Below are 72,089 nucleotides of genomic sequence, written 5' to 3'. Positions count from 1 at the left end.
ATGGCCGCCATTTTTAATTATGCAAATTAAGGGCTTAGATGGCCGAATTTCGCTTGGGATCCCAGCTTCTACCCAAAAATGCTTCTTGATTCGTTTTCTAGGCCGTTTTTTAAGAAATGGAACCTGTCTATTATGCTAGGGGTCGCAAAAGCTACACGTCGCAAAAGCTCGCGTTGTTTTAAGCATTTGTAAGTATTATTCTATTTTTTTTCTCCACAAAACAACAAACCTTTTGGAAGTTAAAGTACTTATTGCTGTTTTATGTATATTACTGGAATTCAAGTTTGGAAGATTTGTAAGATTTTGACTCTACAAAATCTTAGGCTGTGACCAAAAACCTAGCTTTCTTACAAGCCAAGCATTCAGGGAACAAAGCCAATACAAACACCTTCTGCGATCTGCTTTGTTTCAAGTAAGCTATCTCGAAAAAGCTAAGTTTTAAATATTGTTTCATCAGGCTATATCTTTAATTCCATTTATAATCTACTTCAATGTATCATCAATAATGCAATCAAAGGAAAAACAACAGTTGGAAACAATAAGTAACACTAGTAATGTTGATAACTCTATAGTTATACAATCGCAAAACTTATCAAATATGGATATCCCAACTACTAGTAGCGATAATACAATCACTAGACCTGTTACAGCATCTCAAACAAGTTTAACATCATCGAAAATTAAATGTTTAGAAGGCTGTCAGTATGTAAATATTGACAAAGGTAAGCCACTTGAATGTGCTTTATGCCAAGAACATTTTCATAAAATTTGTTTGAATATCAAAGCTTCGTCGAATCCTAAAGTGTGGATATGCCCACTTTGCAAGGAAATACCACAGGCAATGAAAACACTCATGAGGCTTCATTCAGATCATGAATCAGTGATAATGGATCTAAATAAGGAAATTACACGCTTGTCTAACGTTGTCAGTGAACAGTCAGTTAAAATAGAGAACCTTCAGATTGAGCTTAACCAACAAGGACCAAATAGCAATCCCTGTTGGAGGCCCGCGCCATTAATTAACAATTCAAATGTTAAGCCAATGAGTTCTCGAAAATCAGATCAGATTAAGGATAAGAAGGTACTGCAGAACAAAGGAAGTTCAAAGCCATCACAAAGCACAGGAAATGCACTACCAACCAGCACAAAACAAAGGAAATGACAATGCACAAAAGATATATGACACATTACTAATTGGTGACTCAATGATTAGAGACATCAATGAAAGAGGGTTGAAATGTACCAAAGTAAAATGTATGCGTGGTGCTAAATCTACAGATGTATATAATCAACTAAAAGATGCTGGCGATTTCCAAACTATTATTATACACGTGGGAACCAATGATTGCAACTCGGATAACCAAGTTGAACTTGGTATCAATCAGTATACTGAAATGGTTGAAAATCTAAGTCAACTACACCCCGGATGTAAGTTAGCCTTATCTACTGTATGCCCTAGGTTGGACAAGACCGATCATCAACAACGTGTCAATAGATTTAATGCAAACATCAGGCAAATCGTGGATTCCAATGAGAATTGTTCAATTATTGATCATAATGAATCATTTAGGCTACTTAATGGAAATATTATCAAAAGAAACCTGAATAGTGGAGGATTACATCTTTCCAAGGATGGAACTCATGTTCTACTTCACAACATCAATGCAGTTCACAGTATCATCCCTGATGTGACCAGGAAAAGCAGACCTACATTCACAAGATCGCATCGTCACCAGCGAGTTAAGAACAGCCATTCAGCTAGATCATCAAAGAGGGAATTAGCGCAAGATATATCAAGACCGTCTGCACACGACCAATGTGACACCGACCTCTCAGGTAGCTATTATCCTGTCTATGGAATGCAGACTATTAATTACAGAAATTCTGGCCGTCACAATTCTCACTGCTCCAAATGTGGTCTTATGAACCATGAAACAAGAAATTGTTTCCATAATGAGCCAGTGTATTGTAACATTTGCCACAAGCATGGACACAAATCATATCTATGTCGCAATAATTTAAATCGTTCAACATAGGACAATGCCAGCAATGTAGATATTAATATCGAAACACCGAACATTTATAGCATCCTACCTGATGAACTTAACAATGAACTAAACATCGATATACATCCTCGAGCTCCAAAGCGACAAACAAAACACCGAAGAGGAGGTAGAAAGAAAAAGAAAAATATACCTGTAGGTAAAAATAGCCTAAATATATGTTTTAATAATATTAACTGCTTAAGCAAACATAGGATTTATGAAATTGAAAAGTTTATATATAGTAAGAGTATTGATATACTTGGTATTGCTGAAACACACTTAAAAGAGAGCAACGCAATCTCTATTAAAGGTTATAACTGGGTTGGGAAAGAACGTAACGGGAAGAAGGGGGGTGGTATTGGGTTATTCCTATCAGACAAAATAGTGGTTACATCTGAAAATGTTTTAAACTGTATAGATGATGATTTTGAAAGATTATGGGTAAAAGTTAGCGTAGATAAGGTACCATTATATATTTGTGTTGCATATTTCCCGGTCCAGGGAGTAAACAATGATTTGACTGACGATCTATACGCCCAACTGCTCTCTGAAATAATTAGAATTGAAGAGAAGAAAATGAATCCTCTTATTCTACTTCTAGGTGATTTTAACGCACGGATTGGTGACTCCATATATAACGGAGACCCCGTAATAAACTCAAATGGAGAAAGGCTAATACAATTTACTAAAAACGCTAATTTAACTAACCTTAATAGTACTATTTTTTGTGAAGGTAAAATAACATGGCAAAGAAATAATCAACAAAGCACGATAGACTACATGTTATGCTCAAAATCCTTAATAAATTATGTAAATAAACTAATTATTGATGAGCATAGACAATTTAGTTTTGGGAGTGACCATTGTGTGTTATGGTTAACACTAAATAATCTTAACATAAGTAATCAACAGACAAGTAATCAAAATAAACCAATTTGGGATATTAAACATAACCAAGATTATTCCTTTTATCAACAAAAAGTTGAAGAAAAATTTAATGACTGGAATGTTAGTAACGAAAAAAATATCGATACTACATGGGATTTGTGGAAGGAAAAAATTATCGAGGCAGCCACTGAAGGTATCGGAATTAGACGTGTAAATAATAAAAACAAACCGTGGTTTGACAAAGAGATAGAAGATGCCATCAAAAAAAGGAAAATTGCGTCGCGAGAACACAGAACATGGGTTAAAAATAATAAAATTACTAATAGGAACTGTACTGATAATAATAACACAAATAATACTATGAATTATGATAATGGCGTTACACTGTGGGAACACTATAAAGAGACACAGAAACATGTTAAGCAATTTGTTGCTCAGAAAATCACAGAAAAACGTGTTAGCAAATCTATTGAAATTGCAAACAAAGGTGGTAAATCTTGTAAAGACTTTTGGAAAGTGCTAAAAGGCAATACAAATAACAGTAAAAATATTCAATGTATTAAATCAAGAGACTCTGGTGAAAACATTGTCGAAAAAGGGAAAATGAATGAGGTTGTAAAAGATTACTGGGAAAATCTTGGCAAAGCCAATATGAATCTTAATGATTGCGGTACTTACCTTACAAGTCGTTTTGTTAATGATATTAGAAATCAAACAAAAACAACATATGATAAAGATGTTGACGAAAATTGTTTGTATGATGTTAAGATAGATTATGATATTGTAAAAGAGGCTATACTAATGGCAAAGAATAATAAGTCACCAGGTCTAGATAATATAACAAATGAATTAATTAAGAATGGTGGCGACAAATTAATCAGATCTATATTAGACCTATTTTTACAAATTTTAAAACTAGAACAAATACCAAGCGAGTGGAATATTAGTGTAATTGTTCCTATTTACAAAAAAGGGGATCGCAGTGATCTCAATAATTATCGAGGGATATCGTTAACCTCTTGTATATCCAATATTTTTAATAGGATAGTTGCCAAAAATATCTCTCTCTATCTTGAAGACAATGCTATTCTTTCGGAAGTCCAGGGAGGCTTTCGACCTTTGTATAGATGCGAAGATCATATCTTTGTTTTAAAGAGTATAGCAACTTGTCGCTTACAACAGGGTAAGCATACATACATGGCCTTCTTGGACTTCCGAAAAGCATTTGATAGTGTATGGAGAGACGGCTTAATGAAATCAATTTGGAATACAGGAATAAGAGGAAAGGTATGGAGGATGATTGATAAGCTTTATGCTAATGTTAAAGGTAAAGTCTCCTCTGGTATAATTGATACAGATATTTTTGATATTGATCAAGGAGTAAAGCAAGGGTGCGTTTTATCACCTGTTTTATTTAGCATCTACATAAATGAGTTTACCAAAATGTTAAGATCCAAGGATATAGGTATTAGAATAAATGATACATGGATGGGTAGCCTTTTTTGGGCTGATGATATTGTATTATTAGCTAACAATGAACTGGAAATGAAAAGAATGTTAGACCTTGCAGGAAATTTTGCTAAGGAATGGAAATTATGCTTTAATTTTGAAAAGTCAAATATACTGATAACTGGTAAACGTGTTGATAAAGTAAGACAATGGAAATTAGGTAATGGCTTTATATCTGAAACTGAATCATATAAATATCTCGGTGTACATATTTCTCGTAAATTAAATGACCATATACAAATTGAGAATGTTATAAAAAAAGGTCAAAGATTAATAGCGTACGTTAAATCAATTATCAGTAGCTTTGATAACTTTAACAGAGTATATTATGGGGATATTCTGTGGAGATCGATAGTTCTCCCATCTATCAACTATGGTTGTTCAGTATGGTGCTCTTTAAGTAGAATAGATATAGATAAACTAGAGCGTCTCCAGCTCCAAATGGCACGTTATATCTTAAAAGCACCTCGAAATACACCTTGTGCCGCCTTATATGGAGAGCTTGGTTGGTCTCCAATTAACGAGATTCATAACGCTCTTCGTATGAAATACTTCCATAGAATTATAAAGATGGAAAACTATCGATGGCCAAAAATTATGTTTATTGGAATGCTACAACTTAATTGTGAATTTAAAGACTTAAGGTATAAGTTTCTATCTTGTATAAACGATATTCTCTTGAAGTGTAATTGTGAATCCAAAAATATTTTCACCACTCTCTCAAATTATAAAGAAGTCTACTTTCCAATTACTGAAATCTTAAGAAAACTTAACTATATAATGATAGATGAATGGAGAATTGAATTACAAAATAAATCAAGTCTCAACATCTATGAAACATTAAAATCAAAACCTGGACTTGAAAATTACTTAATTGATAAAACTAATTTTGAAGGTGCTGCATTAAAATTTAAAGCTCGTTCAAATACTCTACCTTTGAATGATAGAACTGCAAATTGGAATATTGATAATAATAAAAAATGTAAATTGTGCGGTACAAATTCGGACGAAGACATCCATCATTTCATCCTTAATTGTCCAGCTTTAAATAATATACGTAATCAGGAATTATTTAATTTATATGTGGATATGTATAGAAATGGCAGCAAAGATATGTTTGATACTTTTTATACTTCTCCTGAAAATGACAAACTTAAATATATTTTGGGATACTCAGATAATTTAATTGATGAAGAGTGTGAAAATATTTTGGATAGTTTTTGTAAAAGATACCTAAAACAAGCATGGCAATTTCGAAATGATTCACTGAATTCCATGACTCAATAACTATGTTATCTACATTGCTACATTAAGTAAATTGAAAAAAAGTGGGGGGGGGGGGGGAGGAGTTGGGGGTTTTTCGTAATAAGCTGTGTTTATCAGCTGATTTTATTTTATTTTATACACTTTTACTATATCTTGTTTTGTATTCATTGTGTAAAGTAATGATCTACTGTATGTATCGATGTAAATTGGGGGGGGGGGGGTAGGATAGGGGTTGATAGTTGCTTTTGCCTTTTTTTACTTTTCTGTTAATTGTTATATTTTATATTGTGAAGGATGCACCTTTGTGCTAAGTGTGCCACCGATCTAAAGGTGTAATTCCAAATAAATAAATAAATATGGCTCTGGCTGCTGCTGGCTGACCGAAATGTCTAGCGCCCTCGGGACCACAGGCTGGCCAAATGTCTAGCGCCCCCGGACCACAGGCTGGCCAAAAAAGAACCACACAGGCTGGCCAAAAAAGAACCACACAGACTGGCCGTGTGTTTGACGACCCACTACCCGGCCGCGATTTTTTTTTTCGTACATAAGTTGGGGACCCCTTCATGAAACGTCACAAAATAAACATGAATAATTCATCAGTTAAATTTGTTGTTCCGTGTGCACCAAAGCGTATAGCAACAAGAAGTGATTACACAACTGCGATACGATACTTTCTACAGTAGGCCTAGGATTATAAGTCAATTCACGGGATTGCCTTCGCGCACTCTTCTTCACACAAAATGTGTCGAGTCGAGGCTAATCGACAGCTAGGCAAGTACGGCAAGACATTAAACTAAGTAGTAATTCATTGGACATAGCCCAAAGAAAGCTTAGACCCACAAGAATAAAGAATGTGTATAATTTGTGTACTGCATTTTTTTAATTCTGCTATTTTATTATCAAACAATATGCATGTACTCAAAGGAACTTTAAAAAAAATGCGCGTATATGAACACATGAGATGGGAAGATTTGACCCACGAGAATAAACATGTATTTTTTTGTAATGTTTATTGTTTAATTTTGCTGACTTATTACTCGGATTGTGTCATACCAAAGATAGTGTAACTATCTTTGGTCATACCTAACACACACACGTCACACACATCCACACAGCTAGCTACTACTAGAATAGACATGGGTTTAGAGACTAATAATTAGGCCTAATAGTATTAATAGAAACTATAGTTTTAACACGTAATTCTTTAGTAAAAAATTATATTAAAAACACCATAAACTAAAGGCTGATTATTTCGACAATCCACACAAAACGCCGCTATTCTTCTATGAAATCGCACGCCGCAACAACAGCGAAGATAGGCCTAGAATCGTATCGCACTTGTGTAATCACTTCTTGTTGCTATACGCTTGGGTGCACACGGAACAAGAAAATTTAACTGATGAATTATTCATGTTTATTTTGTGACGTTTCATGAGGGGGTCCCCAACTTATGTACGAAAAAAAAAATCGCTACCCGGCCCCTGCTCGAATAATCTGAAGATCGGTAAACTTATGATGCTGCCCTCTCTACTATTAACCAAAACAAAAGTTGCGCGAGGCCAGGGAGGAGAGAGGAGAGAGAAAGGATAGAATCGGACTTTATTACTTGTGGTTACTTGTTTATAGGGCCTAGCCTAAGGCTACAGCAATAATTTGGATTTCGTGTGAAAATTCTTGGATGTTGGTGAACAAAACTGGGCTAAAAGTAAATTCTATTTTTTTTTTCAAACTCTTAGAATCGTATTCCTACCCTACTTACTTAGCCTACTTATTTACTTACTTATTTTACTACTTACTACTTACTTACTAGCCTAGTAATTACTTACTAGGCAATAGTAGGCCTAGTACTAGGCCTAGGCCTAGGCTTACAGCCTAGTAGGCCTATTAGTATAGGCCCAGGGCCTAGCTAGCGGCCTCTAGGCTAAGCTAGGCCTGGCCCTACTAGACCTGGCCTAGGCCTGACCCTACTACTAGGCCTAGAGTAACTAGTCTGTCCCTACTACTAGCGGCTAGCCTATCTGGGTATGTTACCTAACTAATGCCTCTAGGGCCTATTTGGTTATCGGCAACGAAGTTGCAGGATAACCTCTTGTGATTGTACGAAATCATTCTGTATGATTTTTGTGTAACGCTTTTCTCTAAAACTCGCAAACATAACATTTCGGTAACTATCTTAACATATTGACATTTACGTAACGTCGTCAAGCGAAGCTTTTCATGACGTTTACAATTGCGCAACGTGACTTACGCGCGATTTAACGATTTTGTCGTATTTAACATAGCTCGACAACCAAATAACATTTCAACTTGAAACTTTGCAAAAGTTTAATTTATATCATGCGCTAACTTTCTGTTGAAAAAAAATTCCGTGTTTTACACAAAGTTACGCGCGCACGCGCATTTAAAATTTCAAAATGCGCAAAATTAATTTCTAATCAACTTTCTACGCGTTTCATGTCGTTTTAAGCATGTCAAAAATTCCCACGCGTGCGCACATTTTTACGTGTGCGGTGCGCACGTAGCATTGAAAACGTATTTTTTTCGCGTGATTTATGTTTTTCCAGCCTTTTCTAGTAATTTTACAAAATGTTAAACAATTTCGACTTAAAGATACGTCATACGAGCACGTCGAATTGGACAATTTGCGCGCGTTTGTTATGAAAAGGTTAAAAAATTTGTTTAAAAATATGCCTTTTTTTAAACAGTCGTAATTTCTAAACTAGACGGTCAACTTTTTATGGATGGCATATTCTAGAAGTAGATAAGTTGTAGATATCGGATCAGGTATTAATATGGCTAACCGGACATGTATGGCCACGCGAATATAAAATTTAGGATTTTTGTATCTTTCGTCATAGCTCATCACATTGAATAGAGCGCATCTCCACTTATCCGTTTTTCATTTTCACCCCGATTTTGATATTGTCTGGGTCAATCAACTATCTTTCGCATGAGTAAAAAATATTTTAATGTTTTTGCCTAAAAATTTAAATCACGTGTGGCATCAATTTCATCTTTACAGTAAATTTTAATCTGTTATAGCTCGTAAGAATAAAATGTGATAATCACGATTAAAACTTTTTCTGGAAGCTATTGGATTGTAGATACGAAATTATGTAAAAATGTTGCCAATCGGATGTTGTGACGTCATCATATGGCCAGTTAAATAAAAAAGGTCGTATTTTCATCTTTTGCGTCATAATTCATTAGATTTAAAAGAGCGCGCATCAATATTTCACGTATTCAAATTTATTCTACACGCTAATATGTTGTTGCTGAGATAATTTCCTTTCGGAATTGCTGCTACCTTCGCGTTTCATTTTAAAACCGTCAACATGTTAAAATTGCAATAAATAGCGGGTCCCGTAATTTCACCTATTCTACACTGTATGTGATATGGATACAGATTATACTGTGTATACTAATTACTATATATGAATTTAAATAATAAAATTCAGCTTAACAACATATATTCTTCAGTTCAGGTCATAATGCCAACGTGAACACTTCCTTTTGTCCTCAACCTATCCCCTTAATGTTAATGTTTCACCACTTGCGCGGCGGATAACCAAACTCGTCAAAGTGACGAGTTACATGTCTAGTTATTTATTTAATGTGTTTGCCGCCCCATATATACAATAGCCTAGCTTAGCTACCCTAACTAGGCCTAATAGCGCTGTTTCTACAATATTAATAATGCGACATATGAAATCAATCTTTATTGTTTCAGTTTAATAATTTCTCGTTGGAAGCTTCTGGTCCCACATTATATTATATTAACATTGTTTGGTTTTTGTATAATCGTCTTTGATAATACTGCAACAGTGCAAATGTACTACTAAGTCTATTTCGTGCCTAGCTTACCTGGATATACCGATAAATGCCATATTTCTCCTCGAAGAGCGAACACCCCTCTCTCTAAATGGTACAGTCCACAAATCTCAAGTGGGAACATCCCCACAATTCACCGTCATCATTTCTTTTCGAGACATGGAAGAGAAAACATGTCTGATTTGCTGTTTGCATGCAAAGAAAACTAGACATGTAACTCGTCACTTTGACGAGTTTGGTTATCCGCCGCGCAAGTGGTGCAACATTAACATTAAGGGGATAGGTTGAGGACAAAAGGAAGTGTTCACGTTGGCATTAGGACCTGAACTGAAGAATATGATATGTTGTTATTGCTGAGTTTTATTATTTAAATTCATATATAGTATACACAGTATAATCTGTATCCATATCACATACAGTGTAGAATAGGTGAAATTACGGGACCCGCTATTTATTGCAATTTTTAACATGTTGACGGTTTTAAAATGAAACGCGAAGGTAGCAATTCCGAAAGTAAATTATCTCAGCAACAACGTATTAGCGTGTAGAAGAAATTTGAATACGTGAAATATTGATGCGCGCTCTTTTAAATGTAATGAATTATGACGCAAAAGATGAAAATACGACCTTTTTTATTTAACTGGCCATATGATGACGTCACAATATCCGATTGGCAACATTTTTACATAATTTCGTATCTACAATCCAATAGCTTCCAGAAAAAGTTTTAATCGTGATTATCACATTTTATTCTTACGAGCTATAACAGATTAAAATTTACTGTAAAGATGAAATTAATGCCACACGTGATTTCAATTTTTAGGATTGATGACGTCATAAAAATTAAGATATTTTTAATTCATGCGAAAGATAGTTGATTGACCTAGACAATATCAAAATCGGGGTGAAAATGGAAAACGGATAAGTGTAGATGCGCTCTATTCAATGTGATGAGCTATGACGAAAGATACAAAAATCCTAAATTTTATATTCGCGTGGCCATACGATGACGTCACAATGTCCGGTTGGCCATATTAATACCTGATCCGATATCTACAACTCATCTACTTCCAGAATATGCCATCCACAAAAAGTTGACCGTCTAGTTTAGAAATTACGACTGTTTAAAAAAAGGCATATTTTAAACGAATTTTTTAACCTTTTCATAAAAAACGCGCGCAAATTGTCCAATTCGACGTGCTCGTATGACGTCTCTTTAAGTCGAAATTGTTTAAAATTTGGTAACAAAAGGAAGTGTTCACGTTGGCATTATGACCTGAACTGAAGAATATGATATGTTGTTATTGCTGAATTTTATTATTTAAATTCATATATAGTATACACAGTATAATCTCTATCCATATCACATACAGTGTAGAATAGGTGAAATTACGGGACCCGCTATTTATTGCAATTTTTAACATGTTGACGGTTTTAAAATGAAACGCGAAGGTAGCAATTCCGAAAGGAAATTATCTCAGCAACAACGTATTAGCGTGTAGGAGAAATTTGAATACGTGAAATATTGATGCGCGCTCTTTTAAATGTAATGAATTATGACGCAAAAGATGAAAATACGACCTTTTTTATTTAACTGGCCATATGATGACGTCACAACATCCGATTGGCAACATTTTTACATAATTTCGTATCTACAATCCAATAGCTTCCAGAAACAGTTTTAATCGTGATTATCACATTTTATTTTTACGAGCTATAACAGATTAAAATTTACTGTAAAGATGAAATTGATGCCACACGTGATTTAAATTTTGAGGCATGATGACGTCAAAAAAATTAAAATATTTTTAACTCATGCGAAAGATAGTTGATTGACCTAGACAATATCAAAATCGGGGTGAAAATGGAAAACGGATAAGTGGAGATGCGCTCTATTCAATGTGATGAGCTATGACGAAAGATACAAAAATCCTAAATTTTATATTCGCGTGGCCATACGATGACGTCACAATGTCCGGTTAGCCATATTAATACCTGATCCAATATCTACAACTCATCTACTTCTAGAATATGTCATCCACAAAAATTTGACCGTCTAGTTTAGAAATTACGACTGTTTAAAAAAAGGCATATTTTAAACGAATTTTTTAACCTTTTCATAAAAAACGCGCGCAAATTGTCCAATTCGACGTGCTCGTATGACGTATGTTTAAGTCGAAATTGTTTAAAACTTGGTAAAATTACTAGAAAAGGCTGGAAAAACATAAATCACGCGAAAAAAATACGTTTTCAATGCTACGTGCACACCGCACACGTAAAAATGTGCGCACGCGTGGGAATTTTTGACATGCTTAAAACGACATGAAACGCGTAGAAAGTTGATTAGAAATTAATTTTGCGCATTTTGAAATTTTAAATGCGCGTGCGCGCGTAACTTTGTTTAAAACACGGAATTTTTTTTCAACAGAAAGTTAGCGCATGATATAAATTAAACTTTTGCAAAGTTTCAAGTTGAAATGTTATTTGGTTGTCGAGCTATGTTAAATACGACAAAATCGTTAAATCGCGCGTAAGTCACGTTGCGCAATTGTAAACGTCATGAAAAGCTTCGCTTGACGACGTTACGTAAATGTCAATATGTTAAGATAGTTACCGAAATGTTATGTTTGCGAGTTTTAGAGAAAAGCGTTACACAAAAATCATACAGAATGATTCCGTACAATCACAAGAGGTTATCCTGCAACTTCGTTGCGGATAACCAATTACTGGATTGTAGTACTACGACCTTTAAAGGTCTGGTCCCCAGGAGTCAGACACCTCTCTCCAGATCGATCCGTCTGTTCATATAAGCAAATTCCTTGGTGTGGATCAATCACCTACTTTACCATTTGCCACCTACTTTACCATTTGCCACCCTAGTTCCGTGAAGTTTTTTACATCTACGCCCTCTACGGCAAATAAGTAACCCAATATTTTGGGATGAATCGATCACCCTTGACCAACTTTACCATTTGCCACCCCAGTTCCGCAAACTTTTTTGCATCTACGCCCTCTATGGCGAATAAGTAACTAGCTTTACGATCGTTATAACACTTGACATACTTAATTTTTTCAAAATATTTTTGTATGGATCGATCACCCTTGACCTACTTTACCATTCGCCACCCCAGTTCCGCGAACTTTTTTGCATCTACGCCATCTACGGCGAATAAGTAACTGGCTTTACAAACTTTTGAAAAAATTAAGTAGGTTAAGTGTTATAACGTTTGTAAAAGCCAGTCACTTATTCGCCGTAGAGGGCGCAGATGTAAAAAAGTTCGCGGAACTGGGGTGGAAAATGGTAGAGTAGGTCTGGTCAAAGGTCATCGATCTATACCAAAATATTTTGAAAATATTAAGTAGGTCAAGTGTTATAACGTTCGTAAAAGCTAGTTACTTATTCGCCGTAGAGGGCGTAAATGCATAAAATGTTATTGAGCTTTGACCGGAAGAAGTAGAAGAGGTCAAACATGTTGATGCAATAACAACTCAATTAGACAGTTATTACGTATTAAAATTTGTTTTAAATATTTGTGACTGTCCCTTTAATTGAATTTGAATAAGGAACTAGGAACTAGTAACCAACTTCACAGACATGTCAAGATTCCCCCATTAGATGAGTGGAAATAGATGAAAAATAGGCGTTTAGTCAAACAAATTGCAACAGTTTGTTTTTTTGCTGAAATATGCTCAACTATATGTAGATATTATCATATCCAAAATCTACCCTGATCTGCCCATTATAAATTACCTAATTTGCATAAAATCAAAATGGCTGCCATTTTACAACTTTGATCCCAATTATCTCTTAAACCATAAAGAATTTGGTATAAGAATGTATTGAACACAAATATAAACATGACCCCAGAGATTCAGAATAATATATTTGATTTGTCTTTGGGTCAAGGTCAAAGGTCATTCCAGTTTGACATCTAAATTATGCTAATTATCTCTTAATCCATTAGGTATTTTGAAAAAGAATGTATAAGTACAAATATAAACATGACCCTTAAGATTCAGAATAGCACATTTGATTTTTCATCTTACCGTGGGGTCACTGGGTCAAAGGTCACAATATAAACAAATTCAAATTATCCTTTAAATCAATTTCCATAGTAGTCTTACTACTACTAAAAACATAGCATATACAGTACAGACATTGCAGCAGATTGATGTCTGCACACTGCGCCCACACCTCTCCCACTCACCCAGAGATTACTAGGTCAATTTTGAAAAAATTGTTTATTTATAAATATTATAACTACTAAATTTACATAGTATCAGTAGGTCATTTACTTTATACCATATAGTATAGCTTATTTTTACATTTACTTTTACATTTAGGCATACCTACTTTAGTAGACCTACAAAGCTTATAACCTTACATTTCTGAAACATTGGACACAAAAATGTTTAAATAATTCTTGGGTCAGACTCGATCGTCAATGGAGTTACTTTTTAAGGTGTTTTTGCCATACTCTGGACAATTCTCGCTTCACTGAGAATTCAGTAAAATTACGTCGGAGTAGACCAATAAACTTAGCTTTCTGATAATTTGTAATTTAAATTATCATCTATCTTTTTTTTTAAAATCAAATTATCTACAATTAAACTAAGCAACAATAGTTGCAAAGAACTAGTTATGTTAAAGTATACTTTAGTAAGTATCAAAATGACTTACTGTCTTACTGTATTTATTACAATTTTGGATTGAAGCATCATTTTGCTAATAAAAGTATTAATAAATACTGTTACTTAATCCTAATATATACTGATACTTTAAAATGTTTGTGTTTACATAAATTTTAACATACACAAACCGGGTATTTAAATATGAATACAAACTACACTTGTTTTTAATGGCTGGATTTGTTTAAATTTTTATCCATCTCAAACTTAAAAATTTAGGGTGTTACGAAAGATTCTTTTTTTTTTTAATGTACAGTATCTCTATATTTTCTGTATTTGTGTCATTTGAGAGCAGAGGACTCGTTCTTATACTAAAGTCAACTATAGACACTTGTTCTAAAGATTTTTAGTTCACATACTGTATTCTTAATACACAGAATATGTCATCTTTCACTACTGCACCCTTTGGTTAGTACAACTTAACTTTTCCCAATGTTAGGGTCAGGTTTTACTGTTTCAAGTGGTCGGTTACTGTTTGAACCACATGACCTCCATTTTCACAGTTACAAATTTTGTAAGGGTAAAGGTGTTTCCACACTTTCCCATAATTTCAGTTTAAACACTTCACACAACCAGCCAGGATTGAAAGTTTTTGTGACATATTTTAGCATAGTGTACTATAATCAAATAAAACCAAATATAATAAATGTAATTCCTTACAATTAAAACACCTTTCCTGTCTGATCCCTGAAGTTAACTCAAATGAGCTTTTCAAAATAGATATGATTTGTTCATAGGTACATCATCCAAATTGAAATGAATTCACTTCATAATTAGAGTATTTTATATTGTAAGATAATGATATTTTATCTTGACCCAATACAAATCAAATGCAAATCATAAGAACATTATTACTGTATATTTCTATTAAATACATTCTTGTTAAAAATACCTGATGTTTTGCGAGATAATTATCATATTTTATATGGCATTATTAGATGACATTTGACTTTGACCCCATATACTCAAAACTACTCATAAACTCAATTGCATCATTCTGAATATTTAGGGTCATATTTATAAATAAATACATTCTTGTTAAAAATACCTGATGTTTTGAGAGTTATTTTCAAATTTTATATAGTGTAATTAGATGAACCTTGAACCCTAATACAACTCAATTACTGTACATTATTCTAAACCAGTAGGGTCATGTTTAGGCTTTATATTTGTACTTATAGTTAAACATTCTCATTCAAAATACCTAATGGATTACGAGATAATTAGCATATTTTAGAGGCCATACTGGAATGACCTTTGACCTTGACCCCAAAGACAAATCAAATAAATTATTTTAAATCTTTAGGGTCACATTTATATTTGTACTTATACATTCTTATTCAAAATACCTAAAGGCTTAAGAGATAATTAGCATATTTTAGATGTCAAACTGGAATGACCTTTGACCTTGACCCCAAAGACAAATCAAATATATTATTCTGAATCTTTGGGGTCATGTTTATATTTGTGTTCAATACATTCTTACACCAAATTTTTTATGGTTTAAGAGATAATTGGGATCAAAGTTGTAAAATGGCAGCCATTTTGATTTTATGCAAATTAGGTAATTTATAATGGGCAGATCAGGGTAGATTTTGGATATGATAATATCTACATATAGTTGAGCATATTTCAGCAAAAAAACAAACTGTTGCAATTTGTTTGACTGAAAAGTCTATTTCCACTCATCTACATTATGAAGCAGCTCCTGTTCTTGCGTACTGCCTAAGATAGTGATTAGGCTTACCTTTTTAGCTGGCCTTCTGAGTTATCATTCCCACATCTCATAAGGAAACTAGACTAATTACCCCCCTTTATGGAGCAGCTCCGGTTCTTGCTTATGGCCTAATTCCAGTCCTCTTCTTTGAGCATGCAAGATGAATGTTGGTTCCTTGCAGTGCTGGAGGCCATTTCAACAGTGTTGAGAGCTCTCTTGAGGCAAATTGAAGCCTCGTTATCCTCTCCAAAATATTTCTCCCTTCATGCTGTACTTATAGCTTTTGGTCCCACGCCGATGGTGCCACTGTGCCCGCTCCCATGCCCGCCACCACAAGTCTGTCTAAAATTCAGACTTTTTCACGCTCATAATCTCTATCCTGCATGAGGCAGATCAGACAGGGCGGCACTTTCAACACCAAGATTGCAAAGTAACAGAGATTGCAGGTATTGGTGACGTGCTGGTGGAGTCTGTACCCTCCAAAGGTCAGACAAATGGGGATTTGCCTAAGACGGTTTGCCTGAGTGTGGGAGACCCCTGCTGGAGAGCAGGTGGTTTCCCTCCACAATTACACACAGCTATTGCATCTATATATAAATTTACGTGGGGAAAATTCGGTAAATCGCGCGTTATTTCTAGAATGTTTACTCGATGGTATATAAAGTTGGTTCGTACTTTCGGTACTGATTTTAACCACCTGATGTAACCCTGTTTACTAATTAAATTGAGCTCGATAATTAGTTATTGACGATTAAAACGAATTTAGGTTCAACGATTTGCCCCAAATAGGGGTGTTTTTCGATCGTGGTATACACTGTCTAATGGATGTCCGTCTTAAAAAATACCCACAGACAATAATACGAGGATGCTTCGCATTTTCCTATCTCCTCCTACGATAATTGTTTTTAATGGCTGAAAACCGGTTGAACAGCTCGAGTACAGCATCATAATGTTGAAGACAGGCCGATTTTCTTTAAAAAATACTATTTTGATAGATTTAATATACGTTTATGCAAATGTATTGATTTGAAATGAATGGAACATTCCAATCTCTGTTCCACAAGTTTCTATTCCCTCAGGCATCATTATTTCAATAATATCCAAACCAAATGGTAAGACTAATTAATATTATATTTAGAACTAAATCATTTCTATTTTAAAATTATCATTCATATAAACCATAAAATATAATCATATTACGTAAATCCTCTAATAATTTTAATATTTTAGCGTCCTGTACACACAGAAACAAGTACGCAACATAAACTTTCAATCTCCTTCATCGTGAAATAAAATTCTTTTAAAAAGGTGAGGAAATTTAAACATAGTTTAACATTAAAACGAACAATGAATATATTATATTAAAAACAGTTAAAACAATAACCTTTTTAATAATTTTCTATCCACTCTACAAATTTTTCGTATAAAGATATTGTGGAACCACGTCAGGTCAAGTTCAATATTGAATATCGAAACGTGGCAGGCTGAAGGCGCTTGACCTTTGACAAGATCGCCTAAATTTCTAGTTTTTAACCTTTACAATACTTGTATTGTATATTCAGGTACAGCCGCTCCATAATCTCTTTGCTTTTCTTCCTTATATCTTTTAACATAAATTTGTTTTTACTAACAAACATTACTGTTTATACGCCTAGTGTAGTATGTTTTACATCTTTAACATATTTTCATAAACATCTTCAGTACAACTACTCGTAACAAATTTTCTCAACTTTCTATCATCTAAAATTCGTAGTTAGTCATGTCTCGGGTCACATTCTATGGTCACCGTACAGGTAGGCTACTACATCAGTACTTCTATGAATGGATGACTAGTTGGTGACAAGAAAGCTAGTTGGTCATACCCAGTACCGTTTTTTATTTTACGATCATTCGGGAAACCACCTCACGGTATTAAGCTGACCAATCATAGTAATCAAATAGCGTGAAACTATGCTTTCCTCCCGATATTTCTCAGCGTATACGTATATAAAAACGTGTAATAAATCAGGAGATCAAACACGTGTTACAAGTTGTTACAAGTTGTACAAATGTATGCAGAAAAAGAGTATTACACAAAACTGATACTATACATACTTAACTACCAGTGCAGCATGTAATCCTGAAATGAGCAATATTATCTGTGTGGGATATTTTTTCCATGCTTGTTGGTACAACAATCCAGTTTTAGCTTTTCAATTAATGATTATAGATAGTACTATTAGTAGATACAGGTAGCTATTCAGTATAGGTATGTAAAGATTAATTAGGTGATCATTTAGAATAAAATGATCACCTATTGTTATTGTATGAAATCTTTATTCTTCTTATTAGGTGATCATTTAGAATAAAATGATCACCTATTGTTATTGTATGAAATCTTTATTCTTCTTATTCTTATTGGTTATCCGCAACGAAGTTGCAGGATAACCTCTTGTGATTGTACGAAATCATCATCATCTTTTTTGTCATCTTCTTTCTTTCTGTATGATTTTTGTGTAACGCTTTTCTCTAAAACTTGCAAACATAACATTTTGTTAACTATGTTAACATTTTGACATTTATGTAACGTCGTCAAGCGAAGCTTTTCATGATGTTTACAATTGCGCAACGCGACGTACGCGCGATTTAACAATTTTCTCGTATTTAACATATGTCGAAAACCAAATAACATTTTAAAGTGAAACTTTGCAAAAGTTTAATTTATATCATGCGCTAACTGTCAGTTGAAAAAAAATTGCGTGTTTTACACAAAGTTACGCGCGCACGCGCATTTAAAATTTCAAAATGCGCAAAATTAATTTCTAATCAACTTTCTACGCGTTTCATGTCGTTTTAAGCATGTAAAAAATTCCCACGCGTGCGCACATTTTTACGTGTGCCGTGCGCACGTAGCATTGAAAACGTATTTTTTTCGCGTGATTTATGTTTTTCCAGCCTTTTCTAGTAATTTTACCAAATTTTAAACAATTTCGACTTAAAGATACGTCATACGAGCACGTCCAATTGGACAATTTGCGCGCGTTTTTTATGAAAAGGTTAAAAAATTCGTTTAAAAGATGCCTTTTTTTAAACAGTCGTAATTTCTAAACTAGACGGTCAAATTTTTGTGGATGACATATTCTGGAAGTAGATGAGTTTTAGATATCGGATCAGGTATTAATATGGCTAACCAGACATTGTGACGTCATCGTATGGCCACGCGAACATAAAATTTAGGATTTTTGTATCTTTCGTCATAGCTCATCACATTGAATAGAGCGCATCTCTACTTATCCGTTTTCCATTTTAACCCCGATTTTGATATTGTCTAGGTCAATCAACTGTCTTTGGCATGAGTTAAAAATATTTTAATTTTTTTGACGTCATCATGCCTAAAAATTTAAATCACGTGTGGCATTAATTTCATCTTTACAGTAAATTTTAATCTGTTATAGCTCGTAAGAATAAAATGTGATAATCACGATTAAAACTTTTTCTGGAAGCTATTGGATTGTAGATACGAAATTATGTAAAAATGTTGCCAATCGGATGTTGTGACGTCATCATATGGCCAGTTAAATAAAAAAGGTCGTATTTTCATCTTTTGCGTCATAATTCATTACATTTAAAAGAGCGCGCATCAATATTTCACGTATTCAAATTTCTTCTACACGCTAATACGTTGTTGCTGAGATAATTTCCTTTCGGAATTGCTACCTTCGCGTTTCATTTTAAAACCGTCAACATGTTAAAAAATTGCAATAAATAGCGGGTCCCGTAATTTCACCTATTCTACACTGTATGTGATATGGATACAGATTATACTGTGTATACTATATATGAATTTAAATAATAAAATTCAGCAATAACAACATATCATATTCTTCAGTTCAGGTCATAATGCCAACGTGAACACTTCCTTTTGTCCTCAACCTATCCCCTTAATGTTAATGTTGCACCACTTGCGCGGCGGATAACCAAACTCGTCAAAGTGACGAGTTACATGTCTAGTTATTTATTTCTCTCTGTACAGATTTTGTGTAACAAATATCTCAAAAAGTTTAATGTCAATGATTACCAACATTTCACAATGTTTTTCAAATACGTTAACTTAGTCCTAATAAACTTTTCAGCGTGATCACTCATCCGTGACGTCACGTATACGCCATTTTGTGAAATCACATTATCAATCATATCTCCATAATTCATTATCACATATTAATGAAAATCACTACACGTAAACTTGAGGTCAAGATAAAAAAGATTAGCAAATAAAAACTCGGGCGTTTCAAGGTCATGCGCGTGAAATCGCGCGTTGAAATTTTAAAAAGCTCAAAATTTAGTTTTTATCAATTTAGAGCATGAAATAGGCCATTTGCGTGTTTAAAAAAATTACTGCGCAAAAACACATTTTTGCGCACGGGATTTTTAAAAAGGGTAAAAAATAAAATTTGATGTATACATCATATTCTACTCACAATCCTTAGTACATTCTCCGACTTTGAGTCCATTCCGACTTAAAATAACGCTATACGAGCACGTTAAAAATGACAAAATGCGCACATTAACTGTACAAAAGTGCTAAAAATGGTAAAAAAATAAGGCCTTTTTAAAATGAATATAACTCTTCAGAATGGCAGGTGACCCCCAATTTTTTTAACTTATTATGGAAGCCAATAAGTTATAGATATAAATAGATATACATATTAGACGTACAAAATGGTATGACGTCATGAAATGGCCACTTGAATTTAAAAATTAGTAATTATTATCTTTTTGTGTGGGTTATCACATTCAATAGAGCGCATCTCCGTTATTTGAGCCCAATTTTTGCACACATTTTAGTATGTGCTTGCTCAATTAATTATCTTTCTCATAAGTTGTCAACATTTTTATTTTGATGACGTCATCACGCGTAAAAACTTGAATAACCTAGGTCGTGTAATTTCAGCTACACCATACATTTGAATATCTTATAGCTCCTCAGAATTAAAGGTGACCTTGAAGATTATAATTTATTATGAAAGCTGATGAAATGTAGATATGAATTCATATAAAAATTAAGCCTATCGGATGTTGTGATGTTATCATATGGCCAGTTGAAGTTAAAAAGTAGTTTTTAAATTTTTTTAGTCGAAGTTATACAAATTTCAAAGAGCGCGCATTGTGCTTCTACGTGTCAAATTCTCTTCCAATCCTTATATTTATTTGCTCAATTCATTATCTTTCGAAATTGTCATCTTCGAGTTTATTTTGATAATTCCATCATACCAACAAATTTGAACACGATGTGGGTCCCGTAATTTCACCTATGCTACACTGTATATAGACATACAGTATATACTGTACATAATAGGTACAACTCAGCACTATAAGTGTATATGCATCATGTCATAGGATGGCGTACATCAGCTTTTTACGATCGTATGTTAACGTACGTGCATGTTTAAAAAATGTTAATTTCATTAAAATGATAAAAATGATCACCTATAATTCGTCAAAGTGACGAATTAAATTCTAGTTCTTATTATTTATTTCTCTCTGTACAGATTTTGTGTAACAAATATCTCAAAAAGTTTAATGTTAATGATTACCAAAATTTCACAATGTCTTTCAAATACGTTAACTTAGTCCTAATAAGCTTTTCAGCGTGATCACTCATCCGTGACGTCACGTATACGCCATTTTGTGAAATCACATCAATCATATCTCCATAATTCATTATCATATATTAATGAAAATCACTACACGTAAACTTGAGGACAAGGTAAAAAATATTAGCAAATAAAAACTCGGGCGAGTCAAGGTCATGCGCGTGAAATCGCGCGTTGAAATTTTAAAAAGCTCAAAATTTAGTTTTTATCAATTTAGAGCATGAAATAGGCCATTTGCGTGTTTAAAAAAATTACTGCGCAAAAACACATTTTTGCGCACGCAATTTTTAAAAAGGGTAAAAAATAAAATTTGATGTATACATCATATTCTACTCACAATCCTTAGTACATTCTCCGACTTTGAGTCCATTCCGACTAAAAAAAACGCTATACGAGCACGTTAAAAATGACAAAATGCGCACATTAATTGTACAAAAGTGCTAAAAATGGTAAAAAAAATAAGGACTTTTTAAAATGAATATAACTCTTCAGAATGGCAGGTGACCCCCAATTTTTTTAACTTATTATGGAAGCCAATAAGTTGTAGATATAAATATATATACATATTAGACGTACAAAATGGTATGACGTCATCAAATGGCCACTTGAATTTAAAAATTAGTAATTATTATCTTTTTGTGTGGGTTATCACATTCAATAGAGCGCATCTCCGTTATTTGAGCCCAATTTTTGCACACATTTTAGTATGTGCTTGCTCAATTAATTATCTTTCTCATAAGTTGTCAACATTTTTATTTTGATGACGTCATCACGCGTAAAAACTTGAATAACCTAGGTCGTGTAATTTCAGCTACACCATACATTTGAATATCTTATAGCTCCTCAGAATTAAAGGTGACCTTGAAGATTATAATTTATTATGAAAGCTGATGAAATGTAGATATAAATTCATATAAAAATTAAGCCTATCGGATGTTGTGATGTTATCATATGGCCAGTTGAAGTTAAAAAGTAGTTTTTAAATTTTTTTAGTCGAAGTTATACAAATTTCAAAGAGCGCGCATTGCGCTTCTACGTGTCAAATTCTCTTCCAATCCTTATATTTATTTGCTCAATTCATTATCTTTCGAAATTGTCATCTTCGAGTTTATTTTGATAATTCCATCATACCAAAAAATTTGAACTTGATGTGTGTCCCATAATTTCACCTATGCTACACTGTATATAGATATACAGTATATACTGTACATTGTATATGGCATATAATAGGCATAACTCAGCAATATAAGCGTATAATAGGATGGCATACATCAACATTTTCCTATCGTATGTTAACGTACGTACATGTTTAAAAAAAATTAATTTCATTAAAATGATAAAAATGATCACCTATAATTCGTCAAAGTGACGAATTAAATTCTAGTTATTCATTGTATTTCTTATATTTTAAAGTACAGTAGTGTGTTTTTATTTTCTTTTATAAGGTAATGACGTTCTCTCATCTTTAAATATGAGTTTGCCAACATTGTTAAACATTTCTGCATTTCTGCTATATTCTATAACATTTTTGTTAGCCATCCAAGCATTCGACAATGATGTGTTACTCGAATTTAAACCTCATGAAAATGAAGATCTGCACCATATAAAAATACATAGTACAACAAGAGACATCTACATAGGAGCCTACAACTCACTGTACAGACTGTCAAAAGATTTTGACATCATTGCTAATGTTTCAACATGTTCAACAGATGATGATGATAATATTAACAAAATATTAGAAATTGATTATGATCATGAAAGATTAATCACGTGTGGAGGAGGAAATAATGGAAGATGTGAAAGAAGATCTCTTATGGATTTAACTTTTGATGGAAGTGATATAAAAGATGGAATAGTGAGTAAACTTTCAGCAGTGGGAATCATTGCTCCTGGTGTGTTGGGTGATGGTATTGATGATAAAGAACATTTTATAAAAAGAAATGTTTTATACGTTTCATCAGGACATACATCATTGGATCCAGTGGAGTATTCCAACATGTATATTAATGCTAGAAGACGTCTTGATACTGATCAGCTATTTGTATTCCCAAACACCGACTTCAATGCTATCGCACCATCCTATAACAACATTATACAATTTCAATCAGCATTTGCTTATGAAGAATACTCTTACTTTGTTGCTTTTAGACCCAATGATACCGATAACCTTCATTCTCGACTGAGTCGTGTTTGTCAAGATAACTCATTTCATACATTTTCTGAGATCTACATTCGTTGTGTAGATAATAATGTTGATTACAACTTGGTACAAGACATGTCTGTGGGTCCTGTAGGAGCTGAGTTAGCTACCTCACTAGGCCTACAAGCTGGAGATAATGTCTTGTATGGAGTATTTTCTAAAGGTGATGGAAGTGGAGTTGCCACTGGACAATCTGCATTGTGTATTTACAAATGGAATGATATAGAAGATGCATTCTTCAAAGCATTAAATGGATGTATAAATGTCCATAATTATGCTCATACTCTAGATTATGCTGATATTAATGAGGATGATGATCATGATGCATATTGTCCCCAAGTATGATATTATATTTGTTTGTAAAACGTATTTAATGACATTGTTTATACTGTATACAATACAATTGTAAATTATGTCCATCTTATTTGTTACTGTACCTGTATGTACAGCTAGTGCCTACTAAGAGTACAATGACGTGAAAAGTGTTAATGTGTTGAATAAACACAGTTTATATTTGCTCCTAGTACAGGTAGTACTAAGTCTCCAACTTTCCCAAAATTGTCTTGATGATCATGGCCATAGTATTTAGTCAAGACTATTTTAAAATTTGTTTGTGTGTTTGAATATTTACATTGTTATCGTTAATTTAATAAAGACATTAGGTTTTGATGCTGCTATTGTTGAGTCATTGATGTGTCCACCAAATGATGCTAGGCAACTATACAGACGTTATTCCCAAGGTACCTACACAGAAGCAGCAGTATCAGATGCATTGCTAACAGTTAATGATAAAATACTGACATCAGTTACTACAGCAATTGAAGAGAATCAAACAATAGCTTTCATAGGCACAGATAATGGACAACTTATTATGGTTAGTATAAAATTAATACTGTACGCGACAATGGTTTATATAAAAACTACTATGAATTATCAATTTAGAAAAACCTGAAAGACTGGTGATTAAGACTTAAGATAGGTACAGAGACATGACATATTTGTCAGCAGCATTTTTTCACAAGTTGTTCTACTAAACTAACATTCTGTCACTAATTGTGGTTAGTTTTAACACTGCTTAAATGTAGAAATTATGTTTGAATGAACTATGTCTTAAATTAATTTAATGTTATGTTTTCCAATTTTTCAGGCCGAGTTAACCAACAAAACATCATCTAGAGTGTATGAGACTGTCACCATAGATACGGGTCAAGAGGTCAGGTCAGACACATTTATAGATGAAACATCTAATTATATAATAGCACTCACAGCAAAAAAGGTTAGTTTATTCTAATAATATGTTTATATTTCCTTTGTTGTACAAGAACGGAGATCATCATTTCAGCCATTGTCTGCCCACTGCAGGGCAAAGGCCTCTCCCAGCTAACCTGTTTGTTCCTGTCATGTGCAGCTCTCATTCAGGATATGTGAGCAAATGCTGCATACAGTATCAACCCTCCATCTTGTTTTTGGCACCTTGTGTCCCCTTTTGGAGTCCATTCATTGTTGTTCGTTCTGGCGAGGTGTACTGTCCATCTCCATTTTTTTTTTATTTTAATACTTGTCTGATGTCTTTAACCCTATAAGAAGAACTATAATATTCAAAGTTCTGGGGCGGATCCAGAGGGGGGGTCCACGGGGTCCGGACCCCCTCTAAATTTTAAGGGTGCCCTTTTTTTAGAGGTTCAATATTTTATTCGTGTGACATATTTGTGTGTATATTAGTATGCACAGAGTAAGCTACACTAACCCCAAAAATAAAAACAGAAATTTATCACAATGAGCGCAATGTTAAGTTACGGCGGCCGATCAAAGAGCATTGTGAGAGGTGGTGATGCGTGATGATCTCTACTTAAACTTCTAAAAATAGATCGTTTCGCATACTACAGAGGGCGCATGTAAACTTTTTACGATTCAACTCCGCGTACGTTACCATGCGCGCTCTGTCATTGACGCGATTATTTGTCCATTGGTAAACACATTTTTATGTATTATTATTCTGAAAATAATTGAACTGTAAACATAATTCTTTTTAGTATTTGTTTATTTACATATCATTCCATCAGATCAACTATTTTTTATTTCCATTACATCCAACCAAACATGTAAAAAATGTAGTTAAAATATCGTACTATCTACCGCGTACGACCATACGTGGTAGATTGTTTACTCAAAAATCATCGAACGGTCCTTACACTATACTATTCAACCTTGTTTTTGTAGTTGAGCCTCTCATGACCTGGGATTTGTTTGTCTTCCTACGCCAAGATAATATAGTTCTACAAGCCATGTGCTTTTTTCTCTGAGAAATATTTATTATAAGTGCCAAAAAAATGTTTTTTTCTCGATATGAAGCCTTTATTATTCAAATCTTTTAAAGAAAAATCACACATACCATAAAGAAGGTTCATTTATTTCATTTTTGAAACAATATTTGTGAAAATTACGTGAGGCTCAACTACAAAACCACCATTTTGTGATATGATGTCATCATAAGCCAATCAAAGCTGAGCTTTCCCGCGATCGGCGGCAGAGCTCACGGTTGAATGATTTTGGAATCTGGCTGTTTTGGATTGGTGGACACGAATCACCCACAGCGGAATGTTTTCTCTCGCGCGCGTGTACCAAGAAGTCACGTGATCTCTCTGTACTGAACGGTACTCTACACAAATTTAGAGCAATGAATTTGTACGAATTCCGTTAAATAAACAACTCTATATATTTTATAAACATTTAATAACATATTTTATTGATATTTCCAATGTTGATATATAAAAGAAATTAATATAAAACGTAATTATATGTAATTATTTTAGCGAAAAATGGCGCAATTTGTTTACAACGTTCGTGGCTAAAAACGATCATTTTCGGCAATGTTTTAGACCCTATATTTCGAAAAGTCAGATTTTTGTAATTCTTTCTTTATTGGAATATTGAAACAAAATACCAACAGATAATGTTTAAATTGGTTGAAAAATAACAACTTTTAATTCTGCTAATAAAGTGTCATTTCTGGCGAACTAGAAAGGTGCCATTTATCATGGATTTTGCGTGCGAGAGTGCCATTTCCGGCCATCTAAGTGTGTCCTGTAACAAAATTCGCTTCGCCACAACCCCCACCATGGGGGGGCTGTGGCTCAAATACTCAATATCTGATGTGCCCTTTTTATCGGCGGACCCCCCCTCTCAAAAATGTCTGGATCCGCACCAGAAGTTCGTAGATAGATTCATCCAGCTAGCAACTACACTGGTTTACTACTAATCTATCTACAAACTTGAATTTATTTCACATAGAAACCAGATAAAATTGTTCACACAAATAAGGACTAGGTTTTTTTAATTTAACGTAAACCCCTTCAAGGGCAGATTGCTATAAAACACTCTCAACTGATGGTCTTAACTCCCCGATTAAAGTCGGCTTTATCAGATAGATGGTCTTACTAAAGCCACCCCTGTTAGACCATTGTTATAAAACAGTCTTAGCTAAGACCGTGTAAAGAACAAATTGAGGGCGTACTTTACACGTAGAGCACCAAATAAGGTAATGTTCGTCACGCTTGTTCAAATCGCAATAACAGTACGTACATTTCTACGCGAGAAAATCTATTCTAGGCCTATATAAGAATAAAATCGCTGTTATTAAGTGATTTAACACTTAAAACTCGTTCAATTTGTTGTCTTTAATGATAACTAATATGTAAAAAAAGCAACAAAAAGAGAGGTTTAAGGCTGTTTTTAAGACTCCTTTGAATAGGCTTTAATTTTAAAGACCCCTTAGAGGTTAAACCGCAGTATAGCAATGTCTATAATAAAGACTACTTGCTACGTTACGAATTATAGCCGTCTAAGCATTTTTAGACCGTCTTGAGCACTTTGTGGATATGTGCGCTTTATAAATCTTATTATCTTATCTTATAGCAATCTGCCCCTAATTTCAAATTAGTTTATAAAATATTTCCTACTAACTTTTACAAATACCATTCAATTGTATCCTAAGAAAATGTTAATGGTAAATTTGTGATAGGTTTTTAATTTATATATTGTGTCTTAATGTTTCTTTTTTTTAATACAATTATCATATTAGTTGGTCAAGCTACAAGTTGCAAACTGCAGTCAGTTTATCACATGTGATGAGTGTATCAGACCAGGTAAACTAGATGCAGATCCTTATTGTGGATGGTGTACACTACACAAAAAGTACATAGAGTTATTTTTCTTTTGTTTTTTCAATCCCAAATTATTATTTTGTCTTTTCCTGATGCATTTGAAAAATTATTAGGAGATTTTTTTTTGTGTTTTTTTTAACTTTTTCAGATATTTTTGCAAAATAAAAACTATTAAAATAAATGTTAGAAATTAGTTTACTGTCTAAAGGCTAAATTATTTCATGCTTAATTATTTCTTCAATATTTTTTTTAATACAACAGTAAATCTGAATACAAATAAAGAATTTAAATGTTCTTTAGTGCAGATAGCACTTACATTTGTCTTTTTTTATTTTAGATGTACCAGATTTAAAGAATGCCAACAGTCTCCCTGGTTGCCAAGCAACAGTGCACAATGCGTAGAGATTAGCAGTGTTCAACCACCTTTTATTCCTCAAACTTTTGAAAATATCAGCGTGAGTTGTGAAGAATAATCCCGAGAATAATTTATTAAATTTGTTTTCTAGGCTTGTAATATTTTTAAAATAAATAATGTTGCCATTAGCTTGAGAATTTAAGCACTACTAAGGCAGGGGTACTAGTACAAACTATATCTATATTATCGGCACATCTATAATAGGGTTCAGGCCACTCCTCGGCCATAATAATTCTGGACTCAAAACGGGCTGGAGATCCAGTGTACATCTGGCTTGTGATGCTTGTTCACAAAGGGAATTATCCATTTATATAATAACAAGTTTTAATATGTATGCAACTCCAATAGCTTAAATGTTTTTATTCATAGATTTCTCTAACTGTTGAGCAACTTCCTTCTTTAAAAATCAACCAAAATTATAATTGTAAATTTGGTGACTTTCAATCATCTGCAATAAAAAATGGAGAAACATTGACTTGTAATTCACCGCCTTTATCACATGTGCCACAAATACCAACCAGCCAATGTGAGTTAGCATTTATGCTAATATGCTTTACTTTCTGTTTTATTTATCTTTATTTAATGTAACTGTAGCAGTGGCTGTACTAGTATTTCACACATGGTATGCATTCCCCTCAGTAGGAGGTGTATACTATTAAAAGCTCATGAGGAAATAGGTTTAGCACACACTATGAGTACAGAAATCATGCAGTCAAACTGTACAGTTGCAGACAAAGGGGGATCCCCCAAATTGACCCTTGTTTCAACCAACTTAAGCTCTGTCTACACTATGAAACTAGATTAGCAAAACAAATATGGTAGTGATATGCCGAAATATGGTAGTGATATCACATCATCGTCTCCATATGGACACATCACATTTTTTGGGAGACATTTGCACCAAGTATTTAAACCTATCTACCTCGGGAAAAAAAAAGTAATTAAATATTACATTTACTTAGGTTTTTTTGTAAAGATTTTTGTATTTAATTTTCAATTATTTTGTATTTACCCGTGAAATGCATTTGAAATTAAGGTCTAGGCCTACACAGTAGCTAACCTTTAAATAATTTGATTACAGCTTTTTTAGATGTTATTTTATCAGTTCACTCATCCGTAACTGATGTTGATTTTGTTTCCACTGACTTCACATTCTTTGACTGCAGTGCCATTACTTTGTAAGTACTGATTGTTGTGACTGAATTGACTAAAGCATGTGTAATAATAAATTTCACTACTTTAACTTTCAAATTTTTAATGTAAACACATATTTTCTAAAGGTAATAACGAAATAAAAGGATCTGAAATTCAAGTGACATATTATTTTAAGGAAAGGAACAATTAGTTTCTACTGTACCAGGTTGCTGCAATGTACATAATTTGTTATAATCTCACTGTCATCTTTAAATACATAAGGAAATCAAATACATAATATAATATATTGATAATTGTTGTAATGGGACAGTTGTAATTGTGTAATACTGTACTGTACACACATTTTCAATGCATACAAGATTGGCTCCTTCAAATTGATTTTATATTGGGACCATGATAGCAAATATTGATAGCTGTGAGGAAATGAATAAACACTGTCAAATATTAAAAACCATAATGTGTCAACACTGAATCATCATTGTTGTTTAATACTTCCTTATTTGTAATCAGATAGTTCAGCCAAATTAACCAATATATCTTCCTTTCAAGACAATCAACTCATCAGTTACATGTTTATTATAGATTAGATAACACTTTTTTTTTTATTTATCTTTGTTATTTAAGTATTTTTTGAAAATTCAAATATTATCAATCAGACTCTTGTCTTGGGTTGGTCCAAAGTCTTCAGAGATCAGAACAAAATAAATATCTGGTGGCTTTTTAAAAGCAGTGCAATGTCTTAGAGCACACTAAGGTTTTCAAACAAATATCCAGAACTTTTGGATTCTTAAGAATATTATTATTTTGACAGCTTAGTTTCTAATTTTTACTGACAGGAAAGTTGACTGTATTTGCATGTCATAAATCATAAACTACTTGAAGGAATTTAGTTTAGAGTGTAAGAGAAAACTGTATAATTTAAAACATAACTGTTGAGAGTGGTACTCTTATCTGTGTTTTAAAAAAAACAGTTACTGAGACTGAGAGTTTGTTCAGTGTTAGGGTTTTGATAATTGAACTTGATTCAAAAGATTCATTTGATTATTATTGTTGAATTAAGTTAAGTTATTATTTGTGTTATTTGGAGTAGATAGTATTAAGCCTGGTAAATGTATAGGTTTGTAAGGATGATTGCTTTCCTGAATGATCTTTACAACCCTCACAGAAAATGTAACATGATGTCGAACAGGCATATGGACATACCTAGGCTAATTATAAGTGACCAGGAAGTTCCATGGTATAATTATATGCAATCTTAATCAACCATTTGACAGCATTTGCTTGACTTGCCTGTGCAGTCAAGTATGCTTTAATGCCATTCATTCACATACTTTATTAATCAGGTTATTTAATCAAGCATACGAAATACAACAATGTTTGCTTTTACTGTTTCTTGGTATTAACTTGTCAGCCTCTGACTTGCTGTCACTGAAACCAGAACTGTAAACCTCTCTATTAAGTCATCAAGGATTTGATTCTGTTGTTAAAGTTTTCTGTATTGTTTATTGAATTTTATTTCAACAATAAGTTTACCTAAATTTAGGTTCTTTTGAATCAAAGGGAAGTTGGTGTGGGACAATTGTGTTCTTACATTTTTACCAAAAACTGTACTTTTATTCAATATAACAAACTCACAGAGTCATAGTGCTCTATCAACTCTGAACTCAGTGAGTTACTGTATTTTGATTTTAACAAGTATTATAACCTGGTCCTAAATGTATCAACTGATTCCAGTGGTTAATTTCCAATTAACAATATAATCTAAATAGTATACAGTAGACCCCCTGGGACACTATCAGGACCTAAAAAAGGTCTCCTTACAAAAAACAAACAAATATGCAAAAATGAATGAATTGGATTCATGAAATTGAGAAGAATTTAAACTTTAGCAATCCATGATGCGTTTGCAATGGTCAGACCATTACCTCTACAATCAACAAATTACTACTGGATGCATTTCTGTTTAGAATTATCAAATACAATGAAATAGATCAACTTATATTAATTCAGTGATAGGAGTTGGCTGCAGTGTTAAAACATAGTGGCCCTCATTTTTGCATAAAAAAATGATGAAGTATATGATTTAATAATTATCTTTATTAGAATAACAACATCTTTATATCGGTAGCATGCGTGTCAAAGGTTATAAGATAACAATATTGTTTTGTTTTTATTCTCAATACTGCAGTTGTTCTGAATGTGTTACAAGCTTTACTTGTGATTGGTGTGTCTACGACAACAAATGTACCCATAATGCATCAACATTGTGCACAGCAAACGACAAAATTATTTTTAATGGAAACGTAAGTAATTATGACTTTTTTTCCGTTTTTGTTCTGTATAATCAAATGGAAGCTGAACTTCTATTCAGTGGCGTATCCAGTAGGGGGGCCGGGGGGCCCGGGGCCCCCCTGATTTCGTTTCCGTCGGCACATCATCGCGGCCGTCGGCAAACAAAGGTGCCGGGGAAAAAAATAAACTATTTATTCTGACAATAATTTAACTGTAAACATAATTCTTTTGAGTGTTTGTTTATTTACATATCATATCATCATTGATCCCTTCAGATCAACTATTTTTTATTTTCATTACATCTAACGAAACACGTAAAAAATGTGTAGCACGTACGTACGGCCGTACGCGGTAGATTGTTTACTCAAAAGTCTTTAATTGACCTTACCCTAAAACCTTGTTTTTGCATGCAGTTGAGCCTCTCATGACCTGGGATTTGTATGTCTTCCTACGCTAAGAGATTATATAGTTCCACATGCCATGTGCTTTTTTGTCTAAGATATATTTATTATAAGTGCCAAAAACCCGTTTTTTTTTTCTCAATATGAGGCCTTTATTATTCAAAATTTTTAAAGAAAAAGCACATATACCATAAAAAATATCCATGTATTTCATTTTTGGAACAGAATATTCCGTGAGGCTCAACTACAAAACCACCATTTTGTGATATGATGTCATCGTAAGCCAATCAAAGCTGAGCTTTCTCGCGATAGGCATTGCTCACGGTTGAATGATTTAGGATTCTAGCTGATTTGATTGGTGGATGCGAATCACCCGCAGCGGAATGTTTTGTCTCGCGCGTGTACCATGAATCTCTCTGATCGTTACTACACAAAGTTAGAGCAATGAATTTGTCCGAATTCCGTTAAGTAAACAACTTTATATATTTTATAAGCATTTAATAACATGTTTTATTGATATTTCCAATGGTGATATATAAAATAAATTACTAAAAAACGTAATTATATGTAATTATTTTAACCAAAAATGGCGTAGTTAATAGAATTATCAACTGAGGCCGCAAATTGTTTTACTTCTTTCATGGCTAAAAACGATCATTTTCGGCGATGTTTTAGACCCTATATTTCGAAAACTACAAATCAGATTTTCCTAATTCTTTCTTTATTGTAATATGAATACAACATACTAACAGATAATGTTGGTTTGGTTTTAATTTTGCATCGTTATCCCATATAAGACAATATGACTATGTAATCCTAGAACATATCAGAGACGTCGTGTATGTACAGATAATGACACCAATTTTGTCGGCAAATTGGCAATTCCTGGCCCCCCCCAACTTCAAAATCCTGGATACGCCACTACTTCTATTGCTCAATTAAGCACTTTTTGAGACAACATGGTTGGCTAATTGTTTTTGGAAGGGGTTGTTAAGGTGCGAATGAGTTGCTCAGTTTACAGTATGACGCTGATGGGAATTATATTAGGAGGTGGCTGATACATGCCTTGTGTCCTGAGGCAAGATACTTTAATCTATGCAGATGGAACATTAGGTGCCAGATATAGAACTAGTAAGAATAATGGAGTATTCTTTATATTGTAGTGATATTTGTCGGTAATTTACAGTAGTTACCATGGTTCGTATTAACAGTTTCCATTAGATCCTCTACAGTTATCGGTGTGAAGAACAAACAGATAAATTATCTATGTAATTATTGCATCCAAAATGTTATAATTATTGTTATAATATCACTTATAAGCTATTGTTTAAATATGTAGGCAGCATCACCACCAAATGGTTTTCAAGGTCAAGGGTCATGTCCACAAATTTATCAACCAAATGAGGAACTTATTCATGCAAATATACAGAAAGAAGTCAGAATACCAATTATGAATTTACCAAATGCTACAAAGGTAAACATGATTTAAAGTTGATAATTTTATGAAAGAATTCATAATTTATTTCCTCCATGATAATTTACACTGAAATAAACTGAACTTTAATTCATTCATTTATTGAGAATTAAAACTTTTCACTTTCCACAAATAAACTTTTTTTCAACTCTTGAGTTGTACTGCTGTACAGTCATGATAATACTGATTTCAACTGACCAATAATGTTATTCCATTCAATGTTTATATTCCATTCAAGATGTGAATGGAAAAGAAGTTTTACCCATTGACAGACTAAGTTATTTAAACTTTCTTCCTGTTTTATAGCAGGCAATTTGCACTTAAATTCTTTTTATAAAACTTATCAGCTGGTAAAAGTGCACTACTAAAAACTTCAATGAATTTGTAGATTAAGTACTATATTAATGAAGTTTTGATACTTTTAGTTTGCAATGAATATTGTTAGAGTAAGATGGCCAGACAACAACTAAATCTCAGAAAACCATATATTGGCGTTAACATATACATATAAGCTCAATGCCAGCCGTGAGCGAACAGAGAGCGAACAATAGCACACTGTGCATTAAATACAGAGTTGTTACTTAATCACAGGAGTACCATGCAATATGCTAATTAGCCATGGTTCACAATATTATATAAATAACTTAATTATAAAATAATTAAAGGAAGTTGAAGCGTAGTAGTGAGATGTGTGTGAGATTTCCGTCTACTTTAAGGTTCCAGGAAACAATTCCCGCAAGAGATACAGTAGGGTATTAATTTAGAATTGTTTAAGTTTAATAATGTAGAAAAGTTTACTTCATAATGTAGAAAAGCACCAATATACACCTACCTAGATTATACATGTTCATTTATTTGTCTGAGCTGTTTATTGTAGGTAAACAGCTATGAATGTGAGTTGGAAATTGAAGCACAAACCGTCAGAATTCCAGCATCAGTTGATGAATCAAACGCAAATATCACATGTTCACAATACACTGTAAGTATAGTAGCAACCAAGACATTTGAACAGATGGATTAAATGTACACATATCAAATAGCATTTAGTGACATTCAAATGAATAATGAAACAAATATATTACATTAATATTGACACATTGTAGTTGTACCATGGACCTATTGTCCATGGTACAACTTAACCATGTACATACACATGTTACAAAACCTCTTGTTATAGAGTGCTTGATAATTAATCTCAATAGCAAGAGATATACAAAGAGTTATTATAACTATATGTAAATAAATTTATGTTTGCTGATACAGTAGTGGTTATAAAGTTTTTTCATTAATTTTCTATTCATAAATTTACTCTGTAATAATTATTTATTAAACTTAGACCTAAATCTATTTTTAAAAACCACAACAAAAATTAATAGAGATATTATTTTAAAATGAATGGATGTATCTAGCTTGTTACTTAATAAAGATTTGCTACCAATTCCATGTTAGTTGATTCATATCCACTAGAATTCTCGATAACAACTCCACTTCCAAAAACTTGTTGTTTCAGGAAGTTTTTGTGGTATAATTTTGCTGTAAATGTCACATTTCATCTTGGCATTATGCCAAATGTTATGTGAAATTCAAGTGTACTTTTAATTGCTTTTTGGAAACATTTCTTTTTAGTATGACTACACAGCTAAGGACAAGCAGGAAGTAAACGCATATATTAAAGTATTTTGGAACGACAATGAAATTGACAATGCTTATCAAGGTTGGTTTCACCTGATTGTTTACATTGATAAATATCATTAAATCAATTATTTACTTGGTAAACATAACATCATACATTTTGTTATCATATCCACATACCCCTGTTCAATTTTCTATTAAAAAAAATGTAACTCCTGAAACAAATACAGTATTCCTAGTACCTCTTTAACAACCCTATTTTTATATTGACTGTTTCTGCTTATTTTGTGCTCCCAAAAAACCAGTAAATCAGTGTGCGGTGTATAGTGGACAAAAAAACCGGTAAGATTACCCAAAATGCTGAGAACCGCTCAAGCTTTGGAATGCTACTGTAGTTCACCCAAGGTCAACTGCAATCAATCAAATTGTGCACAAACATTTATTTATTTTAAGAATGCCATTTAACAACCACAAATCTGTCTCATTTATGTTACAAATTGGGGATAATTTATTCAAAGAGTTATTAAGAGTCATATGGCCGAGCGGTTAAGGCAGGGGCGCCGTTTACCGTACCTAAAGAGCCAACAACATCGGCAAGGGTTCGAGGCCGACTCGCTCCTAGTTCTGGTGGTGGAACAAGTCTTCTCGGATAAGGACTATAAACCGTAGGTCCAGTGTACACAGTTATAACATGTGTGTACTTTAAAGAACCCAGTTCATTATTTGAAAAAGAGTAGGGGGTTACCCCGGTGAACTGGTTCACACAATAGCCCCTGTATCAGGGGGATTACCACCTATCTGATAGGACAGTGATTAATTCACTATTGGTAATCCTTGGCCACATTGCCTAAAGACATAAAATAAAATAAAATAAATAATTAATCAATAAAAAAAGATTATTGAGAATAAAAAAAAACGTTTTAATATTGCCAGTTTTTTGTCAGAAAACTTTTTTTATGATAGGTTCCCAGTTCAGAGACTGTGGTTTCAGCTGACAGACAATTATCTGTTTTTAACATAGTACATTGTTCTTTAATGAACATAAAATGGTTGTTTAGCTTTTAAACAGGAAGTTTAACAACAATTTACTTTACTAAGTATTGACTCAACACCACATTGTTCAAACAACAGCATGATATAATCTTTAAATTACAGTCAATTTGTTTGTATACTATAAATCCCTACTTCATTCCCTGATCTTTCTGGTGTCATTCTGTGCAAATAATATTATATCTTATTTTATGGTGTTAAACCTGTAGATAATGAGTATTTGTTTGCACAATTATTATTGTTCCTATAGGAATTACAGTTTTTAGTTTATCCTTAAATGTTATCATAAATAATATTAATGTTATCTACTCTCATCCAACCAGGCTTTGAGACGTGTTTTCAAAACCTAGTGAATAAAACCAATTGAATAAACATCATTTTTCAGTTAGCATACATCCATGTTATGCATACAAACAATGTCAAAATATGATAAAAATATATATCATTCTTTCATTATGTTGTTTTCGGCATTTTGATATTCAAAGACAAAGTCACAAAGTCATGACTCATAGTGACACCTTCGTAATATGCTAATGATTATGATATTTTATCAGTTAATGCTTCATTTTTACATTAATTTCTCTATTTTTCTTTACCAGTTACATTGTACAAGTGTAGTGTTCAACGTCCAGACTGCAGTCGATGTTATTCAATGAACACCACTAGGTCTGGACTTGATTGTGTCTGGTGTACTGGAGACCAATGTTCCTACAGTCCATTCTGTTCATCAATAGTGAATGAATGTCCATTACCTGTTATTATTCAGGTAATTGGAATCATTTTATCTTCCTTCAAAATCCAGCATCCTAGCCTAACTTAAATTTGTTTGAAATGATGTTTACTAGTCGCCCTCTATTACTAGTTTATAGTGTGAAATTTACATTACAGTATATATTTGTGGCAGAATAACAATTAGTCTGAAAATTAGAAGAAAAGGGTACTGAATGATGATATTTGAGCAATTGGTTTTACTCCAAAATATCCAATGGTGTTTTTTTATGATTACACCAATCATGTTTGTTTTTTTTAAATATCCATCATGCTTTTATGTTTTACTAATATTATTTTCAGACTCATCCCATTTCTGTTGCTACGGTAACTACTCAACCTGAACCTGATTTCACAGAGGTCATTGAACTGTTCGGAACTGATTTTGGACAGATGATGTCAGATATTGACAACATTATGATAGATAACAAAGAATGTGTAACAGTTGCTGATGGATTTAACATAGCTTTACAAAGGTATTTTAATATTTAATTTTACATTAATTATGCAGCACTAAGTCTGTACTTGTTTCTGGTAAAATCCTTATGGCTGTACATAAGCCAAGTTGCACACAGGACCAACGGATTAACATCTCATCCAGAAGATAGTGCACTATATGCATGTAATCCAACCCATAAGTTAGAACACTCTCTGTGTTCTAACTTATTCACGAGATTGAACCGTGAACCAAACCTATTTCATGGTTCAGTGCACAACACAGGTAATACCCTCAGTTTAACCAACTATGCCTCTCTCTGTGTGTATTGTGATAATGTGTGTATGGACAAGAAGTAAATATATTATGATTGCTACTGTATGTATTCAGCTTTCACTGATGTAATGCAAAACAGATCATAATATAAGTAGTTGATACCCATCCTACAGACGGGTATCTTTGACAACTCTGCTACCATGTTAAGATGCCTCAGATTTGTCTGATCTTATACAAACATTTTCTAAAAACACTTTTATGGAAAACCACCATTCTAACATAAGATGAAGTACAAAGCACTTCTGTAACTTATCACACAGAATCCATAAACTATTTGATTGGTTCGTTTATTAAGCATCATGTGCCATGCATTATTCCGATCCATCCTCACAATTGGGGGTAACATTGCATGTTATTTTTTTTATTATAATTATTGTTGTGGTGTATATCAGTGAAAAGGAAATTGTATTATTTACTATACACAGTGTGAAATGTAAAGCTCCTGTGTTTGATAGTGTCTCTCAACGTGACGTCATCATAACTGTTCAAGGAAAGACAAGTGCACCTGTAGTCATACTCTATCAGGTATATTTTTTCACTCAAATTTCACAATCTTGCTTTGATGTAGAAGAGTCAACCTTAATAAATATTTTTATATAATTACTAAAGTTATTTTAAAATGTTTATTCTACAGTAATCATGTATATTTGTTGTGGTATTCATGATATTAAAATGAACACTAGAACCAGCCAAGAGGGAAGATACATTCACTTATTTCTTCTACTTTCATTCCTGCTAGAACAAGATAAGAGTGAAATTAATGCAATTTCACTCTTTTCTTCTACTTTCACTCCTGATAGAACAAGATAAGAGTGAAACTAATGCAATTTCACTCTTCTCCTCTACTTTCATTCCTACTAGTAAAAGAGAAGGATATTAACAATTTTATGAAATAGTTTCCGCTGACCAATTTTTATACTATAAATATATTAACTTTTAAACTTGTGGTTATGTTTGTATAAAAACATTTGTTTTTTTTTTAAATATTAAAAACAATTATTAATCATACAGATTGTAATACCTGTGTTTTATTAGTATATTTATTAAATTAAACATTTTTTTATTTCATTTTAGAATCCACTTATATCTGAGTTGAGTCCAAGGTTTGGCATTCAAGCTGGTGGAACTACACTAACATTCAGTGGATCCAATCTGAACACTGGGAATGATGTAATGGTATCTATTGATGGAAGTGAATGTTATGTTACAAGGTACGAAATAACATTCTTTACATTATCGTCTAGTCTAACGTAGGTGCAGGTTATGTTACAAAATAAATCTTATTTGTATATAGATTGACATGTAGATTATTAGGACTGCCAAGGAGGTTATATTTTGCATTATTTATTAGACAGATCTTTACCGATTTTAAACCACAGATAGATGTAATGGTCACGGAATACTCTATTACTTTTTGATAGCAATCCACACCAGGATCCTAATTCTGGACCATTATTTTACTAATTTTAGAGCGTACTTCAAAAGGATGTATCTTTACAAAATTCTAACCACTGTTGATTTATTTTACAGTATCAATGAAAACCAGATGATTTGTACAACATCAAACTATACAACATCTGGAGCTGAAGTTGCAGTAACAGTTACATTTGGAAATGCTGTTAGAGATGGTCTTACATTTAATTACACTACAAATCCCACAGTGACTGACTTCCAACCTAATAAAGGCATTCAAGCGTAAGAAAAATTTTCTTAATTATATAATAATAATGTTCAATTTAATATACCGCAAAATACAGGGCATCTCAAAGCGTTGAACAATCAACAGAAAATGTTATAAAAGAGCAAAAGCTTAATAATGAAAATGCAAAATAAAAAGGTGAGATTTGAGAAGTTGTTTGAATGTGTCGAGTGATTCGGCATTCCTGATTGAGTTTGGAAGGGCGTTCCAAAGAGCAGCTGACCAGAAACAGGCGCGTTGTCCATAATATTTTTTTGAAGGCAGTCTAGGTATAGGCCTGAGTGATGACCTCAGTGTCCGTTTTGGCTTGAAAATGTTTTAGATAGAAATGTTGGAGCCATGTTTTGGAGTGATTTAAATGTGATGAAGTATCTTGTACATTACTCTCTTCTCAACTGGCCACCAAATGTAGCTGTTCCAATACTGGTGTTATGTTATGTTCTTAAAATGCTAGACCTAAGCGATAGCCTTAGCTGCAAGCCCTCGAAGAAGAGAGATTAATATACTTAATTTTGTAAATGGACAGAAACATTTTATTATCTAAAAAAATACTTGAGAATTATAGTCTTAAGGAATGTTCAGACCTAATCTGGGTTCCTGACGGAGTTTTGACTTAATATTAGTAAAAACAAAAATATTTTGACACATATGGCCTTTCATACGTACACTGCTTGAGCTTTCAGGACAAAAATAACACCGGCTGGTAGACTAGAATAATAAAAGACAATAATATAAAGTTGGGGCAATTAGTCTAGTTCAGACCTGCAGAGTTGTTTACTATAGTAAGATACAAACTGTACTGACCTTGACAAAAGGTCAGTGTATCAAATTATTATACAAAACAATGTGACAATGTTGGGCTTTAAGAATTGGAAGTAAAATCAATAAACTCCTTCATACTTAAAGCACCATATTCCATGTAATGATAATGTTTAAAATGCTTATTTTTGCAGAGGTGGTCAAAACATCAGAGTGACCGGAACAAATTTCCAATATGTACAGAAAGCAACGATGTTGTTAAATAGCGTATCAGCGGAAAATGTAAGCTTTAGATACATTTACATTTCTAATATAATAAATTTCAACAGAAAGAAAGGTTTTCCTTAAATGTCAACAATGTTTACATCCATATCATTCATCCATATGAATATATCCATAATCCATCCATAAAATCTGAGTGCTTTAAAGCTTGGTTGCCACTAGAGACGCAACTCAAGGATGTAAACCCAACGCAAGCGAGTTGACCAATGAAAAGTAAAGGTTGGAATAATCAATCGCTAGTGATTGGTCAAATCACTTATGTTACATGCGTGCTTGTGTTGCATCTCTAGTAGTAACCAAGCATAGGTCCTTCTCTGATGTAATTGTACATTAAATCATCTCCAAAAGCATCTGATTATCAAGTAAAGATAATTTTAAGATCATGTTTTTGTTTTCCAACATTAACACTCTGATTTCTCTTCTGTCTTATTTACACAATATAGGCCTTTTGTGTATTTATTTTGATTATAATTGTTACTAAGTAGAATTGTTTTGTCAGATTTAAGCAAAGTATATGACTTTATGAAAATTAATTAATTATTTTGAAAATTCCTTGTAAATTGTTCTTTAATGTACATAATAAATAAAGAAATGATGTGTTGTTTTTTCAGATCTGTATAATTCTGTCAAATGAGGAGATGGATTGTGAAAGTCCACCAGCTGATCTCTCCACATCAGGTTGTCGTAGCAGACGACAGACAGACCGGACAGTTTTACCTTTGACCTTTTCATTTGATGGTTTCGTTCTTACATTGAGTGGTGATTTTGGATTCTCAGTTTACCCTAATCCAATATATTATCCCTTTGATAATATGTCTTATTATGGAGAGACTGTAGTAGATGGAATATACAGATATGACAAAGATATTGATGAATTTATAAAGTTGATTGTAAATATATAGTTTTATTTCTTCAGCAGTGTATTGCGTAAAAGCATTAAATCAACTCTACTTAACACAATGGAAAGATGTAATTGACAACGCAAGTAATTTGACTATTATCATGATGCAATGGTTGATCCATCAGTCGTGTCATGAATAGTCAAGTTACTTGTGTTGTGATTACATCATGCAATGCGTGCTAGGAGCAACCAAACTTAGTTTCTACTGCTGCACAAAATGTTTACACAAATCTCATAATTTTTATAATTATTTAGTTAGTTAGTTTTTGTTCAGTGTAAAGTGTATTATTGAGCTACATTTATTTTAAAATTTGAAAAAGAACTTATTGAATCAGTTATTTACCGATTGTGATTTATTATTATTAGGGTTCTGACATCAACCTTGCTAGTGACATTGAGGATGTTGAAGTCTTCATAGGAAGTGTTAAATGCACTGTAAATTCAATAACACGTACAGTAGTTATTGTTGAAGTACCAGACAAGGAACCTAATCCAGTAGATGGTGAAGATCATCCTATAGTTAAGGTAAGCAAATGTTTGTGGTCACCAGATCACAAGAATAATAATCTAATTATTCCTCCTTTTAAAAGTAACCTCTTAGACAGCATGGTACAGAAAAGGACATTTTATAATATTATTATATAGAATTTTTAGTTCAATTAAAAGCCAAGTGAGGTAACCTCTCATTTAAAAATAAAATACTCTGCTCCTGATTTTGCCAAATCTTCTGCAATTGACATATCTTTTATCACAAATAATGGCTTTTATAACACCTCTATGATTGTACTCTTGGTACCCGTTAAATGGGAGCAGTCAATCTTTCAAATTATTAAATATTCTAACCATCAACTCATAAACATTCATTATGTGTATAATATCCAAATTAATGATTGTTCTTTTTCCACAACAACCAAGAATTTATGTTTTTAAATGCTTTTTAGAATTTTTTTAAACTACTGCAAAATATAAAAGTTCAAAATATTATTTTACAAAAAACTAAATAATGGTGTATAGTATTATAATTCAATTTTTTTCTTTTCAGATTCAGCATGGTAACATTAATGTGACGTTTGGGCCCATCGAATATTCTTCCAAAATTCAAGTAGAAATAATTATTGTAGTTTGTTCAGTAATAGGTGTTGCAATACTTCTCTTCTTAATCATTCTTCTGATCCATAGACGAAGAATTAAACAATATGACAAAGAAAACAAAAAAGTTTATGTTGAAATGGAAAGAATTCAAGAAGAAGTACAGGAAGAAGCTCAATCAGGTGAATCATTAAAATCAAGCATAACATGACCTTATTTAGGCATAACATGACCTTATTTGGGCATAACACTGACCAAATTGCAGGATAACCATTATAATTATAATACAATAAATTTGTACTTTTAAACTGGTAAAATGTCATTAATTCTCATAAGTATGTCCCAATATTTCAATTATGTACACAGAATTCTCATATTTGTTTTATTGCCAAAGTACTCAGCATTCTGTTGTGTGTCTTAGTGGATGAAACTTACTGGCCAGAATATACAATTTTTACAACTGCCTCTTAATACATGTATACCTGGCTGTACTGTACATTCCTTAGGTGAACAATTCCATTTGTGCCATGATACTACTCCCAAACCCAACCCTGACCAACTCAACAGTTGCAGATTGTAGGCAATAATGACTTCCAGTATAGATTTGTCATACAACCTTAATTAAAAAAAAAGTATTTTTCTCATATTTTGTATAATTATAAAAACTAGATGGCACGCTCGCTTCGCTCGCGTACCATCTAGGGGTGCTCACAGATGGTTCTCGAATACAGTAGAATCCACGGACGGGGACTTTTTTGGGACACTAAACAAAAACGGAAGTGTCCCCCTAATTGGGGTATTCAGAAATAGAGACAACAAAACCAATACTGGATTCCATAAAGGACAATTAATTTATGTGGATTAAAGAAATTAGGGAGAAATGGAAATGTATGTACGGGAATTGGGCGGCAGCACGTGGTGGTGGTGATGGAACCGCAGTAATAAAGTTGATTGTATTTATATATTATAAGAACCAAACTAAATAAATAGACCTAGACATTCTGTGAAATGGAAATCGGAAATTCAAGCTCCTATTCAGTGAAAAATTAAACTGTAGTCTACCTAAATATTTAGGGCAAATCATCGGTTGTGGTGTTGAACTTCCTGTAAACATTTGTGTGAACCAAACTGGGTCGAATTTCTGTCATGAGTACTGATTTGTTGGCCTGTGATTTATGACGCCTAAGGGATCTATCTAGACTTATTTTTTAGAATAATGTACGTACCTGTCAGATACAATTGTCTTGTGTCGTATAATAAATAAGTACTGTAATAGTTACTGAAGTTACTATTACAATCTCGTCAATGAAAACACGAAAATGTATATGCACTTACTTATGAAAACGTATACAGTATTATACTCAGTTTTTGAAACAGTAGGTTTAAAAAAGTTTCGTTTGTCTGTAAAATGATGTAATCAAGCTGTTTACATGAGTCTTAATTTATAAGCACATCAATAATAAAATAGTTTATCTATCCTGTAATTGCCGAGATTATGGTCGCTGTTGAATGAAATAAAGCCAATCGGTATCATATTTGTACAGAAACGTTTTCGCGGCCGAAGGGTGTAACCTAAATTCGTGGTATTATTATTATCGTCAAGAACTAACTGTAACTACATAGAAAGTAGGGTATCATAAATTTGGCCTTAGCACTCGGGGGAGTGGCTAAGATGAAGTCCGTGGGACTACTAAATATAAATTGTAATGAACCTCGAGGGACATAAATAGGAATATTTCATGTTTCATTATCAATGTATAATAAATGGAAACTGTTTACCGATTCAAATAATAGAAATTGGTTTTTAACATTTTCCGAACCTATTGCAAGTTTATTCTCAAAGGGCCCATATATTTACCTACCGTATGTGTTAAACCAAGGGCTCATAAATTTACCTACAGTACTTGTGTTAAACCAAACTACTGGATGTTCCATTCATCGCAAATCAATACATTTGTATAATCGTATATTAAATCTATCAAAATAGTATTTTTTAAAGAAAATCGGCCTGTCTTCAACATTATGATGGTGTACTCTAGCAATCTATCAAAATAGTATTTTTTTAAAGAAAATCGGCCTGTCTTCAACATTATGATGGTGTACTCTAGCTGTTCAACCGGTTTTCAGCTATTAAAAACAATTATCGTAGGAGGAGATAGGAAAATGCGAAGCCTCCTCGCTATGTAACATTAGGGTTGAGGGATGGGAAAGCGGATAGGTACAAAGAGGAACAATTTTTAAATATATTCTTTATCCACTGAGTAACGAAATATTTTGTTCATGTTTTATAGGCCTATAAATAATATACCTCTAAATACAGTAGGCCTAAAACATTTGCGATTTAATACTTTGTTAAAATTGTCACTGTCATAATCGATTGAAATATTAAAGTACATGTCACGATACACCACTACGACGTTTATATTTTTGGTAATTATTAATTAATACAAACGTTGAGAAGGAACTGTCAGTATAAAGTTTATTTGTATATCTAACAGTAGAGCCTATCCACAGTCTCAGTAATAAAGTTTATTTGTATATATTTTTATATTACATCTAACAGTACGAACATTCACAGTAAGAAATGTTCGATTCAAATGAAAAATAGTTAATAGGTATTTACAGTATTGTCAAAGTATTGCAAGTTTATTCTCAAAGGGCCCATATATTTACCTACCGTATGTGTTAAACCAAGGGCTCATAAATTTACCTACAGTACTTGTGTTAAACCAACTCTGGCAGACTGAGAGATTGGGATGTTCCATTCATCGCAAATCAATACATTTTTATAATCGTATATTAAATCTATCAAAATAGTATTTTTTAAAGAAAATCGGCCTGTCTTCAACATTATGATGGTGTACTCTAGCTGTTCAACCGGTTTTCAGCTATTAAAAACAATTATCGTAGGAGGAGATAGAAAAATGCGAAGCCTCCTCGCATTTTTTTGGCGGGTATTTTTCAAGATGGACATCCATTAGACAGTGTATACCACGATCGGAAAACACCCCTATTTGGGGCAAATCTTTGAACCTAAATTCGTTTTAATCGTCAATAACTAATTATCTAACTCAATTTAATTAGTAAACAGGGTTACATCAGGCGGTTAAAATAAGTACCGAAAGTACGAACCAACTTTACATACCATCGAGTGAAAATTCTAGAAGTAAGGCGCGATTTACCGAATTTTGCCCTTACGTAAATTTATATATAGATAAAATTTTTTTCAATGTTTTTTCTATTTTAATTTAGATAAAGGATTGTAATTAGTATCATTCAACTGTTCATACATTATTAATCTCACTATTTTATGTATACTTAAAATGTTGTACTTACCTTGTTGATATTAATAAATTTCCCTTCACATATTAATTAAATATCATAGAGAAAATACAAACACAATCATATTGAATGAAGTATAGAAATGTGAATATTTTGTAAAGAACATTATAACATAGTGTAGAATATTTGGTTAAATACTTAGTAAACACAAACTTATCATTTTTATTTATTTTTGTAATAGCATTCGCTGATTTAACTGTTTACTTGACTGATTTGACGGCAGATGATTTTCAAGGGATTGTAATGCCTTTTGTTACTCACAAACAATATGTCTGTAACATGATGTTCAATGGCTTTGAACATATTCCAGATTCACAAAACAAAGTAAGTTTCTTTATTTTCTCCACTCATATTATACCATATCACAGGCTTTGTCTCTTTAAAATTGCTAGTGTGCTACACATTGTACTCCTCAGCACATAGTGTGATCTAGGTTTGCTGTTTTTCATGTGTAAAAGTTTACCAAACGTGCGGTAAATGGCACGACTTCAGGTCATTTTTTGGAGTGTATTGGGGAGGCACTCCCACGCCTGATATTATGAAGTGATAATTAGAAAGAGTTAAAACAACTATGAACGAAAATACTTAACATTCAACTATTTCCTATTCAGTTGTATTACAACCCGAGTTGTACTCCATGGTCATATGCAATAAATATGGATGAGTGATAGTGGTCAAAGTAACAGTTAAGCAGCAAACATTTCTGTTTGTTGTCCTAGAATCTAAGGGTGTGTTCAGACTCACAGCGTTAGGTTAATTATCTAACGCAAGGTGTACGGTAATCTTTGGCCTTAAAAGTCCCGGTGTTCTTAGACAACGATCAACATTCCAATTTCTTGCGTTTAAACACTCTGATCAATAAAATTAATTATATGAAATAAATATTTGTGTATTAATTATTTATTTTCTAATCATTTACTTTACTTAGGATAGTGAGAACATTACAAAACGTTTACAACAACTTTCAGAGCTTCTTCTTAACAAGAGTTTCTTGTTAACTTTCATCAAAATGTTGGACAGCAATTCAAAAGTTACTGTTAAAGAGAAGTAAGTTTTTTACCCTTAATACTGCACATTTCAATTATTATTATTAGTGAGCCATCTTTACGTATGTTTTATATACTGTTTCAAATTCCACACAATCTAGCCAGTACTAGAAAATATTGTCTCAAATTGAATTTACAAACCGAAATTATAAGAGTTGTATAATTTTTTGGCATTTTAAAGTATACATCAACTCAAAAAAAAACTTTGCCTTAATTAAGATGTCTCCTGAATAGTGGTTAGCGTAGTGTTAAAACACATTACCCTTTGTCTGTTTCACAAGAAAGTGTCCACTAAACAAGGTAATTGGCCATAATGTTGAAACAATATTGCCCTTGTTCATTTCAAATGACAGTAGTGTTTTAATAGAGGTGTGTATTCCCTTAATAGTGAGGTCTCAAAGAAGGTGTTTCACTGTAGTGTGTATCACAACATGTTTTTTTTTAATTTGCCTCAAGTTAATATCATACCATTTCTCCACAGCTTTTACAGTTTTCTGTTCATTGTGGTAAAGTTTGGGGTTTTTTACCTTTTGCACTCAACATTTTTTTTTTATTTCAGTTAATTTGTTTGCATTCAAATTGTTTTATTCTTTTTGTTGTTGATATGGTTACATTGTTTGTACCACATTTTATGTTTACCTCCCTTACATATTGTTGTTCATTCCATTTATTGAAAACTTGCTGCATGTTTGAATAACAAATGGGGAAAATATTTGTGGTGTAACATTTTAAATCAAATTATTTTTACTTTAATATTGTGGTTTTTGTTTTTCATTTAAACTGAATATGATTTGTTTTTTTAAACCAACTTTAAAGATAACCTTTACAGTTTAACCAAGTTGTGTTAACTTTTTTAGTTTTTAGTCGCGTGGAAGCGACTCTATAGTTCACTATGTCGGTCGGTCGGTCTGTCTGTCGGTCTGTCTGTCTGTCTGTCGGTCCGGTATCACTATGCGTTTTATCGCTTTATGACCTTATCTTGATATCAGTTTAATCTAGCTAAGTCAATTTTTCACAGAATATTCCTTATTGCCAGGAATCGATGTGGTTATGTTTTCACGGTGCGCAATAAAAAATTACGCGGTCTACGCACGATTTAACGAAATCACGTTTGTAATCATATCTTAACAACCATGAATCACAATTAAATAAAATTTGGTACTCATAAATTTCAGGGCATAAATCATCATATGGCAATACAATTACGTGCGTAGCGCATGTAACGCATGCGTACGCGCGCTTAAAATTTTCAAAATTTATTTTCGATGAAATAAGAGTACGTTTCAGGCAATTTTAAGCGTTTACAAAATTGCCATGAGTGCGCAGATTTTTGCGCGCGCACTGCGCGTTAAATGTTATTACGCACTCATTTTGCCCGATTTCTGTTTTCTTGACTTACTTTTCAACTCGAAATTACGTTATACGAGCACGTCAAAAGTGACAGGCTACGCACGTGTAAATTAAAAAAATATAAATGTTTTTAAACATTTCAACATTTTTAAACATGTTCAGTAATTTCGGTCAGTATAGTTCACTATGTCGGTCGGTCCGTCTGTCTGTCGGTCTGTCTGTCTGTCGGTATCACTATGCATTGTAGCACGCGACTTAATGGCTGTTGGCCTTGTTAATAAGTACTGTACTCTATAGTGAAGGGACACATTTTAGTGCATAATAATTAGGTAACATGTTTTCATGGAATTCCGCTTTCAGCCTTTTTCTTGATTAACTTTCACTTGAATGTTGTTCACAGCGCTTAAAGATTTTTGTTGTTATTTGCGCTTTATAAATTCAAAACCTGAATATCATTAACACAAAATGATGAAAAAGCCTGTGAGGTCTACAATTTACAGTCTACAGTTTTTTAACCAAATTTAAATTGCAAAATTAGCTCAAATTCATTTAATTAAATTTAATGCATTGTTAGGCAACATATTTTTTTTCTTGTTGACCAATGTCATATGTTGAACATTCTTTTATTTCAAGATACAACATAACAATTTACAATAAACTTTAATTTCAATCAATATACAGTACATAACATATAACAACAATTTAGTGATGTTCACATAAATTTGTTTGTTTATTCAAAAACATTTATTAAATTTTAATAATAAGGCCATTTAATGGAATTTTTAAAAATCACAATCACATATTAATTATGACATTGTTGTTTTAAGCCTAATGATGATAGTTACAACGTATGCATTTTATTTTGACATCTGACATCAAACTTATTTTTACTGACTAAGCAAAATGAAAGCAATTTAAAATGTGTAAGATGTATTGTTTTTTGACCCATAATTATTACAATACAGGATAGGGTGAATAACACCACTATTTATTGCTAGACTCCTTAACCTATTTGATTGTATGAAGCCTTACATTCTATAACCTAGCATGTTTTTGTTGGATTCAATATTTGCATGTTAACTCCTCTAAAAAACATTTTTTTTCTTATAAAGTTGTGATCTACTTGTAGTCCAAATTGATTGCAAGATATGCTAATGTTGATTATTTTTTATTGTAAATTGCCACTTTTCCCATAATTTTACATCTAACATTTATATATAAGAAAAATATTAATTTGTTCTTATATTATTTTGTCCTTACAATAGTTTTTTAATAGTTTTTTCCAAAAAAAGTTGTAATTCAACAATGATTTAAAGTGTATTATTTTGTCATGTTTTAGGTGTAACATTGCATCGTTACTTGTGGTGGAATTTCTCATCGAAGATAAAATGGATTATTTTACTGAGTAAATTACTTTTTTTTATATTATAATACATTTGATGGAAATAATTTTACTTCCATTTTGTCTTAATCAAATTGAACAAACCGTGTTTTTTTTTTTTTTTTTTTTTTTCGTTTTTATTTCACACTTCATCAAACATTAATACAGATTATCAGTAAAACAATAAAATACATAGTCTGGAAGAAAGCCAACCTTAAGTGTCTTTAAGTCTTGTTTCACCACAACAATCCAGCAAATGTAGACATTTATTGGTTACAATTAATTGTGTAAATAAATGAAACTGACAATAATTTGTGTTGTGTTATAGGGTACTTGAGGAGTTGTTAATAGACAACATTGATTATTGTGTGTCATCGCATAAAGCCAAGCAGGTCCTAGCCAGGTCAGTTTGTTTTTATTTATTCTTTGTCAACAGCATATAATAATATCCGATATTATACTAAAGCAAGACAACAAAAACACAAGATGATCTACAAACCTAATCCAATATTAGATAGCATGGAATAAACTAAATCCAAATATAATAATGAGAGGGAAGTCAGTTTTCAACGTTTCAATCTTTATTGATCCAATAAAGATCAAAACGGTGGCTCAATCATAGCTTCTGTCTCATTATTTTGAGTCAGATGTATTCTATGTTAAAATCATTGTCTTTGCAAAATGGAGTTGCTGAGGTGATCAGACATGGCATTAGTTTCTTCATTGAGTATCAAACCAAATTGTTAAAGTTGTTCACTGTCATAACTACTTCAGGTCATCTTGTGTATATTATCTTGTGTTCTATGCAAATTAGAGGGCACATTCTTTCTACCAAATAGAAAATATTTTACTACCATGTTACTGTACATTGTTAATGTTGGTGCAATGAAAGTCAATTTATTTATTGTTAGTTACAGTAAATGTGAAAATATGTTTACAACATATTCAAACTGAATTATTGTTTAACATTTATAGAACAGACTCTGTGACTGCAAAGCTGTTGTCCAATTGGATAGCTTTATCGATGTATAATTGCCTTAAGGTATGTTTATATTGCTTTTCTTACATTCATATAATAAAAATAATCATTTGGAAGATTTACTTATAATGTTTATTAGTTTTATATTAACTAAACATTGAAATTAACCCAGAAATATTGCACATTTTTATCATATTTATTGGTTCGACTTTCATCTATTAATGCGTATGCGTTGTGATGCAATTGTATGCCAATAAGTTCAATTCTTAGTCTGTGTGTAGGAGTGTGGTTCTATCGTGAAAACTATTATATTTTAATTTTTTCTTTCCACTCCCTGAGTGTAGTATGTCTTCATACTGCACATTGAACAGAAAAGCATAGCTTATCGCATTGTAGTGGAGCTGTAGCTTGGTGGTTAAAACATGCTTGCCTTCCAATCCGAAGGTCCAGGGTTCAATCCTGACCCCGTGGCAGGGTTGTAACTCAAGACTCTTTTAACTCCACTCTCTAACCCTCAAATGAGACTTAGTTTATAAGCACGATAAAATATTTCATCCATCCTGTAATTGGCGACTTTGTGCTCGCTGTTGGATGTGTATGAAATAAAATAAAAGAATAACAAATAAACTAGCACACAGTTAAAAACAATTAACTATCCAAGAAGACTCGTTCTACCACCAGAACCATGGAGCAAGTGAGCCTCAAACCCTTGGCATAAGGCTATGGATTACAGTTCCAATGTCTTAACTTTTTGGCCATTTGCTCATTTAAACATTCATGTGTTTTGCAGGACTATGCCGGGCACCCACTGTATGTTCTGTACCATGCACTGAAGTTAAGGATTGAGATGGGTCCAGTAGATGCCATTACTGGACGTGCTACATACTCATTGAACCTTGATGATTGCCTTCAGTCAGACGAACGTCCTCAAGTCATTGTATGTATTCTATTAACTATTTCCCTGTATACATGCATTCCATTTTCATTATTAGATGAAATTTCATGGCCACAATGGATTTCTATTAAAACAACAGTAAACAGTGAGAGTTAATCTCTGTATTTACTTTGTCTTGTGTGTGTACTATATTAATTACTTTAATTACAACTTAATATTCTAAAAATATATTTTTTTTTTATTTTACAGACACTGAATGCAATACAAAATTCTGACAGTGGTGAATTTCAAAAAGTGAAAGTTCTTAGCTGTGACAGCATCAGTCAAGTAAAGGAGAAGATACTGGATACATTGTACAAAAATGATCCATACACAGATCGCCCAAAAGTTCAACATTTAGATCTCAGTAAGTTGCTTTAAGTCCTTTATTAACCAATAGCAGGCCTTGTCTTTTGAGGTGTGGGAGTGGGATCGATCTAACCTAATGCCCTAATACAGCACAGTTAAATTTGGATCTCATCTCAGCCCCTGTTAACCCCATACATGAACCAATGGAGACAAAATATCTGTTTAAAACATGTTTATTCTGGGAAAGTGCGGTCACACACGCCAACTTCCATAACCCCGTATAAATAACAAACAAACAAAATAAATGCAATATTCGTTTCTAGATAAAATGACGAAAATTAAATAGTCGTGTGTTTTTTACTTTTCTGTTCTGTTTTCAATAAAATGAACTGAAGGCAAACAGATGCTAACCTGTAATGTTCTACTAAAACACTCTTAACCTTGCGATAGGCAAAGAATAAAACCCCTGATAACCGAATCGGGGAAAAATCTCTAAAAAATTTCCATCCAGCCTCCAGTGGCGACCACACAATATTTAAAGTTCCAAGGTCAAGAGCGATTAATATTAATGCATAACATATTACAATAAAATATCTGGCATGAACCAGATATCTCCCTACCGATGTAAGCAACAGTACAGCATAAAGTTGTATGGCAGGAAAAAGTGAACAATACTAGGCAACTTCTAATATACAAAATTAACAAAAAAATTCCAAAATAAAAACTCATTTGAATAACAACACACGGCTTACCAAACAGTATAGTACAACTACGATCAGATAAAAATTCTCTTCTAAACATGTAACAAAGACAATTATTAATAAACTTCTACACACCAAAATACTATACTAACAGCATACCTACAGAATACCTGAATAATGTGTTAAAGAAATTTTCAAAAGAGAGAGAGATAATTTCTTGTCAAATCAAAATAGTAGTGTGTGTAGTTTACTAGCATTTCTGCTCTCAACTACTTATTCATTCATAGATGTACTGAAAGGTGTTAATTCAATTCAATTCAATTCAACTTTATTTCAGACAAACTGTCCATATGAAACATATAAATACAATAAAAAATAATACAAACATTATGTGACAACCGTCATGGAGAGAGGACTAATAATTATTTGTTGACATATAGTGCCTCTTAAAATACATGTGGATTATGTTTTGGGATTTATTGGATGTAGACTGTAGACATTATTATATTATTGATTACTATAGTTTACAAAACAACACATTATTATGGCTAAACTACAGAAAGATCTCTTTTATCTTAATTTAATGTTCACTCTCTATTGCCTCCTAGCAGTTTCCTACTATGAACATGCAAACCTGCTATTTTTAACAGTCTATTGTTTAGTCAGTCAAAGATCATCTTCAGCTCTTGAAATACATCCAGATATTACCAACTTTTCCTACAGTACTTTGTTTTTAAGAATTATAGAGGCCTTTGGGATATGTTTTGATTAATTATTATTATATTTGGTTTATTTCGATACCATACAAAGAAAAATGTTATGGAACATCTATGTGTGAGGATAGATAAAGGTACAGTAAATTCAGTTATCATGTTTTCCTACCCTTTGATATGCTCTACTTTTTTTATAGGCTGGCGCCATGGGCGCGGTGGACACCTAATTCTTTCTGACATCGATGCAACATCACAACGAAATGGTCAACTGATAAAACTCAATACCATTGGTGACCTCATACCTAAAGCTGTTAGTAGAATATTTACACATACAGTCAATCATATCTGAATGATAATTAATCTTACTGCTTTTTTTTTTTAATTTAGAATTAGCGAACTTTTGAAAAAGTAATTCTATTTTGCAACATGAATAAATTGTAGAATTGCATTAACATTTCTAGAAGTATATAATAATAGAATCTAAGAATTGCGTTCCTAATCGGTGTCGCAGATCGCCAACAGAAGATGATTGCCTCTTTTGCCATTCCTTTGGCACACTCAAGCTATTTGTGGATGTCTGTTAATGTTTGCCAAAATTAATAAAATAAAATCAGTACCGAAAGTGATCCAATCATTAATCCCAAATCACTATTTAAGTTTATGAAGCTAAAGTAAAGTGGTACAACCCCAAAAAATGTATTAGAAAATTAATGATGTATTCTTCTTATTTGCTATTATAATGATATTCTTCTAAGCGCTCAACATTATTACGCCGTTCATTTTTATCAAACACTTATTGAAACATTCTCCCATAATGCGGCTAGTAATTAGCTTTCTGTCTTGATCTAACCGGGCACCCATTTTATACACCTGGATGTAGAGAGACAAACATAAATAGTTGTGTCTTGCCCAAAGGATACAAGCAATGCGGCAAGAGTTGGATTCAAATTCACAATCTGCCCTTATTCACAATCAGTAATCCAATATCCAACACACTGTGCCCTTATTCACAATCAGTAATCCAATGTCCAACACACTGTGCTCTTATTCACAATCAGTAATCCAATGTCCAACACACTGTGCCCTTATTCACAATCAGTAATCCAATGTCCAACACACTGTGCCCTTAATCACAATCAGTAATCCAATGTCCAACACACTGTGCCCTTATTCACAATCAGTAATCCAATGTCCAACACACTGTGCCCTTATTCACAATCAGTAATCCAATGTCCAACACACTGTGCCCTTATTCACAATCAGTAATCCAATGTCCAACACACTGTGCCCTTATTCACAATCAGTAATCCAATGTCCAACACACTGTGCCCTTATTCACAATCAGTAATCCAATGTCCAACACACTGTGCCCTTATTCACAATCAGTAATCCAATATCCAACACACTGTGCCCTTATTCACAATCAGTAATCCAATGTCCAACACACTGTGCCCTTATTCACAATCAGTAATCCAATGTCCAACACACTGTGCCCTTATTCACAATCAGTAATCCAATGTCCAACACACTGCCCTTATTCACAATCAGTAATCCAATGTCCAACACACTGTGCCCTTATTCACAATCAGTAATCCAATGTCCAACACACTGTGCCCTTATTCACAATCAGTAATCCAATGTCCAACACACTGTGCCCTTATTCACAATCATTAATCCAATATCCAACACACTGTGCCCTTATTCACAATCAGTAATCCAATGTCCAACACACTGTGCCCTTATTCACAATCAGTAATCCAATGTCCAACACACTGTGCCCTTATTCACAATCAGTAATCCAAATGTCCAACACACTGTGCCCTTATTCACAATCAGTAATCCAATGTCCAACACACTGTGCCCTTATTCACAATCAGTAATCCAATGTCCAACACACTGTGCCCTTATTCACAATCAGTAATCCAATATCCAACACACTGTGCCCTTATTCACAATCAGTAATCCAATGTCCAACACACTGTGCCCTTATTCACAATCAGTAATCCAATGTCCAACACACTCTGCCCTTATTCACAATCAGTAATCCAATGTCCAACACACTGTGCCCTTATTCACAATCAGTAATCCAATGTCCAACACACTGTGCCCTTATTCACAATCAGTAATCCAATATCCAACACACTGTGCCCTTATTCACAATCAGTAATCCAATGTCCAACACACTGAGCCCTTATTCCCAATCAGTAATCCAATGTCCAACACACTGTGCCCTTATTCACAATCAGTAATCCAATGTCCAACACACTGTGCCCTTATTCACAATCAGTAATCCAATGTCCAACACACTGTGCCCTTATTCACAATCAGTAATCCAATGTCCAACACACTGTGCCCTTATTCACAATCAGTAATCCAATATCCAACACACTGTGCCCTTATTCACAATCAGTAATCCAATGTCCAACACACTGTGCCCTTATTCACAATCAATAATCCAATGTCCAACACACTGTGCCCTTATTCACAATCAGTAATCCAATGTCCAACACACTGTGCCCTTATTCACAATCAGTAATCCAATGTCCAACACACTGTGCCCTTATTCACAATCAGTAATCCAATGTCCAACACACTGTGCCCTTATTCACAATCAGTAATCCAATGTCCAACACACTGTGCCCTTATTCACAATCAGTAATCCAATATCCAACACACTGTGCCCTTATTCACAATCAGTAATCCAATGTCCAACACACTGTGCCCTTATTCCCAATCAGTAATCCAATGTCCAACACACTGTGCCCTTATTCACAATCAGTAATCCAATGTCCAACACACTGTGCCCTTATTCACAATCAGTAATCCAATGTCCAGCACACTGTGCCCTTATTCACAATCAGTAATCCAATGTCCAACACACTGTGCCCTTATTCACAATCAGTAATCCAATGTCCAACACACTGTGCCCTTATTCCCAATCAGTAATCCAATGTCCAACACACTGTGCCCTTATTCACAATCAGTAATCCAATGTCCAACACACTGTGCCCTTATTCACAATCAGTAATCCAATGTCCAGCACACTGTGCCCTTATTCACAACGAGTAATCCAATGTCCAACACACTGTGCCCTTATTTATTCTTTTACTCATTTAGCATTATTATTTTTATTATGACTTGCTACCTTTATTATATTATGCTTCTTTGCATATTAATCATGTTGGTTATCAACACTGTAGGTTGCAGACAATGGATGCACTGTAGCTCTTGTCAAGAAGCAGACGGTTGCAAATGCTGACATTGATTTAAATGTTGTCAGTCCAGCAACAGCAACACCTGCAGCTGGTGCAGCTTCTAAGTTTGGTTAGTACAGTATTTGTCTGTAAGTTTTTAGGATTTTGATGAAGTAATGGGAACATCTCTAAAAGACGTGGAATCATAATTAGCCTAAATGAGTTCCAGTTGCCTGTCGTATTGCGGTCTTTCAGCATACTAGGCCCAGGCCTGTTAAGATTAGGCAATGCCTAAGCGTTTTAGCCTTGTTAGGCCTAGGATGTTTGGTCGTTTGTTTACATAATTAACACTAACAGTAGGTGCATTTATAAAATCCATATAAATAATAATATAATAACCAAATGTTACTGTTTTAATCAATGTGAATTAAATGTAGGCCTTGATTATGCTAGGCCTACCTTTTATTTTATTCAAATGACAGGAATCTATTTAGATGTTATATAAAACAAATAATGAATGTTTTATATGAAAGGATGAAAGGTTATATATCAACTCGGCTGTTGCCTCATTGATATATAACCTTTCATCATTCACCTCATGCCATTATTTGTACCATTACACTCATAAACATTCATTATTTGTATATTACTAGATGGTATGCTCGCTTCGCTCGCGTACCATCTAGGTCGTGCCCACGGATGGTTCTCGAATACATATTAATTTCAGCGTAAAAAAACTGGCGATTTCAAATGTACGTACTGCATGACTATAACACATTGTCGTTTACAGAAACAAATAAATAGACACAATGATTTATGTAGTGTACCAAAATTAGCACCCTGTGTGTTTTGTATCTAACATTAGGGTTGAAGGTTGGGGATGAGGATAGATACAAAGAGGAACAATTTTTTAATATATTCTTCATATTAAATTATTCTTTATATTTCTTTATTATCCACTCAGTAACGAAACATTTTTTCATGTTTTATAGGCCTATAAATAGTATACCACTAAATAGAGTAAAACATTTGCGATTTAATACTTTGTTAAAACTGTCACTGTCATAGTCGATTGAAATAGTAAAGTACATGTAACGATACACCACTACGACGTTTATATTTTGTGTAATTATTAATTAATACAAACGTTAAGAAGCAACTGTCAGTAATAAAGTATTATATTATTATGTGTTTATAATCTAAAAGTAGGGGCTACCCACCCACACAGTAATAAAGTTGATTTGTATATTTGTTTATATTATATACAGTACCAATACTCACAATAAGAAACTTGCGATTCAAATGGCGATCAAAAGTGGTTACCTATTTACAGTATTGTATAGCATTTCAATACTATTTATGTTTATTCTCTAAGGGCCCATAAATTTACCTACTTGTGTTAAACCATGGAGGTATGCATCCATGGTTATTAAACCAAATAATTTGGAATGTTCCATTCATCGCAAATCAATACATTTGTATAAACGTATATTTAAATCTATCAAAATAGTAATTTTTAAAGAAAATCGGCCTGTCTTCAACATTATGATGCTGTACTCGAGCTGTTCAACCGGTTTTCAGCCATTAAAAACAATTATCGTAGGAGGAGATAGGAAAATGCGAAGCATCCTCATATTATTGTCTGCGGGTATTTTTCAAGATGGACATCCATTAGACAGTGTATACCACGATCGGAAAACACCCCTATTTGGGGCAAATCGTTAAACCTAAATTCGTTTTAATCGTCAATAACTAATTATCTAACTTAATTTAATTAGTAAACAGGGTTACATCAGGTGGTTAAAATCAGTACCGAAAGTACGAACCAACTTTATATACCATCGAGTAAACATTCTAGAAATAACGCGCGATTTACCGAATTTTGCCCTTACGTAAATTTATATATAGATAGCACTGGTTTTTTTGTTATTTCTAGCGTTTGACAATGCAGCATTGGAACCAGATAATGGTGCGATTTCAATGAAGTCTTTAGAAGAATCTGGAATGAAGCATTATCATCTGGTATCAATATATGTTTTATCTTTGGTGATATCTTTGCATTAGACCTTTTTAAACTTGACATGGTGGTCATCTCATTTCAAATACATGGAACATGTACACTTCATTGAAATATGAAACTTTATTTTAACTATTTTTATCAACTAGTAAAACATTAGTATGTAAAGATAAGTTAATTACAATAAATTTAATTTTATTTTAGACACTAGATAATGTCGGCAGAAGTGATCCTAAAAGAAAAAGTCTCTTCAATATGCATAGAAATGCCAAAAGAGACATCAAAGAAATCAAGTTTCTCAGAGCAATGGCAACAAAGGTAGGTTATCATTTATTTTATATATTTGTTTATTTATTCAGTTTGAAGAGCTTATAAGTGACCAGTCAAAACCTAATTCCCTGATGTCTGCAACACATAACTTTTTAATTGAAAGATTTTATTTTTTGTTATATAGGAAGCTATTAAAGAATATGTGGATGAGATGTTTAATACAATATTTTGGGCATCCAGCTCCCAACCTCCAATTCCTCCATCTGTTAAGTATCTGTTTGATCTATTTGATCAAGAAGCAAAGAAACAAGGTGTTGATGACCTCACGTTGACCACCTGGAAAAATAACAGGTGTGTTCCAAATTGATTTTTTTTTGTCCAATCCATCATTTCAGTGAGTTTTGTATTTTGTTTTTTATATAGGTATTGTTTCTATTTTGACACAGAACATTTTATAGAATGTTTTTTTTTTCTTTTCCTCTTAGCGTACCCTCTAAATTCTGGGTACAGGTTATTAAACACCCTGAATATATATTTGACATCAAGCAGACAGGACCCATAATGGGTACTTTGAGCATTATATCAAGAACATTTATAGAATCTTGCTCACCAAAGAAAATACAACTCACAAAAGTAAGTAGGTTCACTGCCAGGGACCAGTATCGTCCAACATGGTGTTGTAGGCCTAGTAGGTTCACTGCCAGGGACCAGTATCGTCCAACATGGTGTTGTAGGCCTAGTAGGTTCACTGCTAGGGACCAGTATCGTCCAACATGGTGTTGTAGGCCTAGTAGGTTCACTGCCAGGGACCAGTATCGTTCAACATGGTGTTGAAAATGAGCCAACGATACATATCCTTTATTGATCTGATAAAAATCTATATACATCTGCCGCTAGTTATGGTTAGGAAATATTGTACTTAAGCACCCATAGTAAATAGCAGCAGTGGTTACTGATACAAACAATAAATCATACATTTTTTTTACCTTCAAACAATTGCCAAACATATTAAGGTAATGATTTTATAGTTTTATTTGTATGGTTTGTGTTTCGTTTTTTATTTCATATATTATTGGCTTTTTTTCTTGCCAAAAATGTCAAGGCAATGTTTTATGGTTTTATTTTATGGTTTATTTTTGGTTATTAAATTTATACATTGTTTTTGTTGTTGTTCATTTTAATTTTCAAACTATTGCCACAAATGTCAAGGCAATTTGTTTTATGAATAAATTAATACTCATTAATTTATTTCAATATCGTTTTTTATTTCATATATTATTGTTTTTTTTTTTCTTTCCCAAAATGTCAATGCAATGTTTTTATGGTTTTATTATAGTTTTTGTTTGTTTTTAATTGTATACATTTGTTTTGTTCATTTTACCTTCAAACTATCGCCACAAATGTCAAGGCAATGTGTTTTATGAATAGATTAATACTCATTACTTTATTTTAATAACTATATTATATGTTCATTGTTTTTTAATTAATTACTTTATGTCAAGAGCAACCAAATTTTCAAAATTAGGATTTTATTCGATGTATTTATTTTATTTCAAAGGAATCTGAAGTAAACCGTTTGCTGTATACAAAAGAAATGCCACACTACAGAAGTCTTGTTGACAATTTCTATAAGAAGGTTCAGACAGCGGAGTTCCAGCGTGCAAGCTTTGTCCAAGAACTACACAATTCTGGCAAAGTAAGAATAATAGTTTTTTTTATATGTTGTTCAAACATTTCCAGAATATTTAAAATAAAAGTTTTGTGAGTTTAATTTAATGAATTTATATTTTAAAAATAGAATTTCAGAGATATTTTTAGCCGAACCAGTACACTTGAGCACCTTTTCACCTATCTAAAAGACCACACAGATAAGGTAAGTTTCAATATTCTAATGGAACAGCCAAACATTTTTTTTATGTATTTTTTATTTTCTTTGCAATCCATTAAAAACCAATCCGTGTTTTGATATTGTAGCTTCTCTTCCTATCAGTTCTGTGACTTTTCCAAATTCTAACATCAAGACACATTCTTAATTATTTTAACAGTTTTTTGTATACAGTACTTCCCTGAATGATATCTTTCATAAGCCTGTTCTTTCTTTATATTCATCATAACATGGTCACACACCAAAGTTGATGCTGACACCCTTTTGTTATACAATTTTGATCAGGTTCTATGATAATTTACCAGCTGTAAATGAAGGCCTTTTGCGTTCAGAATTCCTCATAATTCGATGCAATAAAAATGTTTGTCCTTTTTCTTAAACTGAACCTCACATAATGTTGTGTTTGTTTTAATACAGCTTACAAGTCTTCTCCAGCAAGACGAGGGATATGAAACACAACGCAATTTACGTCAGTTGCGGAGCGTCTTTGCAGAACCTAACGAAGAATCATCTACCAGTCAAAATTCTAAAAATCCTTATGTTCATTAAACAGTAATTATGTTGCAAGTCACTTTATCACTGTACTCAATGTTTTACGTCCTTACTTTGTGCCATGCTCAATGCTCATAATTTGTACAACATTGTAGTCAAATATAAACAGTAAACTTCACATTTATGTACTATTCTGTATGTGCATTTCTTAGACATTTCATACTCATAAATTCTATACAATACAAGCAACTAAATTATTAAATTGTAGTAAAGTTGCATAAAATCAGTTTAGTTTCCCAAATTGACAAACCCAGTTAAATAAAACACTTAAAGATCTGATGAAATTGTTATAATATCAGATGAGAAGTGCAGTGCAGTTAAACATATATTAATATTAAAATATATAACATATATTAATATTAAAACATATAACATATATTAATATTAAAATATATAACATATATTAATATTAAAATATATAACATTATATTAATATTAAAATATATAACATATATTAATATTAAAATATCATTAAATATTGTATGCACTTAGGTATTTTAATATTATTCATATTTTACAAAATCATCTGCTGTATACTAGAAAATAATCAAACTGAAGAGGGCATTGTTGTTCCAGAAGTTCTACGACCATTTGTGCCTAGTGAGGTAAAAATTAATTTTGTTTAAGTAAAAGAAAAACAAACCCTCCAAAGACATTTTGTTTGCATACGTTGAGTCGTTGTAGCCATGTCTGGTTTCATTATAGTTTGATTTCAGCACTTTGTAGAGTGTACCGATTGTTATTCTTCAGGAGTTGAAACTAAGATAATTTGTTTTTTGTATATAAATATTGTATATGTAGCTCATGTATATGGTGTTGTGTTTATTGCAGGCTTGAAAGAATTAATTAAATTCACTAAATCAGCACCAATTGAAGAACAACAAGGAAAGAAACAGAAGAAACAAAAAGAAGGAGGAAAGAAAAAAGGAAAAACAGAAGATGTCTCTGCCAAGATTGAAGACATGAAACTAGAATAACAATATTAAAAAAGATGTTTATTGGCCAAATACTTCATTAAGATACTGCACTAACGCATGACCATTGTAAAGTACAACAAATAACAAATGTTCAAGTCAATCAATCACATTAAAAAAGAATACAGCAACATTCCTTTTTTTTAACCCACTTTCCTAAATGTTATTATGTTGCTTTCTGTCAAAAACTAGATCCCAACCAAAAAGTGGAACAGAAAATGTTGGCCGAAAATCACAGCAGTTGTAGGCTGTGTACTTGGTTTAGATTGTTGGTAATTGGTTTCATATGATGACTAGGTCATTTATATTCAATCGCAAATCGTAACTAGATTGTTGATATTTTGTCACATATATAATAACTAGATCAATTAGTGACTAGCGATATTTAGTCACATGTAGTGACTAGTGATATTTGGTCACATGTAGTGACTAGCGATATTTGGTCACACGTAGTGTCTAGCGATTTTTGGTCACACGTAGTGTCTAGCGATATTTGGTGACACGTAGTGACTAGCGATATTTGGTGACACGTAGTGACTAGCGATATTTGGTGACACGTAGTGACTAGCGATATTTGGTGACACGTAGTGACTAGCGATATTTGGTGACATGTAGTGACTAGCGATATTTGGTGACACGTAGTGACTAGCGATATTTGGTGACACGTAGTGACTAGCGATATTTGGTCACACGTAGTGTCTAGCGATTTTTGGTCACACGTAGTGACTAGCGATATTTGGTGACATGTAGTGACTAGCGATATTTGGTGACACGTAGTGATTAGCGATATTTGGTGACACGTAGTGATTAGCGATATTTGGTGACACGTAGTGACTAGCGATATTTGGTGACACGTAGTGACTAGCGATATTTGGTGACACGTAGTGACTAGCGATATTTGGTGACACGTAGTGACTAGCGATATTTGGTTACACGTAGTGACTAGCGATATTTGGTGACACGTAGTGACTAGCGATATCTTGTTTATATATTCAGGTCACATGTATAAACTAGATCACTATTCATTTGTTTACTATTTAGGTCATGTGATTCAAACAAAATGTCGACAAAAAGTAAAATTTAAAAAAAGATAAAAACAGTATCATTTGCAGCACGAAATTTTCACCAAATAACTGTTACTTATTTGCTTGGGTTGAGCAAAGCAATGAGCAGTCTCTAATTTGTGTATTTTTGGCAAATTTTAATGTTAAAATGTAAATTTAATTTAAATGAAGAGTCGTTTTTTAAGTTTAAACACAGTTTAGAGCAACATTTTATAGATTTTTAACTGTTCATATTTTTATTAACATGATTGTACCTACTTTGAATTTTTACCTTTTTAACTTTTATACAATCAGAATTTTTAACTTTTATACAATCAGAATTTTTAACTTTTATACAATCAGAATTTTTAACTTTAATACAATCATAATTTTTAACTTTTATACAATCAGAATTTTTAACTTTTATACAATCAGACTTTTTAACTTTTACACAATCAGATTGTTCAGATAGCAATTGCATTTTTATTACACTTTTGTTAACATTTTATTATACCATATTTTCTATGTATTTTTCTAAATTTGTTAAATGTCGGTTTTATTGTATCGTTCAAGTTGACAGGAGCTGGTCAAGCACATCACAAGATGACAGTTTTATACTTTTGCTTTTCCGCTACTCCCCTGTTATACTTATATGTTTGTTTTTTTGCTATGTAGAAAGATTGAAAATAAATAAATAAATAAATAAACGATGTGTCTATAAAATTGTTATGGGCATAACAGTTGAATGCATTACTTAATCACCCTTTTCACAGTACATTTAAATACCGTATTTATTCGTATAAACGTCTTTTTATTGTTTGCATCTGAAAGTGCATAATACAGTCCAATGACCAACAAAAACGTGAAAGTCATCAGCAGTTATTCAATTCAATTTCTTTTTATTTCGGAAATATCATCCATATTAATAAACGTATAAACAAAACAAAAATCGTAAGCTCTAAACTTAAGTATATAGAATGCTTCTCCATCTACAATACATTTTGGAGTTATGGAGCATATTTTTGCAAACACAAGCAACAAGGATGTTACCACTATTCAACATACGTTGCATGAAACTTCCATAGGTAGATTTTCGCATGTACTCATTAAAGGAAGGGTCACCATGTTCAATAAACATTGCACTGGCACTACTACTTCTAGAGACATTAAATATACGGCACAGAGCATTATTGTAACATACATTAAGAGATCTAATATTTTTCATACGATAGTTACCGTACACCAAAGGGCAGCACAATACATATTAATACAGTAAGATCTAAAGAGACAACATTTAACATTGGTAATAGCATTTCATAAATTTGCGATTGAGTGAGTTGCTTCTAATACACAAAGATCTGTACTGACTTTGAATGTCAGCCTCATCACTGCAATCACACATAAGAATATGACCAAGGTAGGTACCTTTCTCAATATAAGCAAATTTTTTACCAAAAAGTTTAGTAATAGAATTACCTTCAAGTTTGCAAGTACGAGGACAGAAGCACATACAAAAAGATTTCTTATCATTAAATAAAACATCATTCTCTTACGAAAACTCTTCACAAACATGTACCAATTGCTGGAGACCAGCAACTACTTGTACTGTTTATAAGTTCAATGCACTAGTTTTACTGCAGTATGTTATCTTTCCTTAGTCTGGGTTCTAGAAAGGGTTTTGACTTATTATTAGTAAAAAGATAAATATTTTGGCACATATGGCTTTTTATACGTATCCTATTTGAGCTCGTAACATCGAAATGCCGACTGGTGAACTATATAAAAAAGAATTTGGGACAAGTCTAACCTTTCCTCTGTAAATGCGTACATTTTGAATATCATAAAGTACTGTAACAATGAAAGAGTGTATAATCTTAAGAAATAATCGTGTACGCAAAACTTAAAAATGCATTATCACCCAAAATCATGAAAGAATTAAGACATTCACTTCCGTAGAATAAAAAATCCCAAACAAAATTATTTCACTACAAAAGGAGACAAAATAAACTGTTAAATTTAAGTTTTCAAGTAATATTTTTTTTTCGATCCAACTGTTGGTCAAAGTGAACAATATGTGACTTTAAAATGTTTTTTTGGAATTATTTTTGGTCTCTTTGTTTGAAATTTAACTTTGGATTTTAGATATACAGTATTATTTAAATAATGTATTTGTATTCGGATTTATGTAGTGGGATATAACGATTATTATAATTACATTTCGCATGTATCACGTTTAAAATCTCATTACTGTAAAGAATGCTATGAACTTTAAAAATAAATATAATAATGAACATTAGTTCGCTATGTATTTCTTTGTGTGGCAAATTTGTACGGCCAATCACTGAGAAACTTATTTGTCTACAACTTACATTTACAACATTCTAATTTTTATCATAAATTACATTCTTCGATGAAATTTAACAAAAGTATACCTTCTGTTAATGTGCATCATAGAAACAACAATGTTTCTATTTTCTATACGTGGTAAATTCCAATTATTAGTACAAGAAGCCGCATATAACAACATAACGCTGTGTGGTATGTCACACATTGTGGCTTCTTAATTAAACAATTAATTAACAAATAAAAAATCCGGCTCTATAGCTTTGAGGACATGTCGCTGTAGTATATTCATGCCAAATCCCAGCTCAATACTACAACGAATAAGGGAGGAGTAGTACTTTATAAATCGCACTTTTTACTTAATAGTGTCCAGATGGAGGAGAAAATGAGTAAGTCCTAGACTCGGGTACCCCGAGTAAAAAAAGAGAGCAGAAAACAATTTTACTTGAGAAAACAATAACTATGACATGCCCTCAGTGGAAGTTTTAGAAGATAATGTGAAAAAAGATCAGATGGGATTGAGTGGTCATAGTATACATTGTAAGGTAGGAATCATGCATGTTATATTTAATATTCTATTATCCGATCATTTATTTACCTTGTAATGAAATAACCACAGTCTCACTGAGAATTGTGCCTGCGATATTCCAAACACGGCAAACATACCTTTAATACAAAAACACACCTTAAAGTTTATTTTAAAAAATAAGATCTGAGAAAAAAAGAAGACAATATTACCTTGTTTTTAGGTGTTTATATTTTCTGGTATTGCATGATTCATATACTTAAAAGCCCGACCGAAAGACGAATCAAAGAAAGAATGAGGATGTTCAATAGATAATGATAAAAACTAATTATGCCTACGTTGCTGACAAATCCATTAGTTCGTAAACTGCTTGTCTAGTAGATGGCTCTGTAACTGGTACGTATTTATCTGCTTCAGTGAATTTCCCCCATTGAACAATCGCTGCTGGAACTCCAGACGCTACACAATACAATGTGACACTTTCTTCTGAATTGATGTTCATTGAACTACTGACTGACGTAATGATTGGTGCAACTAAATTGTAAATGATAATGATAATATGCAATGGTATTTGAAAAAAATACGATGCAATATTTGTACTTATTACATATTCATAATGCATTAATAATAATTAGTTAGGCTGTGCTGTTAAAAATTAGCACAATTATTTATACTAATTCTTCTCTGGTTTCGTATTTCACAATATCAGAATGGTAAAGAATTATTAATTATAATTATTTTGATAATTATTTTGATAACGATTAAATGTTTAAAAATTTAATTAAAAAAAAATGTTAACACAAAATTAAAAATATTAATTTCATTGTTCTACATACCGATGCACTTGCCATACAACTCGTCAATAACACTATCTATTGAAGTCATCTCACAATTATATTTATCTTCACTTGCTCGTACCCATTCTGCATATCTATCAATACATACATCCTTACAGTCTGATATAAATGACCTTATAGTGAGAGTTATGCAAGATTGTTCATCTTGACTCAAACAAGTGATCGGTGAAAGTAATTTGTGTTCTCCACCGCTATCAGGAAGAAAGGATAACGAAACAAGCTGGCCATTTTGTTCGAAATTGTGGAGATCAGTCAGGTTTTTTTCGAAGAATGTTTCATCGTCTTTGAGATATACCTGAAATTATTTGTTATGATGTAAACAAAAGTACCTAAAATGTTGAATATTCCATAAACAATGATTATGATAGAAGAAAGGGTTATTTCTGGTATTAAAAGAAAAAAAAAAACAAGTTTCAATATGTAATCAGAGAGTCCACTAATAAGTTTTATAATAATATAAAACAAACTTATGATTCAATATTTAAAACTTTTCCTAGGTCAAACTTTTCCCAGGCGTTTTCTGTTAATTGCTAATTTGTTATTTATGTTTGGTTCATGATTTGTTTATTTTATTAATTTTAATTATCACTTTTTATAATACATATATCAATGTTTAAAACTATCATATCAATATGTAATGATCATCAACATGATCTCATCAAGATTTTATTAGTTGGAGTTACAGAATTTTTTCTATTTAAAGTGTTAATATATAAATAAGGGATGAAATATATTTGTATTACTACTTACTTACCTTAATCGAAATTGAAAACATTAATATTCTTTAGTTGAAAGCAATTTAGAGAAAGTACTTTATTATGAATACTAATAATTAAGAATAATATTATGATAACAATTTTTCTTACCCTGAAATGAATAACTGGAATGATAATGACTGTCGGATCAGGTGAAAGTAAGGCTACAAACAGTGTTCCGTCTTCTGCAATCTCATTCCCAATGTATGCAGATATATTAACTCCGACCTATGAAACAAAACATGTTTTTATTAAAGTAACTTAACAGGTAAATTGCAGCGCATTTTGCAGTTTTATTGTAGTTATCAACTTTTTAAACAAAATAATGAAAAATATTTCAAATAACATAAAAAGACAACATTAATGTAATCGAAATGCGATTTGTGTCTTTAGGAGGGCCCTGCGTCATCAAAACACGTTGTGCTAACATAGTACTTCGCGACTGTACAGATCATCATGAGCGAATTGTTCGGCACAGATTGCAACTTCATTCCCCTCTATCTTCAAGTAGGCTGGAGCCGCCGTTTAAATATTTTTTTAGAGAATATTTGTAGATTGATATACATCTGCTTCAAACTTCGAACTTCGTTTTAAATTAATTAACTACATTTCCATATATATTCTGTGCCTGTGATGTATACATATAGTATAGTACGTTGTATTTTCCTTAATAATTTATTTACTACATGAAAACATTTTTGTAATGTATTTGTAAAGTTAAGGGTGCCACAGATTAAAAGCTTTGCTTGCTTATGGTTATCCTATTTTCACACTTTTTTTTATAGAGATTTGTGTGAAAAATAAAGAATAATATTCAATCAATCAAAAATCACTTTGCAATTTCTAGTAATAAATATTCATATTGGCTTAAGTCAAGTTAATTAAATTGATTATGTACGTACCCTTGCTATCATGTTCTTAGCTTCTGGGAAATCAAATCTAAAATTAAATAGATTTTTCGAACTTTCTATCGCCGGAAAGCCGTGAAGTTGTTGAAGTTCACCGCATATTGCTGTCATATTGTCCAAAATTTGCAACAAATCGTCACATTCTTTATCTTAAATATAAAAATAATATATATGCGTTAGCCATATTTGATAAAATGCATTAGATGACTTTACTTTTCTACACTATCATCCACATTTTGTATCTAATACAATTCTATTGATAATGAATATATATATATATATAAAGCTTTACTTGGCGAATGCTTTTAAAGACCGGCTTTGAAAATGTAATAGTTTGTGAAAAAAGGTAATGTTAGAGTTTGATAACCGTTAAAATAGAAAACCTAAACAGGCTAATGAATAGTTCTCACTTTGACATTCGTCTGGTTCATCAGAATTATCTGCACAGTCATACGGCACATTATCACACATCTTGCTAAGTGAGATACACTCACCACTTTCACAGTTGAATTCATTTTGACCACATTTAACTATAAAAAGTAATTAAATCAAATATTTAAAAACAAGATAAATCAATAAATCGCTACTGAAAGGGTAGAACTGTGAAGAAATGCGTGCAATATAAAATACATTAGCTTAATCGTATGCCAACACAATTTTTTCTTTAATGGTATTTAGCCTACATGAAAATGTCATAAAGATTGCAGAATATTATGCAGAGTACTTTTTAGAATCAATTCAAAATATAAACAATTTTAAATTAAAATGAATACAGGAATTCAATAACGCTGTTGTTCCTGTGTACAAAAACAGTTACTAATGCTGTTCTATTTTGCATGGCTTTGATTATGAAGAGTAACATTATAATTTGATTGTTACTTTTCCATGAAAACCTCATTATTTTATAATATTGTCAACAACAACATTTATTTAGAAACATTTCATGAAATAAAAACAGCATACATTAATTACAATAACTTAAAATAGTACAATTAAATAAGAACTGTTTCTGGGATCAGAAAAAGAAGTAAAAGAACTTGTCAAATACAAAAAAAAAAGCAATTGCATGACAATATAAATAGCTAATAGTAGTTCTATAAATTATAATCCTAAAAAAATTTATAAATGTTTTAGATATTTCATTTAACAAATAAAAAATCTAATTATAATGGCAGGACATTTCATTATTATCAAGGTTTTTCCAATTTATTATTAGTATTCTGTGTGGCGGTGTAGGTTTTTCACAACAATGCATAAACATTGAATAAAAATCAAATGTAAAAGTAACAAACCAATTTTTCCTGTGCAAGTTGGACCTCTGAAACCAGGTGGACATGCGCAATAAAAGTCATCGGTTACAGTTTGAATTTCAAAAATCATTTCATAAGGCTGAACAACAATGCCTCCATTTCTACAAGGATTTGTTGCACTGTTATCTGTAAAAAATGTAATAAATGTATCAATTTAACAATAACTCTTTTACAGTTAAGGCAGTAATAAGTCAGCTAATGAATTGTTTCACTGCATAATTATAATAAATAATTCAATAATTCCTTCATTTATTTAATCCAGGTTAGAGTTTAACGCGCCTTTATGTTTCATGGTGGAACTTGATTAGGTCAATGGATAGAAAAGGTTAATGAAGAAGTATAGAAATAACCAAGAAAGAGAGAAACGATATTAATAATTAATTTCCAAACAATACAATATTTTTTTTGTACTAAGTGGGATTTGATGGCTTTTGTAGTATTGATGGCTCTGGAGTGGTTTTTTGACATATTGGGATGTTTTTGACATATCGGGATGCTTGGTCGTTTTTTGATTACTGTAACGTTTACTTTTAATTTGTTTAACTAGAGGGTGAGCTCGCTTCGCTCGCTCCCCCTCTAGGAAGTGTAGACGATGGTTCTCGGAATGATAATGTTCTCCTTATACATTTTCTGTCGGTTACCATTATTGAAAATGCTTGACATTCGTAAAACTAAACTACTTTGTTTCACAGTGTTTTAGATGATTAATAACATTTTAAAGTATAGTTTTTATTGTTTGGTAGGGCCCTTTGGGGAGGCGGAGGTCATTTGAGGGAGGTGCTTATTCGAGGGATATACCGTATGTTAAATTTTTTAGTTCTAATAATATGGTAACATTTATAATCAAATGAAATCCTCTCATAGATATGAAAAGTGGTAAAAAAGAATAACAAATTTTTGGTAAATTGCAGATAACAGTGCGGTGAATTCTACTACAAATAGTATAATTGTGTTATTATAAATATGTGGATGGACGTTTATTAGATAGTTGGGTTGTGGGGGGGGGGGGGGTTATTATTCAAAGTGATGTTTTATTGGAGAGGCGTTTATTCAAATGAATACCATCCTAATAATTATTAATACATTATTTAATTTAATCATCTTTTGAAACTAACTGCCGTGACAGAGTGGGCCCAAGAAAGAAGACATTACGGCATTACGGCTTGCAACATGGGCAGACATCTCGGTCCTAACGGGACACAGGAAGATAGCCTACAGTTATTCCTGCAAGCTTACTCAATAAAACTCAGCTATCGGGATTTCACTCGAAAAATGTCTTATCAAATCTCCCTATGTAATTTTATAATACTATTTCCCACAATATATTCTGATTCTTTATGGCGTATATTTAATTTGATCTTTATTAATTTGCAGTATAATTCCTATTATTTAACTACTGTACCTTCACACACGTGTGGTATGTTTTAAAATAAACAAAAAACTGAATGGCTATGATTAATGGCCAATTTTTTTTTTCGTCTTCTAAAGGGACACTGTATTGATTGATGGAAAGTGCCTGTTTCCAGTCACCTTTAAGGTCAAATCTATTATTTTAACTGCTCCCTTGTGTATAAAAGAGAGAAAATATTTGAAACTAAGTTGAACTTATCTTAAACCCGGAAATTACTTTGACCGGGAAGAATTGAAATTGAGAGGAAAATCCAATGTTGAAATCATAAATGTTGTTAAAAAACTCTTTATAAAATCTTCCTAAGATATAAATATGGAACAATAGCGTCGGCGTGCACACTAATGTTATCAAATCTACGTTTCGCGGTACATCTCGGATAGATAAGGTAGGTATCCAAGGCGGAGATTTGTAGAGAAGTTTTTGCATTGTGCTCGCCTATGTCAGAATTAACCATAATTTATATATAGATGCAAAGACATCACACATCAATCTTAATAGAGAGACGCAACATAACGACGTAATGCAACCTCATTTGACCAATCACAAGCGGTGGGTTATTCGAATTCATTGGTCAGCTCGTTCCTTGCATTGCGTCTCTAGAGGAACTTCCAAGCTTTAGCTAATTTTACATTGTCAATATTTGTACTAGAAGAAAA

At 32.6% G+C, this 72,089-nt stretch overlaps 1 protein-coding gene across 1 annotated transcript; it reads left to right on the top strand.

Moving 5' to 3' along the window:
- Positions 1-23,049: 23,049 nt before the first annotated feature.
- LOC140058176 (plexin-B-like) lies at positions 23,050-64,101 on the top strand. Its single transcript, XM_072103736.1, has 37 exons — positions 23,050-24,120; positions 24,437-24,655; positions 24,929-25,057; positions 27,863-27,975; positions 28,282-28,399; positions 28,729-28,885; positions 29,450-29,537; positions 31,703-31,817; positions 33,547-33,681; positions 34,559-34,660; positions 35,308-35,395; positions 36,963-37,129; positions 37,435-37,607; positions 38,329-38,428; positions 38,978-39,114; positions 39,434-39,598; positions 40,556-40,643; positions 41,255-41,533; positions 41,911-42,069; positions 42,587-42,815; positions 46,157-46,299; positions 46,904-47,022; positions 49,711-49,776; positions 50,081-50,155; positions 50,728-50,794; positions 51,522-51,668; positions 51,876-52,032; positions 53,586-53,698; positions 56,589-56,712; positions 58,519-58,604; positions 58,804-58,917; positions 59,054-59,220; positions 59,355-59,502; positions 60,428-60,565; positions 60,668-60,742; positions 61,172-61,911; positions 62,138-64,101. Exons 1-36 carry the CDS (start codon positions 23,050-23,052, stop codon positions 61,301-61,303), a joined length of 5,703 nt encoding a protein of 1,900 aa, XP_071959837.1. The 3' UTR covers positions 61,304-61,911; positions 62,138-64,101.
- Positions 64,102-72,089: the final 7,988 nt, after the last annotated feature.

The sequence above is a fragment of the Antedon mediterranea genome, chromosome 9 (assembly GCF_964355755.1).
Source record: "Antedon mediterranea chromosome 9, ecAntMedi1.1, whole genome shotgun sequence".
Lineage (NCBI taxonomy): Eukaryota > Metazoa > Echinodermata > Crinoidea > Comatulida > Antedonidae > Antedon > Antedon mediterranea.
Note: the sequence above shows the minus strand (reverse complement) of the source record. Positions and strands in the feature narration are given on the sequence as shown.

Bases quoted from the DNA above. Each gene is read 5' to 3' on its own strand.
- LOC140058176 (XM_072103736.1), top strand. From the start codon at position 23,050: ATGAGTTTGCCAACATTGTTAAACATTTCTGCATTTCTGCTATATTCT. The intron at 31,818-33,546 runs GTAAGTAATTAT...TTAAATATGTAG, and splicing joins AAATTATTTTTAATGGAAAC to GCAGCATCACCACCAAATGG. The intron at 59,503-60,427 runs GTAAGTAGGTTC...TTTATTTCAAAG, and splicing joins AGAAAATACAACTCACAAAA to GAATCTGAAGTAAACCGTTT.